This window comes from Bufo gargarizans, chromosome 4, assembly GCF_014858855.1.
Source record: "Bufo gargarizans isolate SCDJY-AF-19 chromosome 4, ASM1485885v1, whole genome shotgun sequence".
NCBI lineage: Eukaryota > Metazoa > Chordata > Amphibia > Anura > Bufonidae > Bufo > Bufo gargarizans.
Genome location: NC_058083.1, coordinates 517,405,294 through 517,477,382, shown reverse-complemented (window position 1 = coordinate 517,477,382; position 72,089 = coordinate 517,405,294). Strand labels below are relative to the sequence as shown.

The window sequence follows — 72,089 nt, the reverse complement described above, 5'->3', positions numbered from 1 at the left end:
ATAGCTATTCTCTTGTAATTTGACACACCTGGACACCCCATGAGGAGCCTTCAGGACACTATGAATTTCCTTCGCTGGAACTGGATATTTAGTTCACTCTCCCATTTTGATATGAAAGGAACCTTGTCTGGGCGTGTTAGGACCAATAGAAGGCTGTATAATTTAGATATCTTTCCTTTCGGTTCATTTAATTGCAGGGCTAGTTTCTCAAAAGCAGATTGTTCTAAAGTTACATTGAGACTTTTAAAGGTGGGATTTCATAAAGTGAATAAAATGAGACATTTGGAAATTAGAAAGGCAGGCTACCGTAGGGTGTTTTTTCAGTTCTTCGAAAGTTGGGACATCATTATCTGGACATAGAGACAAAACCGGAGTAGTAACAGCTTTGGCTCTGTCAGACACGGTTTCCCAGAACTGGGTTGAGGAGTGGCAGAGGACATCCCGAACTTGAATCAGGGCGAGATAATTAGGTAAAAGGTGGTCTTTCCATTTAGAGTCTTTTCACATGTCCAAAGCATATGTAGTGATATTATTATATGTTTGTAATTTAGCGTATTTTGGGGATTGGTCCAAGAAAATTAAAGAGTGAAGTGGGAGGTTTAACATATTATCTTCCATAATTAAGTCTAGCCGTTTTGAGTGGGGTCTTAGCCATTCTAGGCATCTAAGTGCAATTGCTGCCTTATAGTAGGTATATAGGTCCGGAATACCAAGTCCCCCATTCTTAGGGTGTTGCACCATAAGAGTAAGAGGTAGTCTAGATCTCTTACCACCTCATAGGAATTTTGATAAGATTCCCTGCATTTTTACAAAATAAGCCTTTGGGATTCGGATGGGCAATGCTTGCAGAAAGTAAAGAACAGTGGGAAGCAGTATTGTTTTAATCAGTGTTCTTCGACCGAACCATGAAATAAATGGAATATCCCAAGAACCCAACAGATCTTCTAAACGTTTTGGTAATGGTTGGAAGTTGTCTCGAAACAAATTTGAGAAGTCCGGGGTCAAAGTTATCCCTAAGAATACTATAGACTCATTGGTCCATTGAAAAGGGGTGTTTTTTTGTAAAGTGGCCACAATTTTTGGCCTCAGGGTCACGTTTAGGACTGTAGATTTAGATAAATTCACCGAAAAATTGGATAGGGAGTGGTAAGTCTGAAGAGTAGACATAATTGCTGGAAAGGCTCGGATTGGATTGGTGATAAGTAGGAGTACATCGTCTGCGAAAGCAGCTGATTGGTGGGTAATAGACCCTACCTTCATTCCCTCTATTTCATCATTTTGTCTGAATGATTGGAGAAGCGTTTCTATGACCAGTACAAACAGTAGGGGAGAAAGGGGGCAGCCTTGGCATGTGCCGTTTGAGATTGCGAATACAGGAGATAAGGTACCATTCACCAGGATGCGCGCTGTAGGATTATAATACATTGCCATAACCCCACTTATGAATGTATCTGGGATTCCAAATTTTGCCAATGTTTGCGTCATAAAGAGACAATCCACTCTGTCAAACGCTTTTTAAGCGTCCATACTTAGTATAGCCAATGGTGAATTGGACTTGGTAGCTAGTTGTATAAGATTGATAACCCTGATAATGTTGTTTTTCCCTTCCCTTCCGGGTATAAGACCCACCTGCTCCGCCGAAATAAGATCTGGTAAGTAGAGTTTTAATCTGTTGGCGAGCATTTTTGCATAAAGTTTCAGGTCATTACTGAGGAGCGAAATTGGCCTGTAATTTGAGCAGAGTGAGTGGTCCTTATTAGGTTTAGGGATGATGGATATTTGCGCAGACAACATATCTCTGGTGAATGGTTTCCCCTCCCCTGCCTCGTTACAAACTGCCAACAGCCGTGGCAGTAAGACTTCTTTAAATGAGGAATAGTAAAAGACTGGTAGGCCGTCTGGCCCAGGACTCTTGTTCATTTGAGAATTTTTTAAGGCTAGTGTCAATTCAGCTAAAGTATGAGGGGAAAATAGTTTTGCAGCTTGTTCTTTAGTTAAAGTAGGGAGTTTAAGAGTATCTAACCAGTTTTGAATGAGTAGTTTTTTCACACTAGTTTGGGACGAGGTTGGATTAGCCTGTAAATTATATAGCTGACTGTAGTAATTACAGAACTGTTCAGCAATTAATTCTGTTTTATAGACTGCCTGCGAGTTCTGGGATTTTATATGGGAGATGTAGGACGACATTTTTCATTTTTTAATTTGAGACATGAGAAGTTTTGTGGCTTTATTTCCGTGTGCATAATATTTATATTGAGTGGATAGGAACAGCTTTGCTGTGTTGGCATATAGTATATTTTTTTGTTCTGATCTTAGGGTGTCCAGGCGTGCCAAAGTATCCTCTTTTAATGAGCGCCTATGCTGCGACTCCAACTTAGAAATATCTGAGGTGAGTTCCTCTATTCTCTTTAGTTTCTGTTTTTTAACATGGGAACCCAAAGCAATTAGGTGGCCTCTTATAACAGTTTTGTGGGCGTCCCACAGTACCGCTTGGGATAAGTCTGCTGAGTCATTCAAGGTCTGCTAATTTTGGGATACTGGAGAGATTCAGTAATGGTTCATTTAACCTCCATCTATATTCCGTTTTGGGCATGTTAGGGATAGAACATGTGAGGAGGACTGGGGCATGATCTGACAGAAGAATATTCCCAATCTTGGACGAGGCACAGTATTGGAGTGCTTGCATACTAATGAAGATGTAATCTAACCTCTGGTACGAGCAGTGAGCAGAAGAAAAATAGGAATAGTCTTTCTCATTGGAATGCATTGCCCTTCAGACGCCAATAAGACCCTGATGGGAAAGTGCCTTTTTTATCTTGCAGAGCGATATTTTTGACATGGATGAGGATCCAGTGGAAGAGTCAAGGCTAGGGACTAATGCGACATTAAAGTCACCGCCTAGGATGACAATGCCTTCAGCAAAATTCTCAAGTTTTTTTATGTTTTCTAGAAACCATGTGGTGAATGGTGAATAACTGGGGACCTATCAATCCCTTCACAAAGATATATCTACCATCCCTATCCACCAAAGTGTCTTGAAGAATAAACGGAGTGTTTTATGGATGGCAATGCTGGCCCCTTTGGTGGCCGTGGACGGAGAAGTGCTATGAAACCACTGGCTATAAAGCAAATGAGATAGCTTTGGAACATGGTTTGTGCAAAAATGGGTTTCCTGTAGTAAAGCTACCTGCACTCTTATCTTATGCAAATAATGACATACTTGGCTCCTTTTTGAGGGTGCGTTTAAGCCTCCGACATTGTACGTACAAATCTGTAAGCTAGCCATACACATTTACACCTAGGTCGCGAACCATCAACCATACCTGAATCCAGTACCAGTAATGCGCGCAACAATAGGAGGGGGGAGGAAAGGGAGGGGGGGAAGGAGTAGGATAAAGAAGGGAGGACCTATAGCAAAAAAAAGGAAAAAAACAGTAGTAACAGTTAGTTACAGTATAACAACTAACGTGCAGTCTCCATAGACAAGACATTTGAACTTGGGAGTGGGTCTACAGTGGGTGGACCGAGTCCCCACTTGAGCTAGCTATCTTGGGAAATAAAGACAACTGATCAGATAGACCCAGGAAACATTGGTGGCATAATGAGGTGACTTGCTATGAATAATGTAATTATCTCTTTTGCCACTGGGTGTCACCTTTTGATTAGAAAACCTTTTACCACAACCTTTAACCAATACATCCCCATACAGTTTAAATTCACAATCTGTTGAAGAGACAGTAAAACTTGAGGAGAGTGAATTTAGAAGTAGCCTTCCAGAACATTAAATACATAATTTAGGCTAGAGAAGGAGGGAATTCAAGGATAGTTATGCAGAAACCTCCTATAATAAAACTTGTCAGCAACATGACATTGGTTTCTGTTTCACATTTAACAAGAGTTAATGTGACCTAACATTTGTAGGTCACCATAGAGACTTTGCGCAGACGGCGTTTCAGAACCGTCCAATGCTGGTCCGTCCTCAGACGAGTAGTCGCCCCTGGGCTTTCTTTGATTTCTGCCTCTTACTTGTTCCTTCCTGCCAGGAATCCCTTATGGGTAGTGAAGGTAGCGAGGCCAAATTTTGTGCAGGGCACCAGTCCTGAACATCCAGATCTTTAATGTCCAGAACATCACACACCCTCTGTAAATCTGCATATGACCGGATAACTTGTTTTCCCCTCCCCTCCATGACGGCACCTTACTTGGAGATTATCCTCCTCCTCCAGCCAGGCAGGGACAGGAAGGTTCAAAAGGGCCCGCCTCCTCACTTATCTTCAGTGTCTTCCTGTCCCTGCCAGGCGGAAGATAGGACTACGTTCGTGCTCCGGTCGGGAGCTATCGCGGATGGTGGGTGCATTGCGCCAGCAACGGTCTTACCTTGGGCAAGTAAGTCCGTTCCTTGGATGCCTGCCGCGGTCCTCTCCCTATTCAAAACTCGCGCGCGCCAGCGCGTAGTGGCAGGCCGCGGCAACCGGACACTCAAAGGAGTACTTCCGGTTTCTAGGCTGCCCGCTGCCCGAGATTCTCGGCTCCGGCGGGTGACGTCATCTGGGGGCCTAATTATGGTAGCCGGAGAGTTGCCGGCCCGGATGACGTCGGAGGTCCCGGGGAGACTTCCGGCCATATGTAGTTTTTAAAAACTGGCGCCCTGGTCAAGTCGGATGTCGGCCTCTGACCAGAGAGTTTGAAAGCTTCCTGCAGCCTCAGACATCCGCACATATGGATCAGGAGGAAGCTATGGACCAACCTGTAGCTGTGAGTGACATCCAGGTTGTGAGTATGGAATGCTGCTTGCACTGTTACTAAGTCTTTCTCACCTTCCCCCCTTTTTCTTTTGTATGGATGAGTGACAAAGATAGTTCTGTAAGGCCTAAAATATCGCCAAAATCTAAAATTCCTAGATGTTGCGTATGTTCGGCCAAACTCCCCGATAATTATGCTAAAAAACTTTGTGGAAAATGCATTAATAGCATTGTTAGGGAAGAAGCCCCGTCCCTGAAACAGGGATTGCAGTGCCTGATTAAGCAAGAAATAAAAACCGCTTTCTCAGGTTTTTCTGCAGCCGCTAACGTTCCATCAACTTCCAAACAGGGGCCCAGGAAAAAATCCCCCTTAAAAACCTCTTCATCTTCCTCTGATGTTTCTTCAGATAGCGATGAGGATAGTAATAATTCCGACTCTGAAGGAGATTTTAAAAATTATCTATTTTCATCTGACGATATAAAGGATCTATTAAAAGCGGTCAGGGATACCATGGAAATTAAGGAAGAAAAAGTACATAAGTCCGCCCAGGATAGAATGTTTTCAGTATTAGAAACCAAGAAGAAAAGGGTATTTCCGGTACACAAAAATCTGCAGTCTCTTATCTTGAGGGAGTGGAAAAATCCTGACAGTTTTCCTACCCCGAACAATTAGGAAAAGGCTTCCTTTCGACGAAGAAGAATTGTCCCCGTTCTTGAGTTGTCCTAAAATTGATGTTTCACTCTCCAAACTAGCTAAAGGTTCTTCTTTACCATTCGAAGATACAGGATCATTGCGTGATCCTATGGACAAAAAAGTGGATGCTAACCTTAAAAGAACCTGGGATGCGGTCGCGGCTTTGTTTAAACCTAATATCGCGGCCACGTCCGTTGCTAGATCCCTAAAAAATTGGTTGGAACAACTAGATATACTATTGAAATCCAATACCCCATACGAAAACTTTGCAGACAACTTCCCTCTCTTATTAAAAGCCGTAGATTTTTTGTCAGACACAACAGCGGATTCTGTCAGGCTGGCCGCAAGAGCTACGGCTCTAGCCAATAACTCTAGAAGGGCACTTTGCCTAAAAGCTTGGTCCAGAGACAAAGGTTCCAAAGCAAAACTATGTAACATTCCGTTTTATGGTAATCTTCTCTTTGGGCAGGACTTAGATAAAATTCTAGAGAAAGCTTCTGATTACTTCCCAGAGGATAAAAAGAAGAGGAAAGCTCCCTTTTTTTGTCCCCAAAAAAAGGTTAGTTTTCAAAATAAAAGGAGTAAAACGGAAAACTGGAGATCAGGAAGACAGAAAGGGAAGGGTTTTATGTTCTCTCCCCGTTCCGAAGAATCTTCCAAAAAATGACGCCAGAGCCCCAGTGGGGGGAAGACTGGGAAAATTTGTGGATTGCTGGGAAAAATACTCATGCAGCCACTGGTTACTAAATACCCTCCACAAGGGGTACAGTATTCCCTTTGTCAAGAGTCCCCCCTCTCTATTTATTCAGACTCCAGTTCAGAGCTCGGAACATCTCCAGCTTTGCATGGAGCAAGAAATCGAACTGCTAGTTCAGATGAACGTCTTAGTTCCGGGACCTACGGACCAAGTCGGTTATTCCAGGGTGTTCTTGGTAAAAAAAACAAACGAGAAAATGCGTCTCATTATAAATATGAAAGCCCTGAACAGGTCCATAAAGTATGAAAAATTCAGGATGGAATCTTTAAGAACCACGGTCAAAGTTCTACAAGAAGGGGCGTTTCTAGCATCCATAGATTTAAAAGATGCGTATTTTCACGTACCCATTCATCCAGGGTCTCAACCGTTCTTGAGAATAGCGGTATGGGTCCAAGGGCAGCTAAAACATTTCCAGTTTCAAGCTCTACCCTTTGGGATTACGACTGCCCCCAGGCTTTTTACAAAAATTATGCTAGAGGCAATAACCCTTCTGAGGAAGGAAAAAATAATAATAGTTCCATACCTGGATGACCTTTTGATAGTGGGGGACTCCCAGAAAGACCTAGAGACCAATCTATCCAAAACGATAGACAGACTGGAGGAACTGGGTTGGATTTTAAATCGGGAGAAGTCCCACTTAGTCCCCACGCAAAAAATAGTTTTTCTGGGAATTCTCATAAACTCGGTGAGCCAAAAATGCTTTTTACCAGCAGAAAAGATCACGAAAATCCAATCCCAAGTAAAACAGTTCAGGCAACAAAGATCCCACACCATAAGACAAACGATGGCCCTGATAGGATCCTTTACAGCTTGTATCCCGGCAGTGAAGTGGGCGCAAATACGTTCCCGTCCTGTTCAGACGTTTATGTTACAAATATGGAACCGGAAACAAGATTCCCTGGACAGTCCCATAACAATTCCGGATCACATTCGGTCCTCACTAAAATGGTGGGAATTAAATTTAAATTTACAGAGGGGAGTTCCATGGATAGTGAGAGATCAGGTGATCCTCACCACGGATGCCAGCCTATGGGGCTGGGGAGCACATCTCCAAACAGTGTCAGCCCAAGGGGAGTGGTCACAATCCCAGATGAGGTACTCATCAAATCACCGGGAACTTCTGGGGGTGTGGGAGGCTCTGAGTTACTTCTCAGAGGAGTTAAAGAGGTCCAACGTACAAATAAGATCCGACAACAAGACGGTGGTAGCATATATAAACCACCAGGGAGGAACAAAAAGCAAACAACTACAAGCCCTAGCCAACAAGATTTTCTTGTGGGCGGAGGAGAATCTCCTCTCCCTATCAGCGGTCTTTCTAAAAGGGACGCAAAACATCCAAGCGGATTTCCTCAGCCGCAGGAAACTAGATCCGGGGGAGTGGAGTTTAAAAGAGGAAAATTTTCCAGACCTTAACACAAAGGTGGGGTCTTCCCCAAATAGACCTTTTTGCAAACAAAATAAATGCAAAATTACCAACTTATTTTTCCCTGGATCCATGGGATCCGAGAAGTGCAGGAACAGATGCGCTAGCTCTTCCTTGGAATTTCCAACTGGCATACTGTTTCCCACCTCTGCCTCTGATTCCAAGGGTTCTCAGGAAAATAAAAGAAGAGAGGGCAGAGGTAATCCTAATTGTTCCCAACTGGCCGAGGAGATCCTGGTTTCCTCTCCTGGCAAAGATGTCCAGGGAGGATCAATGGATTCTACCCTGGTCGGAAGACCTCCTCTGTCAAGGGCCAGTTTTCCACCCAAAGACGCAAAGTCTGCACCTCTCTGCTTGGATCCTGAAAGGGCAGTCTTAAAATCTAAGGGTTTATCGGACAGAGTAATTAATACCATGCTAGCCAGCAAAAAAGAAGTCACTAATAAAATTTACCGCAAAATCTGGAGTAGATATGTTTCCTGGTGTTCAGAAAATACTTCTAACTCTGGGGGGAGTATTCTGTCTATTCTAGATTTTCTTCAAGAAGGTTTTAATAAAGGGTTAAAACCTAGCACTCTTAGAGTTCAAATTTCAGCATTAAGTGCCTATTTAGATGAAAAAATAGCTCTTAATCCGTGGATCATTCGCTTCATGAAGGGAACCGTCAGACTCAGACCCCGGAGTAGACCTCTGGTCGCTCCGTGGGATTTAAACTCTGTCCTCTCCGGTCTCACTAAACCCCCCTTTGAGCCCTTAGAGTCAGCAAATATCAGATATCTGACCCTTAAAACAGTATTTCTAGTGGCAATTACTTGTGCACGTAGGGTTAATGAGATACAGGCCTTCATGACGATCAGGGACGACAGAATAATTCTAAGTTTCGACAATTCCTTTCTACCTAAGGTTGTCTCGGAGTTCCATAGAATGGAGGAGGTGGTTCTCCCTTCGTTCTGTGAAAATCCCAGATCTAAAAAAGAAGAGGTTTTTCACACTTTGGATGTCAGAAGGTGTGTTCTGAAGTATATATCAGAAACTAAAGACTGGAGAAAATCTAATAACCTATTTGTCCAATTCTTATTTGTCCAATCATCGTGCCATCGCCTGGAAAGAAGCAGCACACGTAGCGTCGTACTTCCACTCACATGCTCCTCCTCCTGCCCCTGGGTCATTTATTTGGAACCCTTCAGTATTCCAAATGTTTTTTTTAACACAGTCACATAAAGTAAAATATAGTTTGAAAGTCTGTTTTCTGGGACTTAAAAAGATTGTCTGGGTTTTTACAATTGATGATCTATCCTCAGGATAGGTCATCAATATCAGATTGGTGAGAGTCCGACACCCCTGTTGATCAGCTGTACGAAGAGACGATGCAGGCAGTGCACACAAGCTGTCTCCCTTCTCTCTTCCTGTTCACCACTGCTATCTAGGGTCCAGCCAAATCAATAGTGAAAGCCCGGGCAATCTCTTTAAAGAGAGAGAGAGATGCAATAAAATGTCCTTCCGTTTCCACAAACACCCTTAAGACACTGCTTTCTACAATTGACTTTGTAAATAATGCAGTATCTGCACCATTAACAGATTTGGGCTTAATGTCTTATGTGCCTTCAAATATCCAGATTCAGAAAAAAAATAAAGCTTTCTCTAGTGTAAGATACAAATTATCAAACTACTATAAGAGAATATTACACGTGCAGTAAAATAGTGATTTTACTGAAGTCATCCGAAGTGATCCTGAAAAGCTTCGGGATTGTCTTGGGGGACGAAATGTTGGGAAGTTCATAACAAACCCAATTTGTTACGAACTGATTCGCTCATCTCTAATCTCAGGTGGATGGGGAGAAGAGATTTGCAGTCACGCCTCTCTGGGAAGAAATTCTGAAGGAAGTAAATAGTGTTGATCGAGCACCAAAGTGCTTGGGTGCTCGGGTCGAACACCTCGGGATGCTCGGGTGCTCTACCGAGCACAATGTAAGTCAATGGGAGAGCCCGAGCATTAAACCAGGCACCCCCTGCTCTGAAGAGGGGAGGGTGTCTGGTTCATTGGAAAAGGTCAAAAATGTATGGAAACACCACCGAAATGGTTCGGGAACAGCATGGGGAGGATGTCTGGATGCATCTTGGACTCCCAGGTAGCTGCTTGAAACGATGTTGTCCGAATAGTACGCCTCTTTTACAGACTGACAATAATACGCACAAAACCAAAAATAAAATCGATTTTAGAGGAAATATTTTTTGGAAACATTCTTTCCTGTATATTTACTTGTATATAAAGTGCAAGTGCTGCCAAAAATTACAAGGAAGAGGCACTCCGATACAACCTGTATATCACATAATGGAGGGCCTCATTCACATTGTGGTACAATTGTTCAGGTATTGGGACTCCTACACTCATAAAGCCTATGCACTAAGTGAAAGGGCTGCCAGAAATTACAAGGAACTGGCACTCCAATACACCCTTTATTACACATAAAAAAGGGCATCATACACATCCTTGAAAAATTATGATTGATGGCCTGCTGGTGACCCTCAAAACATTAGGAGCAAGGGTCTGCTGGTAACCCTCTAAAACATTAGGGGTGAGGGTCTGCTGCAGAGCTGACTCTCTAAAACATTAGTGGCGAGTGCCTGCTGGGGATCTGACCCTCAAAAACATTATGGGCGAGTGCCTGCTGCTGATCTGGCAATCGAAAACATTATGGTTGAGTGTCTGCTGCTGATCTGACCATCGAAAACATTAGGGGTTGAGGGTCTGCTGCTGAGCTGACTCTCTAAAACATTAGGAGCGAGTGCCTGCTGCTGATCCGAGCATTGAAAATATTATGGGCGAGTGCCTGCTGCTGAGCTGACCATTGAAAAAATTATGGGCGAGTTCCTGCTGCTTAGCTAACCATTGAAAAAATTATGGGCGCAGGCCTGCTGGTGAGCTGACCCTCTAAAAGATTGTAGGTGAGGGCCTGCTGGTGAGCTGACCCTCTAAAAGATTGTAGGTGATAGCCTGCTGGTGAGCTGACCCTGTAAAACTTTATGGTCGAGGGCCTGCTGGTGAGCTGACCCTCTAAAAGATTATAGGTGAGGGTCTGCTGGTGAGCTGACCCTGTAAAACATTATGGTTGAGGGCCTGCTGGTGACCTGACCCTGTAAAACATTATGGTCAAGGGCCTGCTGGTGAGATGACCCTCTAAAACAGGGCTGGCCAACCTGCGGCTCTCCAGCTGTTGTAAAACTACAATTCCCACCATGCCCTGATGTAGGCTGATAGCTGTAGGCAGTCTTTGCATGCTGGGAGTTGTAGTTTTGCAACAGCTGGAGAGCTGCAGGTTGGCCATGCCTGCTCTAAAAGATTGTAGATGAGGGCCTGCTGGTGAACTGACCCTCTAAAACATTATATGTGAGGGCCTGCAGGTGAGCTGACCCTTTAAAAGATTGTTGGTGAGGGCCTGCTGGTGAACTGACCCTCTAAAAGATTGTAGGGCCTGCTGGTGAGCTGACCCTCTAAAACATTACATGCGAGGGCCTGCAGGTGAGCTGACCCTCTACAACATTAGGAGTGAGGGCAGACTAATAAGCATGTTGATAAGATGGAAGAGGAGGAGGACGAGAAAAGGAAGATTGAATCATATACCCTTTTTTGTGGTGGAAGGGGTGCATGGGAATATAGTGTATTCAGTACATTATGAAACATACATTTAAAGTGCCTTTATGTTCAGCCGCTTTCCTCTGGTGGAGTCGAGAAGTCATGGGCAATCCAGGCCTTGGTTACTTTTATAAGAGTCAACCTGTTTCAGTCGACAGGCGGATACACTTATCTGTTATTATGCCCCCAGCAGCACTAAATACCCACTCTGACAAAATGCTGGCAGCAGGGCAGGCCAGTACCACCAAGGCGTAGAGCGCCAGTTTGTGCCACGTGTCCAGCATGGACACCCAGTAGTTGTAAGGCACGGAGGGATCATTGAGGACGCTGACGCGGTCTGCTACGTACTCCTTCACCATCTTCCAAAATGTTTCCCTCCTTGTGACACTAGGCCAAGCATCAGGGTGAGGGTGCTGGCGGGGTGTAATGAAACTGTCCCAGGCTATGAAGACTGTGTTATAAATACTTTCTGAGGCTAAACAAAGGACAGGCAGACAGTCTGTGCAGTTTTGCTGACCTCTGCTCTGTGGCAGAACGAGCACTGAACTCTTTCAATTGTTAAAGACATAGCAAAAACAGGAACTTACATAAATGTAACACTGCCATCTAGTGACCATACAATATACTAGGCATACAGCAATGACATGCAGTGGTTGTTGCTTATACAATACAAACCTTGTATGCTAACAGAGTGTTGCCCTGCCTCTGTTGGAACTACTGTGTGTTCCCCTTGTCTCCCCTCCTCGGTTGCCCAAGGAACTACGTACTCTGCCGCCAGTGTTGTCAGCTGGAAATTTTTGGAGCAATGTTTCCACAAGGACCTTCTGGTATTGCACCATTTTGTTTGTCCTCTCCACCATAGGAATGAGAGATGAGAAGTTTTCTTTGTAGCAGGGGTCAAGAAGGGTGATTAACCAGTAATTGGTGTTGTCCAAAATGCGTATAAAGCGTGGGTCACGGGAAAGGCAGCCTAACATAAATTCAGCCATGTGTGCCAGAGTACCAACAGGTAAGACTTTGCTGTTCTCATCAGGAGGATAACTCTCAATCTCCTAATACTCTTCTGCCCATCCAGGCTGAACAGATGGAATAAAACTTCCATGGGTACTTCCCTCTGTAGCGGAGGCAACTGTCTCCTGCTCCTCCTCCTCATCATCATCAATTTCGTGTTGAGAATACGAACTGAGGGTGGTCTGGCTATCACCCTGTGTAATGTCTTCCCCCATTTCCATCTATTCCACATGCAAAGCATCAGCCTTAATGGTGAGCAGCGAGCGTTTGAGTAGACACAGAAGTAGGATGGTTACGCTGATAATAGCGTTATCGCCGCTCACCATCTGTGTTTAATACTCAAAGTTTCTTAAAACCTCACAGAAGTCAGAAATCCATGCCCACTCGTTGCTTGTGAAGAGCGGAAGCTGACTTGAAAGGTGACGACTATGTTGCAGCTGGTATTCTACTACTGCCCTCTGCTGCTCACAAAGCATGGCCAACAAGTGGAACGTTGAGTTCCAGCACGTGCTCACGTCGCACAACAATCGGTGAGCTGGCAAGGGCTGCTGCAGCGTTGACAGACCGGCGGAAGCTGTCGATGACTTGTGGAAATGGACACACACGCGGCACACCTTCACCAGTAGCACAGGAAAATTGGAGTAGGTTTTGAGAAACCGCTGAACCACTAAGTTGAAGACATGGGCTAGGCATGGGATGTGTGTGAGCTTGCTGAGCTCCAAAGCCGCCATCAAGTTACAGCCATTATCAGACACAACCATGCCTGGTTGTAGGTTGAGTGGCGTAAGCCACAGCTCAGTCTGGTCTCCTATCCCCTGCCACAGCTCTGCAGCGGTGTGCTGTTTGTCACCTAAGCAGATCAGCTTAAGCGCGGCCTGTTGACGCTTCCCCACTGCAGTGCTACACTGCTTCCAGCTACTGACTGATGGCTGACTGGTGAGGCAAGAGGATTATTCTGAGGTGGAAGCGGAGGAGGAGGCGGAGGAGGAGAAGTGGGGGTTGGAGCCATTAACGTAGGTGGTGGCGGAAACCCTGATGGAAGTTGGACCCGCAAACCTTGGCGTCGGTAGCACCTGTGCCATCCCATGATACGACTCGTTCCCGGCCTCCACAACGTTCACCCAGTGTACCGTCAAGAAAATTTAGCGTCCCTGGCCGAAAGCACTTGTCCATGTGTCAGTGGACCTTCCCAGTGATTGCGTTGGTCAGGGCATGGGTGATATTACCGGACACATGCTGGTGTAAGGCAGGCATGGCACACCGTGAAACATAGTGGCGGCTGGGGACTGCGTAACAAGGGACGGCTGCTGACATCAGGCTGCGGAAAGCCTCAGTGTCCACAGGCCTAAATGGCAACATTTCCAGGGCCAGTAATTTGGAAAGGTGCGCATGGCCTGTGGGTGGGTGGCTGGGTAATTGCGCTTGTGTTGAAAAGCCTGGGGTAAGGACATTTGTACACTGCGCTGGGACACGGAAGTGGATGTGGTCGCTGATGGTGCTTGCGAAGGTCCAGGTGCAGGGCGGGAGGAATCTGGGCCTGCGTCTTCAACAGGAGATTGGCCAGCATGTAACATAGGGGAAAAGGAGGCAGTTGTGTGATCCACAGACACAGATTGTGGACCCAGGCGTTCGGCCCACCTATTATGGTGCTTGGATGTTATGTGGCGGATCATGCTAGTGGTGGTGATGTTGCTAGTGTTCACGCCCCTACTCATTTTTGTACGGCACAGGTTGCAAATTACTATTCTTTTGTCGTCCGCACTTTTCTCAAAAAAGCGGAACACCTACCCCTTGGCGAGGGAGATTTCCGCAAAGGGGTGCAACAGTTGCGGGCCTGTTGGGTGTGGCCCGTCTTCTCCCTTTTGCCACCCCACTGCCTCTTCCAGCCTGTTGCGGTGCTGCAGATCCCTCCCACTCTGTTCTGCTGTCCTCGCTCGGCTTGCCATCTTCCCAGGTTGGGTCAGTGACTTCATCGTCCAACACCTCCTCTTCCACTTCCTCACTCTGCTCATGCTCCTGACTTGACCTAACAACAATCTCAGTTATTGACAACTGTGTCTCATCCTCTCCATCAACCTCTTAAGACACAAATTGCAGTTGACTTTTTGGCAACTGCAGCATCATCATCCACCTCGTAAAACACTAATTATTGCTCCCCCACTGTCATCTTCTTGTGACCGTGGATGCTAAAGAGTTGGTACCTCTTCAATCAGGCTTGTCGAGAGGCCCAAATCAAGGCATGGCGATGAAAAGAGCTCCTCGGAATATCCGAGTGTGGGATAACATGTTTGGCAAGACTCTTCATGGTGGGAGGAAGGAGGATCAGGGCGAGGATTGTGTTGACCAGACTCTTGGCTACTGAGACTGGACTTAGTGGAAGACAGGGTGGTGCTTAACCGACTGGACACATTATCTGCTGCAATCCAACCGACCACCTGGTCCCACTGGTCTGACTTCAAGAGCGTTGTCCTGTGCTGCCCTGCAAACTGGGACATGAAGCTAGGTATCATGGATGATTGTTTTTCTTGTGCTCTGGCAGCAGGCACAGTTTCAATGCGCCCAAGGCCATGGCCTCTGAGTGCACCATCAGCATCACAGCCACTTCCCCGTTCCTTACTGCTTGCCTTCTTCATATTAACTGTTATATATGCTTGAAAGTATGCCACACGTACAGTAGCGTAGGATTTGTAAGTGTAAGTAGCGTAGGATTTGTAAGCAAAAAAATTAAAAAAGGTATTCGGGATGTGGAAACGTTACACAGGAGAAATACCGCAGATAATGTCGCTGATGTCAGCAGCAGCTAATAAAAAATTACAGGGAATGTCACAGGTATTTGGGATGTGGAAACGTTACACAGGAGAAATACCGCAGATAATGTCGCTGATGTCAGCAGCAGCTAATAAAAAATTACAGGGAATGTCACAGGTATTTGGGATATGGAAACGTCACACAGGAGATATACAGCTGATAATGTCAATGCTGTCACCAGTGGCTAATAAAATATTACAGGGAATGTCACAGGTATTTGGGATGTGGAAACGTTACACAGAAGAAATACCGCAGATAATGTGGCTGATGTCACAGATATTTTTTGGATGCGTACACGTTACACAGGAGATGTAGCGCAGCTAATGTCACTGTCTGCAGCGGACACCGTCTACGGAAAAAGTACACTGGATGTCACAGATATTTTTGGGATGCGTACACGTTACACAGGAGATGTAGCACAGATAATGTCGCTGTCTCTAAAGTTTTAGCAATTTAGCGCAGGTTGCGCTAAAAATATATATTGATGCCACACAACAATAGTCCTTAAATGGACTTTTGGGTCTCTGAAAAATCTAATTTCACTCCCTATACTATCTTTCCCTTCTTCAGTACAGCTCTTCCTGACTAACACTGAGCTGAACACGTGTCATCAAGTGCTATATAGCACCCTATGACGCGTTCCAGCCAGCCAATCACTGTAATGCCAGTAACCAACATGGCTAAGGCATTACAGTGAAGGGCAGTACTTAACTGCACGTAGCAGCCAACAAACGTGCGGGGAGGAGACTCGAGCATTGCGCTCAAGTACATGCGGTGTTCGGCCAAGCATGCTCGACATAGGCGTGCGCACGGGGTGTGCCGGGTGTGCCTGGGCACACCCTAATCACACCCCTGTGCTCCGCCTCCTGCACTGCCGTCTGCCAGCCCCGCACTAGTGTCCGACCGCACAACTTCAATGTATGACATACATCGACTGACGACGGAGCATTAACATGACTGATAATGCTCCGTGCCTCTCTGTGATCTCTTTACTACGAAATCACAGTGAGATAAAGTTGTCACCGTGATTTCGTAGTAAAGAGATCACAGAGAGGCGCGGAGCATTATCAATCATGTTACTGCTCCGTGCCTCTGCAGTCTGCATTGGGTCTTGGCTCTCATTCACGGAGCGGATGTCACGCACGGCATCCGCTCGTGTGAAACAGTCCTTAGTGTATATCCACTGCTCCTGTGCTCCATGACTCCATCTCCCGGCGGCCGGCCGCGTAACGTCACTCACTCCGACGTCATGCGCCTGATTCGTTAATAAAGTGGGAGGAGCATGTGCGTGCGGCGTGAGTGACGTCACGTTACGCTGCCACCGGCCGCCTAGTTTGAATGTTTGAAGAGCGGGAGCCTGCCTGCCCGCCTGCTGCGCCCAGTGCATGGATGGTGATGTCTTTTGTGCACTGTGAAAAAGAAAAACTGATGTGAATACTATCTGGAGTCCTGACTGTCCCAGTAAGTTAATAATAGATTATTAGATAGTAGTACAACTTGGCACAATTTTATTTACAAGCTCATTTACATAAGGAACGGGGGGGGGGGGGGTCTTACAGTAGTTGCCGGCCTCCATCCCGTTGGGGGTCAGTCACTGTCAGGGACACTGTTCTGGGGGGAGAGATATCTGTGGATGATGACACATATATAGCACAAGATGCTGCTATATATGTGTCAACCACAGATCCCCCCAGCCCCACATAACAGTGTCATCCACAGATCCCCCCCGCATCTGTGTCAGTATCCACACAGATGCCCCCATAACAGTGCCATCCACAGATATCCCCTTAATAGACTGTTAAGGGGATATCTGTGGATGACACTGTTATGGGGGGGATCTGTGGATGATAATGTTATGGGGGGATCTGTGGATGACGCACTGTTAATAGCGCATTATCCACTGATGCCCCCATAACAGCGTCATCCACAGATGCCCCCATAACAGCGTCATCCACAGATGCCCCCATAACAGCGTCTTCCACAGATGCCCCCATAACAGTGTCATCCACAGATGCCCCATAACAGTGTCACCCACAGATGCCCATAACCGTGTCATCCACTGATGCCCATAACCGTGTGTCATCCACTCATGCCCATAACAGTGCGTCATTCACAGATGCCCATAACAGTGCGTCATTCACAGATGCCCATAACAGTGCGTCATTCACAGATGCCCATAACAGTGCGTCATCCATAGATGCCCCCATAATAGTGTCATCCACAGATGCCCATAACAGTGCGTCATCCACAGATAGAGATATATATATATATATATATATATATATATATACACACACATACATACACACGTTGCGTGTGTTTGTGCTTTAGGGTGCACACCCTAATGCAATAGGCTGCGCACGCCTATGATGCTCGATCAACACTAGAAGCAATCTCTTGACACTTCCTCCAGCAGATCTCACTCTTTTCCGACAGCAAAGAGAGAGAGAGAGAGAGAGAGAGACAGCGGCTGCTGGGTGTCTGTCCCTTCCCTAGAACAAATACAATTTACAGATCACAGACTCCTGTAAACTGTGCTCCACCTCTTCCAACAGCAGAGCCTAGAGCCTGACCCCTCCTACACAGGATCACATGGTCATGACATCATCACAGGTCCTTTACCTCCTCCAGCAGCACAGTCTGCTGCGTAGGTCCTCCCACACAGGATCACATGATCATGACATCATCACAAGTCCTTTACCTCCTCCAGCAGCACAGCCTGGAGCCTGACTCCTCCCACACAGGATCACATGGCCATGACATCATCACAGGTCCTTTACCTCCTCTGGGAGCACAGTCTAAAGCATGACTCCTCCCACACAGGATCACATGGTCATGATATCATCACAGGTCCTTTACCTCCTCTGGGAGCACAGTCTAAAGCATGACTCCTCCCACACTACATCACATGGTCATGATATCATCAAAGGTCCTTTATCTCCTCCAGCAGCACAGCCTGTAGCCTGACTCCTCCCACACAGGATCACCACTGAGATAGGTGATGGTGATAAGTAAGGTTCAGGTAAGTGTCCTGTGTGTTGGGCTGCGGGGCGTCCTCTCCATGTTCTGTGCGGTCTCCTGTGGGGGTCAGGATTAGGCTATATTCACACGACCGTATAATTTTATCCGCGTCCATTCAACTTTTTGCGGGATAGAAGCGGGTCCATTCATTCCTATGGGTGAAAAAAAATGTGCGGATAACTTTCAGTATGTTGTCTTCATCCGCGTTTCCGCATTTCTACTCTGCAAAAATATGAAGCTTGTTCTACTATTGTCCGCACAGATCGGTCTGCAGCCCCATTCAAGTCGAAGACATACAGAAACCTTTCATCCGTTTTTTTTTTTATCCGTTTACATGTAATTGAAGTTCCTGCCCCCTGAGCTTGGTTTAAAATATTCTGATATTACTATTGCAAAATGCAGACACACAGAACGGAAAGGATGCGGAAGCACAACGGAAACAAATCACGGATACACGGTTCCGTTATTTGCGGACCGCAAAATGGAAAAGGATTACACACTGTCATGTAAATGTACATTTAGGGGCAGGTTTAGGCCTCATGCACACAAATGTATTTTAATTCCGTGTCCGTTCCGTTTTTTTTCAGACCGTATACGGAACCATTCATTTCAATTGGTCCGCAAAAAAAAGGAAGGTACTCCATGTGCATTCCGTTTCCGTATTTCCTATTATTGTCCGCATTACGGAAAATGATAGGACTGTTCTATTAGGAGCCAGCTGTTCTGTTCCGCAAAATACGGAATGCACACGGATGTCATCCGTATTTTGTGCGGACCGCAAAATACATAGAGTTGTGTGCATGAGGCCTTAGAGTCAGGGAGGTTTTATGGAGAATTCTCTCAGAAGCCCATACTCTCAGAAGCCCATACATTCTAGGTGGGTACATGTTGTGTCCAGCAGGGCAGGTAGGTGTGTAGTCACCGCCATTGTCTGTCAGGGTTACTGGGGGCAGAGGGGGCATTAACCCCTTCACCGCCAGCTCTCTCGGCCAGGCACAGTCAGCCTCTGCCAGCACTCAGCCCACTAGGCACTAGGCTGCCCAGGGACTGACTGAGCTACAGGAGCAGCACCTGGGTCTATCTGAGTGTAATCTATATGTACAGCGCAGGTATATACATAGTCATCCTCCTGTGTATTATAGTGTATACTATGCTGGTATAACCTGGGTCTATCTGAGTGTAATCTATATGTACAGCGCAGGTATATACATAGTCATCCTCCTGTGTATTATAGTATATACTATGCTGGTATAACCTGGGTCTATCTGAGTGTAATCTATATGTACAGTGCAGGTATATACATAGTCATCCTCCTGTGTATTATAGTATATACTATGCTGCTATAACCTGGGTCTATCTGAGTGTAATCTGTATGTACAGCGCAGGTATATACATAGTCATCCTCCTGTGTATTATAGTATATACTATGCTGGTATAACCTGGGTCTATCTGAGTGTAATCTATATGTACAGCGCAGGTATATACATAGTCATCTCCTGTGTATTATAGTATATACTATGCTGGTATAACCTGGGTCTATCTGAGTGTAATCTATATGTACAGCGCAGGTATATACATAGTCATCCTCCTGTGTATTATAGTATAGACTATGCTGGTATAACCTGGGTCTATCTGAGTGTAATCTATATGTACAGCGCAGGTATATACATAGTCATCCTCCTGTGTATTATAGTATATACTATGCTGGTATAACCTGGGTCTATCTGAGTGTAATCTATATGTACAGCGCAGGTATATACATAGTAATCTCACTGTGTATTATAGTATAGACTATGCTGGTATAACCTGGGTCTATCTGAGTGTAATCTATATGTACAGCGCAGGTATATACATAGTCATCCTCCTGTGTATTATAGTATATACTATGCTGGTATAACCTGGGTCTATCTGAGTGTAATCTATATGTACAGCGCAGGTATATACATAGTCATCCTCCTGTGTATTATAGTATAGACTATGCTGGTATAACCTGGGTATCTCCTCTATATAATTATTTATGTACAGCTGGTATAAGTTATACATCTTCTGTATATAGCGATATGGACCATGCTGGTATAACCTGGGTATCTCCTGTAGATACATTTTATATGTACAGCGCAGGTATATACATGGTCATCTTCCTGTGTATTATAGTATATACTTTTAAAATGTAGTATAGTCCGAGCACTCACATACGGGCATAAGGAACGAATATCATTAGTATGAATAAAAACCATTTAATAAACATCAGAAAACAATACAATATAAAAACTGAAAACAAAAATAAAACTCAGATAATGAGACTCCAGTTAAGGGGGGGCTTGATTGGAAATATACTTTATATAAAGTTCTTGTGCTTGAGAGTGTATTTTTCCTAAGAGAATAAAACGTCCTGAAAACGATGAATAAAGTCAATACAACTTCAAACGGGCTGATGCATATGAAACACCTTGGATGTGCACAGATTGACTCTGAAAAAAATCTGCCAGTCAAAAGGAAGGGGGCAGTTGTATACCCCGAAACGCGTTTGTTTCTAAGAGACCCATCCTGACATGTCAGTTTGAGATTCCCTGGATGAATTAGAACTTTGTGCTATTTTTATATACCATTGGATGGTTATTTCATTGGATTTACTTCCTCCATATTCGATTGAGGATATCAGAACCATCATGACCACGTGATATATCACGTGACCAGCTGAAAAGAATGGCGTGGTATTAAACAAGCAGGAAGTTCTCAAACCCACATGCAGTCGTGCATATATATATAGGGGAGCAAATCCTGCACTTGTGGCCCGTTACTAATGACGATCCCCAGCAAAAATGCATACAGTGGAGGATGCCCACAGCGAACCACAAGTACCACAATAGACATCCTACACAAGATAGCAATTATATGGATGTGATAATCAATATAGCAATATAACAAAATAATAACAAAGACAGGTGCACTCTGCAGTCTCACTAAACCCTCAAACTGATTTTAAAATTGAGAGATTAGCCAACATGTCCTACGGTGTAGGACATGTCTGAGCCCGAGCACCGCGCCAAGGTTTCTCAAGTAGCTCAGAGACCTAACACTCACCTACCTGTGCCATATGGGCAATACCAGGAGCCAGTGGGCAAATTACAGGAGCATGAGGCCGAATCACAAACAACTCACCAGTTACCTCCAGCATGTAACCATGCTTGCAATGGGAGGAGGGAGGAGTCTGCGAGTCCCACTCAAGACTGGCTGATATGGCCCAGGCCTCGCAGGTGCACCTAAATGTAGCCTGTAGATGGAAAACAGTCACATTTAAATTGGAGTTTATACACCTCCAGGCATCTCTATATATACAAACGGAAAAGAATGGCGTGGTATTAAACAAGCAGGAAGTGCTCAAACCCACATGTGGTTGTGCATATATATAGGGGAGCAAATCCTGCACTTGTGGCCCGTTGCTAATGACGATCCCCAGCAAAAATGCATACAGTGGAGGATGCCCGCAGAGAGCCACAAGTACCACAATAGACATCCTACACAAGATAGCAATTATTGTGGTACTTGTGGTATAGAGATGCCTGGAGGTGGATAACTCCAATTTAAATGTGCCTGCTTTCCATCTACAGGCTACATTTAGGTGCACCTGTGAGGCCTGGGCCATATCAGCCAGTCTTAAGTGGGACTCGCAGACTCCTCCCTCCTCCCATTGCTAGCATGGTTGCATGCTAGAGGTAACTGGTGAGTTGTTTGTGAGTCGGCCTCATGCTCCTGTAATTTGCCCACTGGCTCCTGGTATTGCCCACATGTAGGTGAGTGTTAGGTCCCCGAGCTACTTGAGAAACCTTGGCGCGGTGCTCGGGCTCAGATATGTCCTACACCGTAGGACATGTTGGCTAATCTCTCAATTTTAAAATCAGTTTGAGGGTTTAGTAAGACCGCAGAGTGTACCTGTCTTTGTTATTATTTTGTTATATTGCGACATCACGTGAACAGTCAGCACTTCCTGCCGACACATCACGTGACAAGCCAGCATTCCCTTCCTTCGTTTTGTGTGGCTTTCGTTTGGGCCCGTAACAGCAGGACGCATTACTTACTGTGAGGATGGTATTTCCATCTGAAGACCTCAGGACAGATAACAAGTGGTGTTGGTCTCGCACAGCCGTGGGACGCCTCGGGGTGTGGGTTATTACCGCACCACATTTACCGAACTTTGTTGGGATTTAACTATTGCTGTGGGTCCTTTTGACTGGCAGGTTTTTTACAGAGTCAATCTGTGCACATCCAAGGTGTTTCACATGCATCAGCCCGTTTGAAGTTGTATTGACTTTATTCATCGTTTTCAGGTCGTTTTATTCTCTTAGGAAATACACTCTCAAGCACAAGCACTTTATATAGAGTAAAGTTTAAGACCACTTGAAAAATGGCAAAAAATCATATTTAGCATGGCTGGATCTTAACAAGGTTCCAAGTAGAGCTTCAACATGCAGCAAGAAGAAATGGGAGTGAGACCAAAAATTTTTTGAGCATTCAATTTAATGAAAATAACGAATAAACTGAAACAGGCTGTTTTTCAGCTGATCAAAAGTTTAGGACCACACCTTCCAAAAAAACTAACCCCCCCCCCCCCCCAAAAACAGAAATCCAACTTTCAAACATGAACTCAGTAATGAGTAGCTCCGCCGTTATTGTTTATCACTTCAAAAATTAGTTTCGGCATGCTTGATGCAAGCGTTTCCATGAGGTGAGTGGGAACATTTCTCCAAGTGGTGAAGACGGCCGCACGAAGGCCATCTACTGTCTGGAACTGTTGTCCATTTTTGTAAACTTCCCTTGCCATCCATCCCCAAAGGTTCTCAATTGGATTTATATCAGGGGAACACGCAGGATGGGCCAAAAGAGTGATGTTATTCTCCTGGAAGAAGTCCCTTGTCCTGCGGGCATTGTGTACTGTAGCGTTGTCCTGTTGAAAAACCCAGTCGTTACCACACAGACGAGGGCCCTCAGTCATGAGGAATGCTCTCTGCAACATCTGGACATAGCCAGCAGCCGTTTGACGCCCCTGCACTTCCTGAAGCTCCACTGAAGGAAAAAGCACCCCAGACCATTATGGCGCCCTCTCCACTGTGGCGCGTAGAAAAGATCTCAGGTGGGATCTGCTTGTCATGCCAGTAACGTTGGAAACCATCAGGACCATCAAGGTAAAAAAAAATTCTCATCAGAGAATAAAACTTTCTTCCACCTTTGAATGTCCCATGTTTGGTGCTCTCTTGCAAAGTCCAAACGAGCAGTTCTGTGGCGTTCAAGGAGACGAGGTCTTTGAAGACATTTTTTGTTTTTGAAGCCCTTCAGTCTCAGAAGCCATCTGATGGTTATGGGGCTGCAGTCAGCACCAGTAAGGGCCTTAATTTGGGTCGAGGATCATCCAGTGTCTTGACGGACAGCCAATTGAATCCTCCGGCTCAGTGCTGATGAAATTTTTTTGGGTCTTTGACTTGATTTTTTTGTTCCATAACCCTCAGGATCAATTAAGAAATTCCAAATGACTTACTGCGTCCCACCTCAGCAGCGATGGCGCGCTGTGAGAGACCCTGCTTATGCAGTTCAACAACCCGACCACGTTCAAAAAGGGAGAGTTTTTTTGCCTTTGCCATCACAACGTGTGACTATCTGACAGAAAATGACAATAATTCCACATCTTTGCACAGATTTGGCCTTTTAAAGGCATGTGGTCCTAAAATTTGGATCAGCTGAAAAACTGCCTGTTTCAGTTTAATCGTTATTTTCAATTAATTGAATGCTCAAAAAATGTTTTGTCTCACTCTCATTTTTTCTTGCTGCGTGTTGAAGCTCTACTTGGAACCTTGTTAAGATCCAACAATGTAAAATATGATTTTTTGCAATTTTTCAAGTGGTCTTAAACTTTTGATCAGGATTGTATATTTCCAACCAAGCCCCCCTTAACTGGAGTCTCATTATCTGAGTTTTATTTTTGTTTTCAGTTTTTATATTGTATTGTTTTCTGATGTTTATTAAATGTTTTTATTCATACTAATGATATTCGTTCCTTATGCCCATATGTGAGTGCTCGGACTATACTACATTTTAATATTTGTTTCCCTTGTTGACAAGGCAGGTCAATTTAGTCCTTGTAGCACCACTGCACGGGGGTTAGGGCATTTCTGGGCGTTTCTGGGAGGGGTTATGGTGTGAAAAAGGGGCGGGGCACCTGTCACTTTGAGCTTGACGAGACATGGGTCCCTATACTACTACCAGCCGTTTCTTATTATCATAATTTTTATTTTTCGTGTTTTGTTAATGAATTATGAGAACTGTTCCCAGTGATAAAATAAATTGCACTGAGCGGTCCTGAGGGGAAATCAGCTAAACGCGGTATGACCACAGAAATGACTGGCACATGGCATCAAAGTGGGCAGGAGTGTGATTTAAAGGGTTAAATGACTTTGGGCCACTGACCAGCATACATGTTCGTATATGGCTGCATTGCTAAAGAAAGTACACTGCTCAAAAAAATAAAGGGAACACTTAAACAACACAATGTAACTCCAGGTCTATCACACTTCTGTGAAATCAAACTGTCCACTTAGGAAGCAACACTGAGTGACAATCCATTTCACATGCGGTTGTGCAAATGGGATAGACAACAGGTGAAAATTATAGGCAATTAGCAAGACACCCCCAATAAAGGAGTGGTTCTGCAGGTGGTGACCGCAGACCACTTCTCAGTTCCTATGCTTCCTGGCTGATGTTTTGGTCACTTTTGAATGCTGGCGGTGCTTTCACTCTAGTGGTAGCATGAGACGGAGTCTAGAACCCACACAAGTGGCTCGAGTAGTGCAGCTTATCCAGGATGGCACATCAATGTGAGCTGTGGCAGGAAGGTTTGCTGTGTCTGTCAGCGTAGTGTCCAGAGCATGGAGGCTCTACCAGGAGAAAGGCCAGTACATCAGGAGACGTGGAGGAGGCCGTAGGAGGGCAACAACCCAGCATCAGGACCGCTATCTCCGCCTTTGTGCAAGGAGGAACAGGAGGAGCACTGCCAGAGCCCTGCAAAATGACCTCCAGCAGGCCACAAATGTGCATGTGTCTGCTCAAACGGTCAGAAACAGACTCCATGAGGGTGATATGAGGGCCCGACGTCCACAGGTGGGGGTTGTGCTTACAGCCCAACACCGTGCAGGACGTTTGGCATTTGCCAGAGAACACCAAGATTGGCAAATTCGCCACTGGCGCCCTGTGCTCTTCACAGATGAAAGCAGGTTCACACTGAGCACATGACAGATGTGACAGAGTCTGGAGACGCCGTGGAGAACGTTCTGCTGCCTGCAACATCCTCCAGCATGACCGGTTTGGCATTGGGTCAGTAATGGTGTGGGGTGGCATTTCTTTGGAGGGCCGCACAGCCCTCTATGTGCTCGCCAGAGGTAGCCTGACTGCCATTAGGTACCGAGATGAGATCCTCAGACCCCTTGTGTGACCATATGCTGGTGCGGTTGGCCCTGGGTTCCTCCTAATGCAAGACAATGCTAGACCTCATGTGGCTGGAGTGCATCAGCAGTTCCTGCAAGACGAAGGCATTGATGCTATGGACTGGCCCGCCCGTTCCCCAGACCTGAATCCAATTGAGCACATCTGGGACATCATGTCTCGCTCTATCCACCACAGACTGTCCAGGAGTTGGCAGATGCTTTAGTCCAGGTCTGGGAGGAGATCCCTCAGGAGACCGTCCGCCACCTCATCAGGAGCATGTACAGGCGTTGTAGGGAGGTCATACAGGTACGTGGAGGCCACACACACTACTGAGCCTCATTTTGACTTGTTTTAAGGACATTACATCAAAGTTGGATCAGCCTGTAGTGTGTTTTTCCACTTTAATTTTGAGTGTGACTCCAAATCCAGACCTCCATTGGTTGAAAAATGTAATTTCCATTTTTTTATTTTTGTGTGATTTTGTTGTCAGCGCATTCAACTATGTAAAGAACAAAGTATTTCAGAAGAATATTTGATTAATGCAGATCTAGGATGTGTTATTTTTGTGTTCCCTTTATTTTTATGAGCAGTGTATTTTAACCCCTTCTCGACGAGCGGTGTACATGTATGGCGCAGCGTGACGTAACGTGCCATATAGCTGCATCCCGGTGATCGGACAGGTGCAGTATCTGCTACCTCCCGATCAGTGGCACAGACCCAGCTGTCACTGACAGCCAAGACCCTGCTGTATACTCCAGTATCAGTGTATACATCGATGCTGGTGTATTAACCCATTCTATGCCACAGTCAATGCTGACAGCGTCATGTTTTGGGTTTGCAGAGGGTACCAGGACACTTCCCGTTCTCATCGGGTCCACACACTGCGGTGACAGGGACCTGATGGCTGGAAAGGCAGCCTGGTGTCTTCCACAGATACCCAAAAGTTGAAGTCCCACAGTGGGACAAGAATAAAAAGTAAAAAATAATTTGTTTTCATAATAAAAATTTTTTTTGTTTAGAGTTAAAAAAAATATAACCTCCTTTCCCATGATAAAGACATATACAATTGTAACAAAATAGAAAAATAGACATATTAGGTATAACCGCGTCTATAAAAAAAATCACATGTTCCCCCCCCCAATCAGGCAAATGCCGTAAAAAATAAAATAAATCAAAATTCTGTCAAAACAACCATATTTTGGTCACCTTGCCACTAAAAGTGTAATACTAAATGATCAAAAAAATCATATATACCCAATAATGGTAACAATGAAAGCTTCAACTCTTCCTGTAAAAAAACGAGCCCCTACACAAGACGAATGGCAGAAAAATACGATTTTTTTTTTCCCAAAATGATTTATGTAAAACTGAAAATAAAATAAAAGTAGACCTATTTGGTATCGTCACATCCCTACAATGTGCTCTTTAGAAAAACTGTGCCAGAAGATCCATTTTTTTTTCTTTTTGGTTACATTGCCTCACAAAGAGTAATATAGAGCTATCAAAAATCATATGTACCCCAAAATAATATGAATAAAACATTCACCTTATTTTGTAGTTTCCAAAATGGGGTCACTGTGAGGAATATGTAGAGCCATTTGCTGTCAGCTAGCAGAGGAAGGCGGCTCCACAGGAGGTCCTGCTTCAAAACAGACCATGTGTTTACAGTTCACACCCCCCTCAGCCAGCATGGAGGCTAAAGGTCCATTCGCACGTCCGCAAAATGGGTCCGCATCCATTCTGCAATTTTGCGTAACGTTGGCGGATCCATTAAGTTTCAATGGGGCCGGAATGTGATGTCCGCATTTTCAGATCCGCACTTCTGTTCCGCAAAAAAAATGGCGACAAGAAAAGGCATTTTCAATGAGAGTGCCGGCGATGTGCGGTCCGCTAAATGCGGAACGCAAATTGTCGATGTCCGTGTTTTGCGGATCCGCAAAACGCAGACGGATGTTTGAATGGACCCTTACTCACCCTACAGGAAACCCCCCCTGTGGGGGGCTGAGCTAATTTAAATAGATCACTCAAATCCATCAATCATCATGGAATCGGGAGATCATGGGATTATGAATTGACCGTCCATCACAGAAATAAACCGGTTACATATCTGCGACCCTGGGACCGAGACAGACATTCTCCTGGCCGTAGTTCTCTTGTGGGATGCAACTTTTGATCTGTTTAACTGTGTTAGTACCATATCATCTGTATTTGCACATCTTACCTGTGTATATAGTGTTGTGTCTAGTGCGCCCTTAATGCAATTAAATATATAAATTAATCTTGCGCTGTTCTGTATCTTGATTACAAATCCCCACTTTTCGGATATAATTGTCGGCATAACGTTATAATCTACTTGGGGTTGGTTCCGACTTAATATAATCCCATTAACAGATCGGGTTTATATCTATTGAGGAACTGGTGGCAGTCTACCGGGCTGGCAGAGCTTTTTTTCACTGGGGCAGTGAAAAGGCTCTCTCAGCTTGTCAGGGTTGTGAGCAAGTGTTATGTCACGCCGGAGGTTGCTTGAACCACCGTCTCTCACTCCCCGTGCCTCCCTGTGCCCGAGCGGACGGGAGGTGTCTGTGTAAACTGTGCCAAGCTGACCTTTTGTACTCCCAGGGAGGGCGTAACATCACATCTTGGTAACCAGTGATGAAACTGTACCACGTGATCCCGCAGTACAGTGTCGGTGGGCGGGGCTGCGAGGTGCCGTCACTTATTGATATACGTATCCATCACATATTGGTACGTACGTATCGTCGGGGTGTCTTCAAATGTTACAGGGCAACTTAAAATTGTCCCAGTGAAATCTGCCCTCCAAAATTCTTATGTTGCTTCTTCCCCTTTGAGCCCTGCCGTGTGCCCATAGAGCAGTTTACGACCACATATGGGGTGTTTCTGTAAACTGATTAATCAGGGTAATAAATATTGAGGTTTATTTTGCTGTTAACCCTTGCTGTGTTGCAGAAAAACAAATAGATTAACATAAAAAATCTGCAAAAAACATGGAATTTTGAAATTACCTTCATTTTCTTTTAAACTGTTGTGGAGTGGTTTAGATTCTAAAATGGGATTATTTATGAGTGGTTTCTATTGTTTAAGCCCTCAAAATCAGTATTTTACTAAATTGGTGCTTTAAAAAAGCTATTTAGGAAATTTTCTGGAAAATGTGAAAAATTACTTCTAAAATTTTAAACCTTCTAACATCCTAAAAAAATAAGATTTACAAAATGATGCCAACATAAAGTAGACATATGGGGAATGTTGACTGATAACTATTTTAAGAGTTTTGTTTTTAAGTAGAGAAATTCAAATTTAGAAAATAGTAAATTCTTCAAAATTTTCAATACATTTTTTAAAAGTTAAGGATACAAATATTGACCCAATCTTGCCGCTAACATGAAGTACAATGTGTCACCAGAAAATAATCTCAGAATCTGTTAGATAAGTAAAACTATTCCAAAGTTATTACCACATAAAGTGACACATGTACGATTTGCAAAAATAGGCCTGGGCAGGAAGGTGAAAATTGGCCTGGGGTAGAAAGTGTTAATATATGCAAATAAGCCTCTGGGTGCAACAGGGATATTGCCCTTACACCTAGAGGCGCCTCTTTTTCTGCACCTGCCACGACCATTTCACTTTCATTTAAAAAGGGTCAGGTGTGATTACGTTTTCACTGCCTGGTCCTGTCAATCAAAGTGAAAAGGGGGTGTGGCAGGTGCAGAAAGGAGGAGCCTCTATGTAAAAAGGCAACACCCTCTTTACTCCTGGAGGTTTATTTGCATATAATAAAACATACTTTTTCTCAGCAGTGCGGGCACATATCAACATGGGACTAACACAGATGCCTTTTGCTGCCAAGCGCACATGTACCAGGTCAGCCGGTGTCACAGGTACCAATCTGCTGACGAATACCCTTTAATTCTTGTGATTCCAACTGATTGGACTAGGTCAGTCTGAGCTCTAGATCTATGAAGTGATCTACCAGATTACAGCTTTGTACAGGGATTACCGCTGTGACCTGTAACTGACTATAGTGGTAATATGAAGGTGTGACATGTTTTGACCTGAAACATGGAGGAACTGCCTTGATACACTTTATTATCTCCTCCAGTGTTTCCTTTTCTTATCTCCAGTAATTGTATTTTACATGGGATTTTCTATGATTTTACATCAGTTCATCTTCATTCCATTCAGGTTCATACAATATAGGATCCGCTCAGCGTATATATCTCATATATAAGATCGTTCTCCTGACTGACCCTTCAAGGATGGATAGGGATGTGGACAAGATGGCAGAGAGTATAATAAATCTCACCCTAGAGATCCTCCTCCGGCTTACTGGAGAGGTGAGAGATTCTGATGATGTCACGTTATATCATCTTCTCTATGTTTCTAACAGATGGACATGACTGGAGAGGTGAGGAACTCTGGAGATGTATGAGTGATATTTATTACTGCGTCTCTCCATAACCAGGAATACACAGTAGTGAAAAAGACCTCTAGTGAGCGCTGTCAGGCCCCAGTATCTGAAGGACGGGGAGGAATTCTGAGCCCAATATCCAGGCCGACACCTCACTTCCCGATACATGAGAAAGTCAACAGAGAGAAGATCCTAGAACTCGCCAACAAGATTAATGAGCTGCTGACTGGAGAGGTGACATCGATGGGAATGCCGGGACATTATACAGTAACACTATGAAGGGATCCAGGTGATGACTGTATCATTCTGTTGTCAGGTTCCTGTAAGGTGTTTGGATGTCGCCGTTTATTTCTCCATGGAGGAGTCTGAATATTTAGAAGGACACAAAGATCTGTACAAGAACATCATGATGGAGGATCACCAGCCACCAAGTAAAAGACATGACTAAATACACACATCATCTCACTAGTTATATGTAAGAAATTAATTGTCACCGTCTGTTTTTCCTGAAGTTAAAGAAGAAAGAACAACTCCCAGTCCTCTTCTTCTACATGATGAGAGATGTCCTATTCCTCTTCTTCTACAGGATGGTTCAGAAGAACATCAAAGCATTTCATATGAGGATATAGATGGAAATAAGGTCTCATGAAAGGTTCCCCATGATCTGTAAAAGTGCTGTGAAGATCTTGTGTTAAGTCTTTTTTTATAAACCAGTATTATATGTTTTATCCTTGTATAATGAGAAAGGTAGAGATGGCAGGATTACAGCTAACTATAGACCTTCCATGTCGTCTGGATCTTCTCACAGTTTTCTGGTCAGTAGAGACTGCTGGTTGGAACAAGGAACCAACTAGATGCATATATACAGAAGACCTGCAGATATTTTTGGGTCAGACAATGAAACATGGCACATGCAGATCCACTGTGTCTCTTGAACAGATTTGACATGGTTCTGCTCAAAGTGTGTTATATAAGTGAGCCCCCCTATCCCTGCACTTTATCCACTGTACAGGGATCTGGACTTTGTTGCAGGGGAACCACTAGGCTGATGCTCTTGAAGTAGTTTCTGTACAAGTGACCCACGGGGTCAGGAAAGGCAGAACACATGCAGTCCGATAAATGGTCTGTTGTCAGGGCAAGCAGCTCAGGATCAGAATGGAGATCAGGCAAGGGTCAGGTCAGACAGCAAAGGGTCCAATCTAGATGTCGGGCAGAAGTCTGTTCACAGAACAGGCAAGCAAGCTTTGCATGAAACTAGCATACTAGAACCTACTGATCAGGCTCCTTTCCATGGCTTGTAGAGATTAGAGTGCGTGCATGTCGGCCCTATAAGAGCCAGAGATAGTGTGTGCACACATGACCTATGGGCAGAGAAGGTCATTATCGGCAGGAAGCAGGCCTCAGCTTGTGTGGGAGGACAGCGTTATTCCAGCAGCCGGGACCACTGGGAAGGGAGAGAGGGATGTCTGTGGGACTGGACCACTGGAGCCCTAAAGCTATGGAGCAGGTAAACCAGGCAGCAGGCGTGCCCACCAGCAGGAAGGAGAGGAGCTATAGGCATGGACCGCTGCCATAGCAGATAACTCTGCTGTCATTTCATCACTTTTTGTCATTGTAATTAATGATCTTTTCTGGACACATCAAACTTTCCACACGACTTCTCCATCAGTCTGCTGACTTTTACAATTTCTGTTTCATAGTTTTTAAATCTGGGTAAAGATCTGACCAATATTAAGGCTGAAGATACATATGTGAGGGGCGATGAGCAGATTAAAGAGGACATTCCCACCGATAACGACCCAGGTGAGTAGTAACCACTACATAAAACATAGAAGACTCACAGATTCTGCTCCTTCACTGGCTACTGATGACTCATTATATAGTCGGGTAGTGGTGGCAGTTTGGGGGTCACATATTGTACTTTCTGACAGGTTTTCCTTTATTAACAATTGTTACCGATACCAGGTGTCCCACAGTATTGATCAGAAGGTTGGGGGTTATCGCCCATTCTTCTAACTTCTATGAACCCTCTTTCCGTAGTACTTTGAGGCTTTACTGACACTTCAGAATTTTTCTGGAAATAGGAAAAGCCTTATGGTAGAGCTGAAATAAAAAGAGCCACCAATGAACAGTAGCAGCCGCCTGTCTGACCATAAAGATTTCACAATTCGATTTCGCGATATTTTCCGAATATTCGATTGAATATTCGTGATATATTCGTCGAAATCGAATATTCGTAATTATTCCAATTATCGCGAATAATATGCGATTTTATTAATCGCGTATTGCGATTTTTCTTTTAATAGTATAAGGCAACGTCCTTATGACTAATTGACTATGGCTAGGCTAATATGTGTATTTTACGAAATTTCGTTATATTGCTCTAACTTTGTCTTTTAGAATATTACGAATATTCTAAAAGACGAAGTTAGAGCAATATTACGAAATTTCGTAAAATACACATATAGATTGTAATTTAGCTAATATAGTGCTATAATCCTTTTTTTTTTTTTCTCTAATTTTTTTTACCTCTTCAGAACTTAACCACCTCCCGACCGCTGTACGCGTATATGCGTCCGGGAGGTGGTTGCTTTATTCCTCCTGGACGCATATACGCGTCTTCTCGCGAGACGCGAGATTTCCTGTGAACGCGCGCACACAGGCGCGCACGCTCACAGGAACGGAAGGTAAGCGAGTGGATCTCCAGCCTGCCAGCGGCGATCGCTCGCTGGCAGGCTGGAGATCCGAATTTTTTAACCCCTAACAGGTATATTAGACGCTGTTTTCATAACAGCGTCTAATATACCTCCTACCTGGTCCTCTGGTTGTCCCTTTTGTTAGGATCGACCACCAGAGGACTTATAAACCCCTGATCACCCATGATCACCCCATATAAACTCCCTGATCACCCCCCTGTCATTGATCACCGCCCTGTCATTGATCACCCCCCTGTCAGGCTCCGTTCAGACGTCCGTATGATTTTTACGGATCCACGGATACATGGATCGGATCCGCAAAAAGCATACGGACGTCTTAATGGAGCCTTACAGGGGGGTGATCAATGACAGGCGGGTGATCACCCATATACACTCCCTGATCACCCCCTGTCATTGATTACCCCCCTGTCACTGATCACCCCCCTGTAAGGCTCCATTTAGACGTCCGCATGATTTTTACGGATCCATGGATACATGGATCGGATCCGCAAAACACATGCGGACGTCTGAATGGAGCCTTACAGGGGGTGATCAATGACAGGCGGGTGATCACCCATATACACTCCCTGATCACCCCCCTGTCTTTGCTAACCCCCCTGTAAGGCTCCATTCAGACGTCCGCATGTGTTTTATGGATCCGATCCATGTATCCATGGATCCGTAAAAAATCATGCGGATGTCTGAATGGAGCTTTACAGGGGGGGGTGATCAGTGACAGGGGGGTGATCACCCTGATCACCCCCTGTCATTGATAACCCCCCTGTAAGGCTCCATTCAGACGTCCGCATGCGTTTTGTGGCTCCGATCCATGTATCCATGGATCCGCAAAAAATCATGCGGATGTCTGAATGGAGCCTTACAGGGGGGGGGGGGGTGGATCAGTGACAGGGGGGTGATCACCCTGATCACCCCCTGTCATTGATAACCCCCCTGTAAGGCTCCATTCAGACGTCCGCATGTGTTTTGTGGATCCGATCCATGTATCCATGGATCCGTAAAAAATCATGCGGATGTCTGAATGGAACCTTACAGGGGGGGTGATCATTGACAGGGGGGTGATCACCCTGATCACCCCCTGTCATTGATAACCCCCCTGTAAGGCTCCATTCAGACGTCCGCATGTGTTTTGTGGATCCGATCCATGTATCCATGGATCCGTAAAAAATCATGCGGATGTCTGAATGGAACCTTACAGGGGGGGTGATCATTGACAGGGGGGTGATCACCCTGATCACCCCCTTTCATTGATAACCCCCCTGTAAGGCTCCATTCAGACGTCCGCATGTGTTTTGTGGATCCGATCCATGTATCCATGGATCCGTAAAAAATCATGCGGATGTCTGAATGGAACCTTACAGGGGGGGTGATCATTGACAGGGGGGTGATCACCCTGATCACCCCCTTTCATTGATAACCCCCCTGTAAGGCTCCATTCAGACGTCCGCATGTGTTTTGTGGATCCGATCCATGTATCCATGGATCCGTAAAAAATCATGCGGATGTCTGAATGGAACCTTACAGGGGGGGTGATCATTGACAGGGGGGTGATCACCCTGATCACCCCCTGTCATTGATAACCCCCCTGTAAGGCTCCATTCAGACGTCCGCATGTGTTTTGCGGATCCGATCCATGGATCCGTAAAATTTATACGGACGTCTGAATGGAGCCTTACAGGGGGGTGATCAATGACAGGGGGGTGATCAGGGAGTCTATATGGGTGATCACCCCCCTGTCATTGATCACCCCCCTGTCATTGATCACCCCCCTGTCATTGATCACCCCCTGTCATTGATCACCCCCCCCCCCCCTGGTAAGGCTCCATTCAGACATTTTTTTTGGCACAAGTTAGCGGAAATTTTTTGTTTGTTTTTGTTTTTTCTTACAAAGTCTCATATTCTACTAACTTGTGTCAAAAAATAAAATCTCCCATGAACTCGCCATACCCCTCACGGAATCCAAATGCGTAAACATTTTTAGACATTTATATTCCAGACTTCTTCTCACGCTTTAGGGCCCCTAAAAAGCCAGGGCAGTATAAATACCCCACATGTGACCCCATTTCGGAAAGAAGACACCCCAAGGTATTCCGTGAGGGGCATATTGAGTCCATGAAAGATTGAAATTTTTGTCCTAAGTTAGCGGAAAGTGAGACTTTGTGAGAAAAAAACAAAACAAAAATCAATATCCGCTAACTTATGCAAAAAAAAAAATAATTCTAGGAACTCGCCATGCCCCTCATTGAATACCTTGGGGTGTCTTCTTTCCAAAGTGGGGTCACATGTGGGGTATTTATACTGCCCTGGCTTTTTAGGGGCCCGAAAGTGTGAGAAGAAGTCTGGGATCCAAATGTCTAAAAATGCCCTCCTAAAAAGAATTTGGGCCCCTTTGCGCATCTAGGCTGCAAAAAAGTGTCACACATCTGGTATCGCCGTACTCAGGAGAAGTTGGGCAATGTGTTTTGGGGTGTCATTTTACATATACCCATGCTGGGTGAGAAAAATATCTTGGTCAAATGCCAACTTTGTATAAAAAAAATGGGAAAAGTTGTCTTTTGCCAAGATATTTCTCTCACCCAGCATGGGTATATGTAAAATGACCCCCCAAAACACATTGCCCAACTTCTCCTGAGTACGGCGATACCACATGTGTGACACTTTTTTGCAGCCAAGGTGGGCAAAGGGGCACATATTCCAAAGTGCACCTTTCGAATTTCGCAGGCCATTTTTTACACATTTTGATTGCAAGGTACTTCTTACACATTTGGGCCCCTAAATTGCCAGGGCAGTATAACTACGCCACAAGTGACCCCATTTTGGAAAGAAGACACCCCAAGGTATTCCGTGAGGGGCACGGCGAGTTCCTAGAATTTTTTATTTTTTGTCACAAGTTAGCGGAAAATTATGATTTTTCTTTTTTTTTCTTTTTTCCTTACAAAGTCTCATATTCCACTAACTTGCGACAAAAAATAAAAAATTCTAGGAACTCGCCATGCCCCTCACGGAATACCTTGGGGTGTCTTCTTTCCAAAATGGGGTCACTTGTGGCGTAGTTATACTGCCCTGGCAATTTAGGGGCCCAAATGTGTGAGAAGAACTTTGCAATCAAAATGTGTAAAAAATGCCCTGCAAAATCCGAAAGGTGCACTTTGGAATATGTGCCCCTTTGCCCACCTTGGCAGCAAAAAAGTGTGACACATCTGGTATCGCCGTACTCAGGAGAAGTTGGGCAATGTGTTTTGGGGTGTCATTTTACATATACCCATGCTGGGTGAGAAAAATATCTTGGTCAAATGCCAACTTTGTATAAAAAAATGGGAAAAGTTGTCTTTTGCCAAGATATTTCTCTCACCCAGCATGGGTATATGTAAAATGACACCCCAAAACACATTCCCCAACTTCTCCTGAGTACGGCGATACCAGATGTGTGACACTTTTTTGATGCCAAGGTGGGCAAAGGGGCACATATTCCAAAGTGCACCTTTCGGATTTCACCGGTCATTTTTTACAGATTTTGATTGCAAAGTACTTCTCACACATATGGGCCCCTAAATTGCCAGTGCAGTATAACTACGCCACAAGTGACCCCATTTTGGAAAGAAGACACCCCAAGGTATTCCGTGAGGGGCATGGCGAGTTCCTAGAATTTTTTATTTTTTGTTGCAAGTTAGTGGAATATGAGACTTTGTAAGGAAAAAAGAGAAGAAAAAAAAATCCTCATTTTCCGCTAACTTGTGACAAAAAATAAAAAATTCTAGGAACTCGCCGTGCCCCTCACGGAATACCTTGGGGTGTCTTCTTTCCAAAATGGGGTCACTTGTGGCGTACTTATACTGCCCTGGCAATTTAGGGGCCCAAATGTGTGAGAAGTACCTTGCAATCAAAATGTGTAAAAAATGGCCTGCAAAATCTGAAAGGTGCACTTTGGAATATGTGCCCCTTTGCCCACCTTGGCTGCAAAAAAGTGTGACACATCTGGTATCGCCGTACTCAGGAGAAGTTGGGGAATGTGTTTTGGGGTGTCATTTTACATATACCCATGCTGGGTGAGATAAATATCTTGGCAAAAGACAACTTTTCCCATTTTTTTTTATACAAAGTTGGCATTTGACCAAGATATTTCTCTCACCCAGCATGGGTATATGTAAAATGACACCCCAAAACACATTCCCCAACTTCTCCTGAGTACGGCGATACCAGATGTGTCACACTTTTTTGCTGCCAAGGTGGGCAAAGGGGCACATATTCCAAAGTGCACCTTTTGGATTTCACCGGTCATTTTTTACACATTTTGATTGCAAAGTTCTTCTCACACATTTGGGCCCCTAAATTGCCAGGGCAGTATAACTACCCCACAAGTGACCCCATTTTGGAAAGAAGACACCCCAAGGTATTCTGTGAGGGGCATGGTGAGTTCCTAGAATTTTTTATTTTTTGTCGCAAGTTAGTGGAATATGAGACTTTGTAAGAAAAACTAAAAAAAATAAAATCATCATCATTTTCCGCTAACTTGTGACAAAAAATAAAAAGTTCTATGAACTCACTATGCCCATCAGCGAATACCTTAGGGTGTCTACTTTCCGAAATGGGGTCATTTGGGGTCATTTGTGGGGTTTTTCTACTGTTTGGGCATTGTAGAACCTCAGGAAACATGACAGGTGCTCAGAAAGTCAGAGCTGTTTCAAAAAGCGGAAATTCACATTTTTGTACCATAGTTTGTAAATGCTATAACTTTTACCCAAACCATTTTTTTTTTGCCCAAACATTTTTATCAAAGACATGTAGAACAATAAATTTGGCGAAAAATTTATATATGGATGTCGTTTTTTTTGCAAAATTTTACAGCTGAAAGTGAAAAATTTCATTTTTTTGCAAAAAAATCGTTACATTTTGATTAATAACAAAAAAAGTAAAAATGCAATGAAATACCACCAAATGAAAGCTCTATTAGTGAGAAGAAAAGGAGGTAAAATTCATTTGGGTGGTAAGTTGCATGACCGAGCGATAAACGGTGAAAGTAGTGTAGTGCAGAAGTGTAAAAAGTGCTCTGGTCATGAAGGGGGTTTCACCTAGCGGGGCTGAAGTGGTTAAAGAGGACCTTTCACCTAAAAAAAAAATTTCAACTAAGACTATAGCGTTACTTACATGCCCCCATGATTTCTTGAACGTTAATTCTTTTTTCATTCTGTGCCCCCGTTTGTCCGCTATGCCCCCCGGAATAATTCCCGCCGTCTATGCTAATGAGCCAGCCTATCCGGAGCCGGATAGACAAAATCGCTCCAGTTCTCTGAAGTCTCGCGAGAACTGGAGCGTCTTCTCCCTGGCTAAGAGCGGAGCGCGCTGATTGGATGCGCTCCGTGCCAGGGAGAAGATGGAAGGCACGACCGGGAGAACTTTTAAAGCCAGCCCATTTGAGGCTGGCTCATTAGCATAGACGGCGGGAATTATTCCGGGGGGCATAGCGGACAAACGGGGGCACAGAATGAAAAAAGAATTAACGTTCAAGAAATCATGGGGGCATGTAAGTAACGCTATGGTCTTAGTTTAAATAATTTTTTTTAGGTGAAAGGTCCTCCTTAAGTTTTGTTAAAGATGTACACTATTAAAAAAAATTACTATAGCAGTATATTAGCTAAATTACAATCTATATGTGTATTTTACGAAATTTCATAATATTGCTCTAACTTTGTCTTTTAGAATATTCTAAAAGACGAAGTTAGAGCAATATTAAGAATATACGTAAAAAGTTGAAATCGCAATTCGATTATTATAACTTGATTTAATCGAATTGCGATTTCAACTTGGACCTGGTTTACTATGGTTGCTGCTATATTCCATATTCGTTAATTCTAGCCTAATATGGAATATAGCAGTGCTAAGTTGAAATCGCCATGCGATTTACTTCGAGCTATATTAATCGCATTGCGATTTCAACTTGGACCTGGTTTACTATGGTTGGCTTCAATGGCTTGTATTCGTCATATTCCACAAAACGAATATACGAATGTATTCGTCATATTCCACAAAACAAAGATATTCTCCATCTTCGTTTTAGCTACCTATTCATCAACTTCGCGAATTCTAGCAATCCTATAGGAAAGTTGACTATAGAGACAGCTAAGTTTAATTCGTTATGCGATTACCGTATTTTTCGCCGTATAAGACGCACTGGCCTATAAGACGCACCTAGGTTTTTGGGGAGGAAAATAAGAAAAAATATATTTTTAACCAAAAGGTGTGCTGTGTGTTTGGTGGGTTTGGAACTAATGGTGGTCTGTGGATGGCACTATTACTGTGGATCTGTGGATGACGGACACTGTTATGGGGGGATCTGTGGATGACGGACACTGTTATGGGGGGATCTGTGGATGACGGACACTGTTATGGGGGGGATCTGTGGATGACGGACACTGTTATGGGGGGATCTGTGGATGACGGACACTGTTATGGGGGGGATCTGTGGATGACGTACACTGTTATGGGGGGGATCTGTGGATGACGGACACTGTTATGGGGGGATCTGTGGATGACGGACACTGTTATGGGGGGATCTGTGGATGACGGACACTGTTATGGGGGGGATCTGTGGATGACGGACACTGTTATGGGGGGATCTGTGGATGACGGACACTGTTATGGTGGGATCTGTGGATGACGGACACTGTTATGGGGGGATCTGTGGATGACGGACACTGTTATGGGGGATCTGTGGAAGACGGACACTGTTATGGGGGGATCTGTGGCTTGCACTGTTACAGGGGGATCTGTGGCTGGCACTGTTACAGGGGGGGATCTGTGGATGGCACTGTTATACATGTGTCATCCACACACACTCCCAGCCCATAACTGTGCCATCCACAGATCCCCCGCCGCTCCAGTATACTAATATAATATGTCTTATTCAATTAATAGTTATTAAATATGCCCCTTTATTCCTAATAGTACCTTAAATCCTAAGCGCTTCAGTACAATGCCGGCAGGCAGGCCGGCGCATCACTCACTGACGTCATTTGCCTGCGCCGCCTGCTTCATTCATAAAGTAGGCGGTGCAGGCACGTGACATCAGGGAGTTACGCTGCCGCCCGCCCTGCCTGCATTCTACTGAAGCGCTTAGGATTTAAGGTACTATTAGGCATAAAGGGGCATATTTAATAACTATTAATTGAATATGACATATTATATTAGTATACCGGAGCGGCGGGGCGGGGCTATAGTACAGTGACTGCACCGCCCCGCCGCTATTGCTGGCCCCAGCTCCTCCTCCCAGTCCCTCCCCGAGTCCCCGCTCGCTTTACATCGCAGCTTGCGATGTAAAACTGACAGCATTCGCCGTATAAGACGCAGGGGCATTTTTCCCCCATTTTGGGGGGAGAAAAAGTGCGTCTTATACGGCGAAAAATACGGTATATTACTTAGCTTTTTTTTTTTTTATAAATAGTATAATTATAATAATTATCAGGTATTATAATTATTCTATTTATTTAAAAAAAAAGCTAAGTAATATAATCGCATAGCGAATTAAACTTAGCTGTCTCTATAGTCAACTTTCCTATATGATTGCTAGAATTCGCGAAGTTGATGAATAGGTAGCAAAAACGAAGATGGAGAATATCTTAGTTTTGTGGAATATGACGAATACATTCGTCATATTCGCTAATTCTACCAAGCCATTGAAGCCAACCATAGTAAACCAGGTCCAAGTTGAAATCGCAATGCGATTAATATAACTCGAAGTAATCGCATGGCGATTTCAACTTAGCACTGCTATATTCCATAGTAGGCTAGAATTAACGAATATGGAATATAGCAGTGCTTAAGTTGAAATCGCAATTCGATTATTATAACTTGAATTAATCGAATTGCGATTTCAACGTAATTCTCAAATCTGACAGTACATTCTAGTATATGGAGACGTTCCCATGGTGATGGGGACGCTCCATGAGCATGGAAGCAACGGGCACTGACTGGAGCATTAAAAAAAAAAAAGAATATTTGATTTTGCGAATATATAGCACTATATTCTAAATATTCGCGAAATCTCGAAATCGCAATATTCGAGAAAAAAATTTGCAATTTGAATATTCGTGCTCAACACTATTCACAATGTTCTGCCCTAAAGAAGTAATCATAGGAGGACAAATCCCCAGTGGTCAGTGACAGCTTGCCGGCCATTCTGCTCACCCCTTTCTGCTGAAGACTTCAATGCTATACCCCACTTTCCCCAGGAGCTCTGACCAATCCCAGTATATGGGGCCCCAACATATCTCATGGCAGCTGTTAAATGGTCCCTTGTTGACACCTCAGAGAACACAGTCACAGTCCTGGTTTGACAACATATAGGATTATTGTATGTGCAGAGTGGTTTTATAGGGGAGCAGTTCTCTATTTGCCTTACACCGTGTGTTATCGGGTTCTAGACACAAATTGTAAACCCGGTGGTGTCCTAGTATCACACCCAAACAGGGAGGGGGGGAATTGTGTAATCAATAGTAGAGCCACCTATAGACTGTATCTAGTAGTTCAAAAAGTAATAAATTCTTCTCTGAATGTTGGTTTGCATGAAAACTCCATTTTCACTGGAATAATAAAATATTTTTTTATAACTGTTTCGATGCAAATACAGAGCGACCATTATTAAAAATCCATTAAAGGGAACCTGTCATCAGAAGTGGCCTATTTATTTATTGTATTCATGTTCTGCATTTATATAGCGCTACTATATTCAGCAGGGCTCTACAGACATTAGGATCACACTGTCCCCAATGGGGCTCACAGTCTAAGTTCCCTATCAGTATGTCTTTTGGAGAGTGTTATTGACCTATTTACATGTCCCCACTGTACAAGCTGCCAGCTTTCAGAAACCGGTTTTGTTAAATTTGACAATCAGGTTGTTTCACAAATAATAGTACATGAGGAGGGATAAACTATTGGCTTACAGAAAAAACTCCTAAAACTTAACTTGTAATATTAACATTAAAATATTCAAAAATAACCTCCACAGAAATTAAATTGGGTAATAATGTCCACAAAACAGTGTAGCTGGATATCAGAAATCTGGTAGGAGGGTATAATGCTGGGCATGCATGTATATATAACATGTAATAAACAGTGTGGGCCACGGTAGTACTTTTTACTCACAGTTCCTGTGGTATAAGGGAAAACGCCCACCAGAGTTTTGTCACCATTGGCGATACGGTCTGGAGATGAACTGTCCCTGGGTGTGCCTTCCAGGCTATCCTTGCCTGAAAGTGGAGCACCCGCCCCCGAAAGGGGCGACCCAACTTATCGGTGGCTAAACCCTTAAAAAAGCCGTTGCAGATGATCAGCGGTTTATCAGGGGACAGAAACAGCAGATATGAAGGAGATGATGGCAGCCTGGATGATGTGGGCGTAAAGATATTAAAAGTTTGCCTCCCTATATACAGGTAAGTTTGAGATTGGAATACCCACGCTGGAAGCCGGAAGTCACTGTTTGTTGCTCCGCCTCGCTTCCAGTCTCGTGGAGTGAAATTTGCGTTGCAAAGTTCAGAAAGGATAATAATAGTCCCCAAATAAAATAGATGTAAGCTGGATAAGCGCAATTTGAAACTCGGACAATGCTAAGAAGGGAAGTGAGCGTGGGTTAGCCAAATAACATAAAGTGGAGGAATAAATCATGAAAAATAAATGGGAGATGGATAGACTTGGGACTGGAATTTGGTGCCAGCAGCTCAAGGTCCCCATTGCGATATAATTGTACATCTTTTGATCAATTTTGATCAGATAATAAGGAAAGTAGTCCAATGTATATAGATAAAAAAAGAGAACTTGCATATTAACAAGTTTGAAAAATACATGATGCAAGGGGAGGAGTTTTAGAGAAAACAGGCAAAGGATATCTGTTCATTGAGGCCCAGCTGGGCCACCGTTTTGAGGCGTTGTATCCACTGAGCCTCCTTGCAGAGAATCCTCCTATCCCAATCACCACCTCTAGGGGATTTACGAATTACTTCGATAACTTGGAATCTAAGACTCCTAAAATCTCCATTATGGTATTCCAAGGCGTGACGTGAAATAGTTTTGTCACGACGGTGGGTGATGTCCCCAATGTGGTCGCCCACCCTCCACCTTAATTCATGTTTTGTCTTATAGACATAATTGGAGGGCATGTACAAGTACATAGACAACACCCTGAGTTTTCAAATTTGCGAAATCCCGCATTTGGTAGGTTCTGCCTGTCGATAAGCTTTTAAAGGAAGTCGACTTTTGAAAAGTACCGATTTATTCTCGTAATTGTACTCTCTTCATTAGGACAGGTGCGTGAAATAAGGAGAGACTGTATGTCTCTTCGTGCAGAATATTTAAAAGCATCTCTGAGGATCCTAGGGGGTAACTTCTCTTGGAAAAATGTTTCCGTAGGTATTTAGCTTGGGATCTGAAAGATTCAAGTGTGGAACAATTCCTTCTAACACGTAAATATTGTCCCTTAGAGATACCCTTTTTTAGGCTCGGGGGATGGTAACTGTCCCAACTAAGGAGACTATTGGTGGCAGTTGGTTTGCGATAAGTCTCGGTTTGTAATTCTCCATTTTTCTTGGTTATATGAATATTCAAGAAGCGAATGGTCCGCTCATGGATTTCATGTGTAAAGGTGAGACTCATGTCATTCAGGTTCAGTTGTTGGACAAAGGTTTTAAAATGACGAATGGACCCACCCCATAAAATCAAGATGTCATTAATATACCGCCCCCAAAAGATTATATGGGAGGTCCATTGGTCGAACTGATCTCTGAAGACAACGGTGTCCTCCCATCAGCCCAGGAGGAGATTTGCATAACTCGGGGCACAGGGGCTCCCTATTGCGGTCTCCCTGAGCTGGTGGTAGAACCTATTCTCAAATAAAAAGTAATTATGTGAGAGAATAAATTCCAAATTTTCCATGACAAAAGAACTATGAGTCCCTATATTGAATGCCCCTAGTTTTGAGAAAATGTTCAGTTGCTAAAAACCCATATTTATGTGGTATACTAGAGTAAAGGGCCTTTACATTGATTGAAGCCAGATACACATTATCGTCCACAGAAAAATTCTCAATCTTTGTCATAAGGCCTGTGGTGTCACGAATGAAGGACGGCAGAGAATCCCACTGAAAAATTCTCCAGTCACTTAGAATCCATTCTCATTAGAGCTCTAGAAAATAAAATCATCTCTAGTTAAGAAACTTGGTTCATGTCCCCCAAACACCCACAAATTCCTATGTTTTATGCCCTTCCTAAAATACATAAAGGGTACCCCCCTTAGAGGCCGTCCAATAGTCTCAGGTGTTGACGCCATTACACGAAATACAAGCATCTACGTAGAAAAGATTCTTAGCCCCTTTGTCTCATCTCTGCCGTCCTAGTGATTGGGATAGGAGGATTCTCTGCAAGGAGGCTCAGTGGATACACCGCCTCAAAATGGTGGCCCAGCTGGGCCTCAATGAACAGATATCCTTTGCCTGTTTTCTCTAAAACTCCTCCCTTTGCATCATGTATTGGTCAAACTTGTTAATATGTAAGTTCTCTTTTTTTTATCTATTTACATTGGACTACTTGCCTTATTATCAGATCAAAAGATGTACAATTATATCGCAATGGGGACCTTGGGCTGCTGGCACTAAATTCCAGTCCCAGGTCTATCCAGATCCCATTTATTTATTTATTTTTCATAACTTAGTTCTCCACTTTATATTATTTGGCTAACTCTTCTTCATGTGCACGCTTAAAATTATTACCTTTTCTCCCCTTACTTCTCTCCCTTCAGGCGCTTTACAGTGGAACGCATTTACTAGCACTTCCGGATAGCCTGCGTTTCACAGCGGCTCCTGTTGCGCTCCAAGGACCGGAAGTGAGTTCCATTGGGCGGAAGTTGTCTATATCTCCCGCGATGGCGCAAGTCTGTTTAACCACGCTCACTTCCCTCCTTAGCATGGCCCCAGTTTCAAATTGCGCTTATGCAGCACCTTTACATCTACTTTACTTGGAGACTATTATTATCCTTTCTGTACTTTGGAATGCAAATTTCACTCCACGAGACTGGAAGTGAGGCGGAGCAACAAACCCCCCCTCCGTCACTTCCGGCCTCCAGCGTGGGTATTCCAATCTTAAACTTACCTATATATAGGGAGGCAAACTTTTAATATCTTCACGCCCACATCATCCAGGCTGCCATCATCTCTTTCATATCTGCTGTTTCTGTCCCCTGATGAACCGCTGATCATCTGCAACGGGGAAACACGTCGGGACCATTCATTACAAGCACTTCAGGGTCTGCTAGGGCTTTTTTTAGGGTTTAGACACCGATAAGTGGGGTCGCCCCTTTCGGGGCGGGTGCTCCACTTTCAGGCAGGGATAGCCTGGAAGGGACACCCAGGGACAGGTCATCTCTCGACCGTATCGCCAATGGTGACAAAACTCTGGTGGGTGTTTTTCCCTATACCATAGGAACAGTGAGTAAAAAGTACTACCGTGGCCCACACTGTTTATTACATGTTATATATACATGCCAGGCATTAGACCCTCCTACCAGATTCTTGATATCCAGCTACACTGTTTTGTGGGCATGATTACCTAATTTAACTTCTGTGGAGGTTATTTTTTTATATTTTCATGTTAATATTAAAAGTTAAGTTTTAGGAAGTTTTTTTCTGTAAGCCAATCAGGTTGTTTTGTAGAAAAAATCCACTTTTAAAATGTACCTGATGTCATCAAACATAGCTCCGGTAGTCACTGTGGCGTACCGCTGGATGAGGCGAGACACAGCGTCATCTCTATCCTGCCCAACTTGCTGTCACAGAGCTCTGCTGGCTTCTGGATGTCAGCTCCTGGCAATGCAAAATCTCGCACAGCAGAAGACATTAGCAGGGATCTTGACATCTGCTGACTGTGGTCCCGGCATCTCCTAAGCAAACACAGTTAGTGCTTGAAGCCGGGGTGTATACACATCTGTACTCTTCACATGTCAGGATCCCGGTGCCGGAACAAGGTCTTCTGTGTCTGCGTGAGATTTCTCACTGCCAGGAGCTGACATCAGGAAGCCAGCAGAGGTCTACAAGAGCAAACTGGGCAGGATAGAGGAGATGACTCTGTTAATCGCCTCATCCAGCAGTACGCCCCAGTGACTCCTGTTTGATGACATCTGACTTCTGAAAGTTGGCATCTTGTACAGTGGGGACATGTAAATAGCTCCATAGGCCACTTCTGGTGACAGGTTCCCTTTAATGGAATTTTAATAATGGCCGCCCCTTTATTTGCATAGAAACAGATTTATAAACCATTTTCACTGGAATAATAAAAGTTACGTTTTCATGCAAACCAACATTCAGAGAAGAATTACTACTGGATGCAGTCTATAGGTGGCTGCAATATTCCCTGATTGGGTGTGAAACCCAGGACACCACCGGTGTAAGATTTATGTCTAGAACCCCAATAACACACGGTGTAAGGAAGAATGTGAATTATACAAATTAATTGAATGTGGACATGACAGCTTCATCAATCTCTGGACTCCTGGATTATGCAATTTTGTAAGGTTTGTTTATTTTTTGGCCCCCTGTTTGAGTTTTATTTTTCTTTGTTTAGTGGGGGACTGCATCTGGTATTCTATGTTGATAATATGATGGTGATAGCGGAGGTGGACATCGTTCTTGCTCCTCCCTCTGCTCTCCCTTTTCATGGGCATGGTGGGGGAGTGATCATCTGTCCTTTCTCTGCTGTCCCCTTTCCCCTATTGGGGTCACCATTTTATGTTGATAGCAGTGGACTGATGATGTCCTGAGATTTGGGGTGAGGATCCATGACACGCGATCTGTGCCCCGGATTCCTCTTCCCCTCACTGGGAGTGAGGGTCACTCTGACTCATCTGGGGGGACCTCCTCATCTCCCTCTATATCCCTTTAGATCACCATGGTTAGCGGTCACGCTACTGAAGTCCTGGCTGCCATGATATGTTAGTGAGCAGCATTATACTCACGTGCGCCGTGGCTGCCGGTCGCTCCTATTTCTGTCTGTGCGGCGCATTGCTAATGCTTATAGCATTAGCAATGCGCTGCACAGACCTATAAAAAGAAGAAGCGTCTGGCGGCCACGGCGCACGTGAGTATAATGCTGCTCACTAACATACCATGGCAGCCAGGACTTCAGTAGCGTCCTGGCTGCCATAGTAACTGATCGGAACAGCCCACTGCCACCAATGATGGGGGGGGGGGGAGGGGGACCCTGTGGCCACTGCCACCAATGATTAATACTGGGTAGGGAGGGGTGGGTTTGAGTTACCAGAGGGGGCTAATAAGAGGGAGAGGCTGGGGGACGGATCAGGGGCTGGGGGGCACATGAGAAGCTGGGGGGCACATGAGAGGCTGGCTGCCATGGTCAGCTCCCTGCTGTTGTGTGCACAAAGCACAGGGCAGCAGGGAGAGTGTAAAGTCCTATTCACCCTAATCGAGCTCTATTAGGGTGAATATGACAAGGGTTTTAGCCCTTAAGGAGGCTAATAGTTATTAAATAAAAAGTAAAAAAAAAAAAGTTTAAACACCCCCCCCCCCCAATAAAGAAAACAATATATCGCGATATATATCGCATATCGCACATGCTTAAAATTATATCGCAATATAGATTTCCCATTATATTTTCCCGCTTTGTATGCTAATTGCTAGCATCGGAACAGGGAGGAGAAGACTGCCCTGTTTCTCTATGGGCGTCTCTTCTCCCTGGCTGTAGCGCTGTCCAGTCGCAGCGCATAGCTCACAGCCATATATATTAATGCCAAAAATGGCCTAGACCTATCTTGACCCAGGTATAAAGTGTATATTAAAACTTTTAATTCGACATAATGATAAAACGACTTTGAGCCATAACAAACAATTAAAACACTTTGTTTCCACCCCAAAGATTTGACGACCTAGTTGCTGCCAGGGTGAGGGAGATGTGCACCATCTCCTATTCACCACAACGATGTCTGCAGAGTTTGAACATAGGGGGGGCAATGTGTGAATAGACTAAGGTAAGCAAACTACCTGTAGTTGCCTGCAAAAACTGATTAAATGGAATAGATGACTGTGCTCCTACACACAAACGTGCACAGCACAGCACACTTCTCTGAACATTGCCCCCCTCTGCAGACATAGTTGTGGTGAATAGGAGATGGTGCACATCTCCCTCACCCTGGCAGCAACTAAGTCGTCAACACTTTGGGGTGGAAACAAAGTGTTTTAATTGTTTGTTATGGCTCACAGCAGTTTTATCACTATGTCGAATTAAAAGTTTTAACACACACTTTATACCTGGGTCAAGATAGATCTAGGCCATTCTTGGCATTAATATATATATATATATATATATGTGTGTATACAAATACTTTTACCCAGGTTAGTTCCCCTCCCCCTTTTTGTAAACGAGCTCACAGTCAGGGAGGTTAGCCCTGTGCTGCGATTGGACAGCGCTACAGCCGGGAGAAGGAAACTCCCATTGCAAGCCTTCCTGCGCAGCGTTGCAAAAGCGCAGAAGGAGAGGCAAGAGGATTTCTCGTAGAGATTTGTAGTATGAGGCAGGAAGACCATCAGTGCCCACGCTTTTGCCTGTAGGGCTCTTCGACAGGATGGACTGGACCTCGAGTAGTGTAAATGGCTTAGTGATCTCTCTCTGTTGATCCTCCGATAATGTTGGGAGGCGCAAAGAACAGAGAGAGGCTTTGAGATCTTCCCTTCTCTTGGTTGTTTGATCTTTTGTGTCTTGTGCCCTTAGTTGGTATAAGGTTTTCTAGTAGTGACAAAATGCGTTTGATATGCCTTTAGCGTCTGTGACACATGGGCCTGTGTGGTGTTTTACTGAAAGTATATACGTGCGTGCTTTACGTTTCTTACTGAGAGACATCATTAGTTTGGATACATTGTCGCCATGTATGAAAATTTAGTTTTTCCATGACATTTTATATTTAGCTGATTGGACATTTTGTATGTCTCTTAATTGTGTTCTTAATTGTATGTCTCTTAATTAGTGTTCGAAGGGTGTCTCTAGAGTTAGATGATTTGTGTGTGAGTTCTAGTTGCTTAATCTCACTGTATAATTTCTTTACCGTTTCTTGTCTAGATTTGTTAGGCTATTGAAATAAATTCTCCTCTAATGACTGCTTTGTGGGCCTCCCAGATCGTTGTACAAGGTAGTGACTCTTGATTGTAGAAAATAAAAGTAGACTGCACTCACCACTTTCAGAAGATTCTTCTTTATTCCTCCATAGAGGTACAAACATACATAGGGCTGGGGCGGACACACATGTCTCGAAACGCTAAACTGTAGCGACGGCCGTTTCGCGAAACCGCGCTTCTTCCGGCTACTGAGGTCATAGCGTCGGTACACACCTACTTAAAGGCATCATCCCGCATGGTTGTCACAGCAACCACCAACGCTTTCACCTTCTTAACGTGCAAGACATTTGTCGGGGATTTGGATTGAATGAGGTGCATTTTGTAATAGTAAGATGTCTGCTTTTAGTTTTTTGTAAGGTGTGCTAAGATCTGAGATCTTTTGACGGGTGAGTTAAGGCCTCTTGCGTTATATGAGATGAAAGTCGTTGTTTGTATGTCAGTAGCCATCTGGGAGTGTGGTAATCAATAACCTGAGCATGAGACAGGATTTTTGTGATTATGGGAGGCAAAAGTTGAGAAGGCAAATGTAGAGGTGAGGTGTGTACTACCATTGAAGTGATTGGTAGTGGTATTATGTGTATGGTGTCTACTAACATAGAATTAAACATTTTGTACTGTTTGTAACATAGGTGGGTTACTATCAGGCATACTCCTCAAACGGAGTAACATCAACAAAAAAAACCTTTTAAGAGAAGGTTGAATATAATACTCAGCATATTAGTAGCAGTCTCTCAGGAGGTGCATTTCCACTGCTCATGCTGGTTCTCGGCGTCTTGATAAAGTTAAGGTTCTTTGTGGCTTCTTCTTGGTTCTTGGGCTTTTCGACTGTTTCCCATGGCAGCAGCACCGGTAGAGTTGGTATGTTGATGTTTGAATGTGCTGTTTCTAGTACTGGTGGCTGGTCCAATGGGATGTCTTGTTCCGCTTCTACTTAAATCACTTCTTCTGACGTGCGGGCTGTGTAGCGTTTTCCATTGGCCAAGATGGAGATGTCAAACGGGAATAGCCAGCGAAATATGAAGTGCCTCTGGCATAGAACATCTGTAAGTGGCTTAAGTGAACATTGCTTTGCTAGCGTAGATGGCACCAGATCTTGAACTATGGCTATTTGGCTGTTATTATAGATAAGAGAGTCCGAGGATCTAGCTTTCTGAAAGATTTTTTCTTTGATGCGAAAGTCTAAGAATTTGCAGATGATATCCCTGGGTGGTTCAGTGGGTTAGGGTTGGGTTTTGGTCTTAGAGCTCCGTGTGCTCTTTCAATGACTAGCGACTGTATTTCAGAGTCGTCTAGTAGACCTGAAAAAATATCTGTTAAGGTAGTCGCAATGTCTGTTTCTTCCATGGATTCTGGGACCCCTCTGACCCTTAGATTGTTGCATCTGTTGTGGTTTTCGAGATCTTACATAGCGGCATATAACTTGTTGATGTGTGCTTATTGTATTTGGAGGTTTGTAGCTACTGCTGCCGAGTGGTTTATGACAGACATCTGTGTTTGTTCAAGCGTATCAATCCTGTGGCCCAGATGTTGGAGGTCTTGCTTCATTTTTAGAGATGTCTTTAGCAATGGGGCAAGAGAGGAGGTTAGATGGCGGGTTAGAAATGCTCTGGAGATTGGTTTGTCATTTTAAGAATGTTCGCCTCCATTATCACTTTCTGGATCAGAGTCTAATGCAGGGATGTCTTTAGGTGACAGCGTTCTGGATGACGCCATAGTGTTTTGTTTAGTCAGGAATATATCCATTTCAGAGTTGGCAGATTCTTTAGTTGTCTCTTGTTTGATGCTGTGTGTTTTGCAGCTAATTTTCACCATAATGATCTCCTGTAGGTGAAATAAGTGCCTGAGGTCCCCTGTTGGACTAACGAGGATTACATTATATTTAGTCCTTAGGCTTCAAAAAGAAATAACTTTTCAGGGGTCAGATGTGGCGAGTGGAGTAGGGGGTGGTAGAAGAGGCTATTTGACTGCTTGTATGGAGCCTGTTTGCTTCAGAGGGTGTAGCTGTGCAGTCAGGCTGATTCAACACCTACAGCTGCCTGATATGGAGGGACCCCCTGTGTTTGCTAATATGGATGGCTGCCACCGAGGGCCTTAGTGGTTATGGATGCTGCCAATAGAAGGGGGGGGGGGAAGCTCTCGGCTATAAAAATGTAGGTTTGGCCTATAAGGTGAGGAAGTGAGGTTAATAGGTCCTCAAAAAGAGAATACTGTTTCTAGTCACTACACTGGAGCCCACAATAGTGATATAGTGAATAGTTAAGTCTCTGGCCAGTAGTGTTGCAGAGGAATGAAGAGGGATATAGCTTACCCCTTCTTAGGTGCAGACACAGTGGGCTAATAGTGCTGTAGGAGACTCTGGGGTTAAAGGAAAAAACTCCTCTCACCTTGCAGCTTCCCCTGGATTGTAGTAAGGGCGGGTGAAGAACTCCGCTGGCGGGTCTGAGGCCAGTGATGTGAAGGCGCCTAGCAACAAGTCAGTAATAGAGGATAAGCTGCGAATCACTTGCAGGTAGGCAATGGGGAGATGTGATCCATTGAGCGACTCCGATCAGCAGCATACCTCTATTTATTTTTCTGTACCCGGCCTCGGGGGAGTATCCAGCAGCCGGTTCTCAGGGTTCCGGTCGCGTCTCAGATGGAAACCGGGGAATTCAGGTAACGCTTCGGTTTGCGCGATATCCGGACCTCTAATCCGCGGCTTCACACGCACTGCACGCCGCACTCTCTTGAAGGATGCCCAAGGTCCAATAATGGGGCCTATCAGCTCCAGCATGGGTTGGAGAAGGTCAGGGTGAGATGATGTACCCTGTAAGGCAGTGTTTCCCAATCAGTGTGCCTCCAGCTGTTGCAAAACTATAACTCCCAGCATGTCCGGACAGCCTTTGGTTGTGCGGGCATGCTGGGAGTTGTAGTTTTGCAACAGCTAGAGGCACACTGGTTGGGAAACACTGCTCTAAGGTACCAAATAGTCACGGGTGGCAGGGGATTCTTGTAGTAGTAGCCAGAGCTCCTTGACTGCACGTCCTTCTCCATCAACGGCTAGCTCCGCCCCCCAGATATAGAGCTTTTATGTTCCACCTTAGAAGATTTGGCTTGGAAAATATATTGGGAAAAATCAAACCTTGTTCCCTCTCAGATTTGTGTGTTTTTAGGAATCCAGTTGGACTCCTGCCAACAAAAGAATTTGTTTCCCCTCATAAAGAGGGAATCAATCATTGAGCAGATTTTGTACCTGTGTACTTTCAGAGAAGCAATGGCTGTGTTGGGTCATATGACGTCCACTATTCCAGCAGTAACATATGCACAGATTCACTCCAGAGAGCTGCAGACGGATATTCTGAGATCCTGGGACGCTCCCTTTACTCTTTGGACCGAAAATTCCACCTTTCATCAAAGACCAGGTGTTCCCTGTTATGGTGGACAATTCCATGTTAGATTTAAGGGTCACAAGGCTTCTACTAGTGCCATTGCTAAATGGGTTAAAAATGCCATTTCCCTTGCCTATTCTTCTTTGAACATGTCTCCCCCAACTGGGTTTGGGCTATATTCAATAAGAGCAGTTGCTGCCTCTTTGGCAGAAAAGGCGGATGCTTCACTGGCCCAAATCTGCAGAGCAGCCACTTGGAGTTCTCCTCATACCTTTTTTAGACACCATAAGATGCGTCTAAATTCAGATTCAGCCTTCGGGAGGAAAGAACTACCGGCCCTCCCCTCCCTAAAAGTTTAACTTATAGTTCATTCTCGCATGGGTGCTGTCATGGGTGAGGGGGAAAACAAAAATTACTTGTTAATTGTTTTTCTCGAAGCCCTTGACACCACCCTAAAATTTCCCACCCTTAATTTAATCTTTAAAAAAAAAAAAAAAAGTGAAAATTTGCCAATTGGGCAGATAGATGCATGATATTGAATGGGGATATAATGTTCCGAACTGGTTCCCTTTTTTTGTATTGACTCTTCTCTTATTTCAAGCCTATTCTTTGGTAGTTGGCACGCCTCTGAAGGTTTGGTTATTATAATCACTGAGGTGTGGTGGGAGTGTGAACCATTTTATCTCTTCAGGTTTTCTGTCCTGGAGGACATAGTCGCATGGGTGCTCTCATGGTTTTGAAGAAAAACAATTACCGGTAGGAGTCATTTTTGTTTTCCACCTACACAAGGTGGAAATGGCTGGGAACCCTGGGTTCCTCCCCTTTGGTGGAGTATTCAATAATTTGTCGATTATCATGGTCACCATTAAGTAACATTATGTCCCTTCTTTATATGTTTCAGCGCTTACTGAAGCTATGCGCAGGCTCGCTGATGTAGTTTACTTGGTTGCCTAAGAGCTTCAGCTCCATGTTTCTTATGAAAGAAGAGCAGGCGCAAACTGTAATGGCAATTCACATGCGCAGTAACTATTAGAATGCAGGCGGCCATCTTTCATGTTGTTGTCTATCTGTATATGCAGCTCACGCTGTGATGTGTATACATTGTGGCGGCGCATGCGCAGTGAAAATACAGGGACGGCAGCAGCGTGATAGATGCATATAGAGTCTGGGGCAGGGGGAGCCATGTACATGATTGTGTTTATGAATCAGCACAGATGCACTTTATGTATTACCACTAATCATACAATTTACCCATATATTGAGACGACAAGATCAAGATATGAATTTCACAGAATTATGGACAATGATATATGTCTGTAAAGTTTGTACACTGATTGAATCATAATGATATTTGTTACTGTACTATTCTCACCACACTTTATTAACCCCTTAAAGACCGGTCCTATTTTTGTTTTTGCATTTTGAATTTTTCCTCCCCACATTCCAATAGCCATAACTTTTTTATTTTTCCATTCACATAGCCTATTTTTTGCAGGACAAGATACATTTTTTTAATGCCACCTATGTGTTGTATTGGCCAACGGGGAAAAAAATTATTTGTGGGGTGAAATTGAAAAGAAAAAAATCAGAATTCCACCAAGGTTTTGGGGATTTTGAAATCATGGCGTTCCCTGTGTAGAATAAAAACCTTTGAAAAAAAATTAACATTTTCTTTGCATTGCCATATTCTGCCAGCTATAACTTTTTTTATATTTCGGTCTACAGAGCTGTATGAGGGCTTGTAGTTTTTATTGGTACGACTTTTTGATCACTGTTGTTCAATTTGTTTCTGTGAGGGGGAACAAGATGACTATAAAATGGTAAATCGTGTGATTTTTTTTTTTTTTTGGGGGGGTTAACTATTTTAACTTAAAACAAAAAAAAAAATTACCCCCGCCTTAGGGGGCTAAAACGTGGTATCATTTGATCTCTTCTCCCATTCACCCTAATAGGATTTTTACACTGTCTATTCTGAGCTATGCCTCGTGCATAGCTCAGCACGGAGATTGCCATTGCAGGCCTGGAACACTTCAGCAGCCTCCAGGCTGCCATGGCAACCGATCGAAACCACATGCGTGGGCTCCGATTTGAAGGCAGAGGGAAATGCATTTGTCTGCCTTAACTCACAGGTGGCGCAATCAGCGTTGATCGCAGAACCTGAAGGGTTTAATGACGGACGCGACAGCTGCTCCCTTGTCATTGCAACCGGGTATGGAGTGGAGTCACTGCAGAGCGTTAAGGGGTTAATTGATTATGCACTTTATGGGATAATTACCACGTGTGTGGGTGTGTATGTGTATATATACACTCACCTAAAGAATTATTAGGAACACCATACTAATACGGTGTTGGACCCCCTTTTGCCTTCAGAACTGCCTTAATTCTACGTGGCATTGATTCAACAAGGTGCTGATAGCATTCTTTAGAAATGTTGGCCCATATTGATAGGATAGCATCTTGCAGTTGATGGAGATTTGAGGGATGCACATCCAGGGCACGAAGCTCCCGTTCCACCACATCCCAAAGATGCTCTATTGAGATCTGGTGACTGTGGGGCCATTTTAGTACAGTGAACTCATTGTCATGTTCAATAAACCAATTTTAAATGATTCGAGCTTTGTGACATAGTGCATTATCCTGCTGGAAGTAGCCATCAGAGGATGGGTACATGGTGGTCATGAAGGGATGGACATGGTCAGAAACAATGCTCAGGTAGCCCGTGGCATTTAAACGATGGCCAATTGGCACTAATGGGCCTAAAGTGTGCCCAGAAAACATCCCCCACACCATTACACCACCACCACCAGCCTGCACAGTGGTAACAAGGCATGATGGATACATGTTCTCATTCTGTTTACGCCAAATTCGGACTCTACCATTTGAATGTCTCAACAGAAATCGAGACTCATCAGACCAGGCAACATTTTTCCAGTCTTCAACAGTCTAATTTTGGTGATCTCGTGCAAATTCTAGCCTCTTTTTCCTATTTGTAGTGGAGATGAGTGGTACCCGGTGGGGTCTTCTGCTGTTGTAGCCCACCTTTCTTTCCCATTCTGACATTCAGTTTGGAGTTCAGGAGATTGTCTTGACCAGGACCACAGCCCTACATGCATTGAAGCAACTGCCATGTGATTGGTTGACTAGATTATCGCATAAATGAGAAATAGAACAGGTGTTCCTAATAATTCTTTAGGTGAGTGTGTATGTGTGTGTGTGTGTATATATATATATATATATGTGTGTATATATATATATATATATATGTGTATATATATATATATATATATATACAGTACAGACCAAAAGTTTGGACACACCTAATTCAAAGAGTTTTCTTTATTTTCATGATTATGAAAATTATAGATTCACACTGAAGGCATCAAAACTATGTGAAATTATATACATAACAAAAAAGTGTGAAACAACTGAAAATATGTCATATTCTAGGTTCTTCAAAGTAGCCACCTTTTGCTTTGATTACTGCTTTGCACACTCTTGGCATTCTTTTGATGAGCTTCAAGAGGTAGTCACCTGAAATGGTTTTCACTTCACAGGTGTGCCCTGTCAGGTTTAATAAGTGGGATTTCTTACCTTATAAATGGGGTTGGGACCATCAGTTGCGTTGTGGAGAAGTCAGGTGGATACACAGCTGATAGTCCTACTGAATAGACTGTTAGAATTTGTATTATGGTAAGAAAAAAGCAGCTAAGTAAAGAAAAACGAGTGGCCATCATTACTTTAAGAAATGAAGGTCAGTCAGTCCGAAGAATTGGGAAAACTTTGAAAGTGTCCCCAAGTGCAGTCACAAAAACCATCAAGCGCTACAAAGAAACTGGCTCACATGCGGACCGCCCCAGGAAAGAAAGACAAAGAGTCACCTCTGCTGCGGAGGATAAGTTCATCCAAGTCACCAGCCTCAGAAATCGCAGGTTAATTGCAGCTCAGATTAGAGACCAGGTCAATGCCATAGAGTTCTAACAGCAGACACATTTCTAGAACAACTGTTAAGAGGAGACTGTGTGAATCAGGCCTTCATGGTAGAATATCTGCTAGGAAACCACTGCTCAGGACAGGCAACAAGCAGAAGAGACTAGTTTGGGCTAAAGAACACCAGGAATGGACATTAGACCAGTGGAAATCTGTGCTTTGGTCTGATGAGTCCAAATTTGAGATCTTTGGTTCCAACCACCGTGTCTTTGTGCGACGCAGAAAAGGTGAACGGATGGACTCTACATGCCTGGTTCCCACCGTGAAGCATGGAGGAGGAGGTGTGATGGTGTGGGGTGCTTTGCTGGTGACACTGTTGGGGATTTATTCAAAATTGAAGGCATACTGAACCAGCATGGCTACCACAGCATCTTGCAGCAGCATGCTATTCCATCCGGTTGGACCATCATTTATTTTTCAACAGGACAATGACCCCAAACACACCTCCAGGCTGTGTAAGGGCTATTCGACCATGAAGGAGAGTGATGGGGTGCTGCGCCAGATGACCTGGCCTCCACAGTCACCGGACCTGAACCCAATCGAGATGGTTTGGGGTGAGCTGGACCGCAGAGTGAAGGCAAAAGGGCCAACAAGTGCTAAGCATCTCTGGGAACTCCTTCAAGACTGTTGGAAGACCATTTCAGGTGACTACCTCTTGAAGCTCATCAAGAGAATGCCAAGAGTGTGCAAAGCTGTAATCAAAGCAAAAGGTGGCTACTTTGAAGAACCTAGAATATGACATATTGTCAGTTGTTTCACACTTTTTTGTTATGTATATAATTCCACATGTGTTAATTCATAGTTTTGATGCCTTCAGTGTAAATCTACAATTTTCATAGTCATGAAAATAAAGAAAACTTTTTGAATGAGAAGGTGTGTCCAAACTTTTGGTCTGTACTGTATGTATGTGTGTGTGTATATATGTATATATATATATATATATATATATATATACATACATATATACACTGTTTGGCACATGACACTTTGCTTGACAAAGGCCCCACTGAGTTGAGCTGAAATGTTGCAATAGCATGGGCGAATAAAAACTCCTAATTTTTCACTATTTTCGAGTGCTGCATCTTTTTCTATTTTTCTCAAACTTTGGATTCTGGTCAATGATCCTGAGAGGTATTGAGCCTTCCACTTTTGATTTGTACTGCTTTCCTTCTTTTCTTTACACTATATATGTGTGTGTCAGTGGCGGATTATAGTTTGGGCGTCTGCGTCGGTTGCTCCGGGCCCGGCATGGCTGGGGGGCCCAACGCCGACCCAAACGCCTACAAACAACAGCGGGGCACGGGAGCGCATAGTTCCCTGCCCCGCCGCCATCCGCCGATCACCGCCATAGGCTTCAGGACTAGTAGGCCTGAAGCCTATGCATTAGTAAAATCCCGACACAGGCGGGCGTGATGATGTCATCGCGCCTGTTCCCGGACGCAGCACACTGACGTGTGCCTGCACCATCGACGAGTGAGCGTCAACTGGGACACAGGTAAGTATTAGCTTTTATTATTATTTTTTTTTTGTGTGCCAATTTTGGGGGACATTACTGGGGGGCACATGAGAATATCACTGAAGGGACAGTGGGGACAAACTACTACGTGGGGGAAAATTACTAGTGTGTGGGAGATTAGTACTCTGGGGCACTGTGGGGGACAATTAATACTGTGGGGGAAAATACTACCATGGGGGGAATTAATACTGTGGGGGCAGTGTAAAGAAATTAATAATGTGGGGGAAATTACTTAATGGATGGCAGTGTTGGGGCAAATTATCTAATGGGGCAGTGTGGGGGGTTATTACTTGATGGGGACAGTGTGGGGGGCAAATTACTTAATGAAGGGCAGTGTAGGGGCAAATTACTTAATGGATGGCAGTATGGGGGCAAATTACTTAATGGATGGCAGTATGGGGGCAAATTACTTAATGGATGGCAGTATGGGGGCAAATTACTTAATGGATGGCAGTATGGGGGCAAATTACTCTATGGATGGCAGTGTTGGGGCAAATTACTTAATGGATGGCAGTGTCAGGGCAAATTATTTAATGGATGGCAGTCGGGGCAAATTACTATATGGATGGCAGTGTCGAGGCAAATTACTTAATGGATGGCAGTGTCGGGGCAAATTATCTAATGGGGGCAGTGTGTGGGGTTATTACTTGATGGGGGCAGTGTGAGTGGCAAATTACTTTGTGGGGGGAATTACTACATGGGAGGCAGTGCGGGGGAAATTACTATATGGGGGCAGTGCGGGGGAAATTACTATATGGGGCAGTGCGGGGGAAATTACTATAGGGGGCAGTGCGGGGGAAATTACTATATGGGGGCAGTGCGGGGGAAATTACTATATGGGGGCAGTGCGGGGGAAATTACTATATGGGGGCAGTGCGGGGGAAATTGCTATATAGAGACAGTGTGGTGGAAATTACTATATGGGGCAGTGTGGGGGAAATTACTATATGGGGGCAGTGTAGGGGAAATGACTATATGGGGCAGTGTAGGGGGAATTACTATGTGGGGGCGTTTCTATTAGGGAACATTATTTTTGTGGACACTATACAGGCATTATTAACTGGAGCCAATATAGGGTGTTATTATTACTGGGGGCACTCTAGGGGACATTATAATTGCTGTAGACACTATAGGGACCTTTGGGGTAATTTATCAAACTGGAGTAAAGTAGAAATGTGTTAGATACCATTGCAACAGATTTCACCTTTCATTTTTGACAGCTCCTTTGGAAAATGAAAGGCGGAATCTGATTGCTATGGGCAACTAAGCCAGTTGTACTTTACACCAGTTTGATAAATGACCCCAATTATGAGAAATCTAACGTGTCTGTAACAAACTTTGTATGGACGAGATGCGGCTGAAAGAATTTGTCATGGCGTTCTGGGTCAAACGGAGGAGAAGAGGAAAGAGAAGATCTACATGACAGGAGAAGTCACTGGATGTAACAGTTATGTGGTGCTGTATTCCCCTATATGTAGAGCTGGCTCACTATTGTGACCTGCGTCTCATCTTCTCCTCCAAGTCTTTTTTTTTAATCATAATCGTATGTATTTTAAATTTGGCAACAATTTTTTTTATTTGTCACCTGCAGTCCTATGTAGCGGCCCAGATAACAGTGATAACTTTCTGTGTACAGATAATGTAGTAGATATTCCATGCAGTCCTATGTAACACCCCACATAACACAATAGGTCACTGTGTTATGTGGGGTGTTACATAGGACTGCAGGTAACATCTATCAAATCTGTACTCAGAGAGTTATGAGATGGTGGGGGTCCGACGCCTGGCACCCCCACCAATCAGCTGTTTAAGGAGACCGCGATGTTCCAGTGAGTGCCGCAGCCTCTTTGCTCCTTACCAAGCACAGCGCTGTCCATTTGATCGCACTGCGCTTGGTACTGCAGCTCAGCCCCCATCACTCAGATGGAAAAGAGCTGCACCTAGACCATGTGAAAAATGTCATATGGCCTGAGAAGAGACTTTGGCGAAGCATTGCAGCCTCTTCATACAGAAAAAAATACTAAAACTAAAATGGAGGGGGCGGGGGCCGAGTTGGGTAGAAAACCCCGGGCCTATCATGCGCTTAATCCGCCCCTGGTGTGTGTATATATACACTGTATAAGCATGTAATGTGTATGAGTAATGCTCAACATGTGTACAGTAAATTCATGTAATTTGTGTCTATGTACAGTCGTGGCCAAAAGTTTTGAGAATTACATAAATATTGGAAATTGGAAAAGTTGCTGCTTAAGTTTTTATAATAGCAATTTGCATATACTCCAGAATGTTATGAAGAGTGATCAGATGAATTGCATAGTCCTTCTTTGCCATGAAAATTAACTTAATCCCCAAAAAAACTTTCCACTGCATTTCATTGCTGTCATTAAAGGACCTGCTGAGATCATTTCAGTAATCGTCTTGTTAACTCAGGTGAGAATGTTGACGAGCACAAGGCTGGAGATCATTATGTCAGGCTGATTGGGTTAAAATGGCAGACTTGACCTGTTAAAAGGAGGGTGATGCTTGAAATCATTGTTCTTCCATTGTTAACCATGGTGACCTGCAAAGAAACGCGTGCAGCCATCATTGCGTTGCATAAAAATGGCTTCACAGGCAAGGATATTGTGGCTACTAAGATTGCACCTCAATCAACAATTTATAGGATCATCAAGAACTTCAAGGAAAGAGGATCAATTCTTGTTAAGAAGACTTCAGGGCGTCCAAGAAAGTCCAGCAAGCGCCAGGATCGTCTCCTAAAGAGGATTCAGCTGCGGGATAGAAGTTCCACCAGTGCAGAGCTTGCTCAGGAATGGCTGCAGGCAGGTGTGAGTGCATCTGCACGCACAGTGAGGCGAAGACTTTTGGAAGATGGCCTGGTGTCAAGAAGGGCAGCAAAGAAGCCACTTCTCTCCAAAAAAAACATCAGGGACAGATTGATCTTCTGCAGAAAATATGGTGAATGGACTGCTGAAAACTGGCGCAAAGTCATATTCTCTGATGAAGCCTCTTTCCGATTGTTTGGGGCATCAGGAAAAAGGCTTGTCCGGAGAAGAAAAGGTGGGCGCTACCATCAGTCCTGTGTCATGCCAACAGTAAAGCATCCTGAGACCATTCATGTGTGGGGTTGCTTCTCATCCAAGGGAGTGGGCTCACTCACAATTTTGCCCCAAAACACAGCCATGATTAAAGAATGGTACCAAAACACCCTCCAACAGCAGCTTCTTTCAACAATCCAACAACAGTTTGGTGAAGAACAATGCATTTCCAGCACGATGGAGCACCGTGCCATAAGGCAAAAGTGAAAACTAAGTGGCTCGGGGACCAAAACGTTGACATTTTGGGTCCATGGCCTGGAAACTCCCCAGATCTTAATCCCATTGAGAACTTGTGGTCAATCCTCAAGAGGCGTATGGACAAACAAAAACCCACTAATTCTGACAAACTCCAAGAGGTGATTATGAAAGAATGGGTTGCTATCAGTCAGGAATTGGCCCAGAAGTTGATTGAGAGCATGCCCAGTCGAATTGCAGAGGTCCTGAAAAAGAAGGGCCAACACTGCAAATACGGACTCTTTGCATAAATGTCATGTAATTGTCGATAAAAGCCTTTGAAACGTATGAAGTGCGTGTAATTATATTTCACTACATCACAGAAGCAACTGAAACAAAGATCTAAAAGCAGTTTAGCAGCAAACTTTGGGAAAACTAATATTTGTGTCATTCTCAAAACTTTTGGCCACGACTGTTATATGTGAGTAAATCTATCTTGTTATATAGGCTGGGTTCATATCATGATTGCGATATATGTTTAGTTTGTTCTTTGGGAAAACTGCCAACATAAGGCTACTTTCACACTTGCGTTTGGTGCGGATCCGTCGTGCATCTGCACAGACGGATCCGTTCAGATAATACAACTGTCTGCATCCGTTCAGAACGGATCCGTTAGTATTATCTTTAACATAGCCAAGACGGATCTGTTTTCTATTGTGCCAGATTGTGTCTTAGAAAATGGATCCGTCCCCATTGACTTACATTGTGTGTCAGAACGGATCCGTTTGGCTCAGTTTCATCAGACGGGCACAATGCTGCAAGCAGCGTTTTGGTGTCCGCCTCCAAAGCGGAATGGAGACAGAACGGAGGCAAACTGATAAATTCTGAGCGGATTCTTTTCCATTCAGAATGCATTAGAGCAAAACTGATCCGTTTTGGACCGCTTGTGAGATCCCTGAACGGATCTCACAAACAGAAATCCAAAACGCCAGTGTGAAAGTAGCTTAAAAGGTAAATGTGTCCACAGGCTTTTGGTCTCCATCTGGCTTCGATATATCAGTATTCCATGGAACTATATCTAATTAAAAAAAATTAAATGTCACTGTATGGTATCTGTCATAGTGTACTTTCACACTAGCGTTAAAGTTTTCCTGTATTGAGTTCCGTCCTAGGGGCTCAATACCAGAAAAAAAAATGATTTGTTTTGTCCCAATGCATTCTAAATGGAAAGCAATCCGTTCAGTATGCATCAGGATGTCTTACGTTTAGTCACTTTTACAGTGAGTTTTTACGGCATGCGCAGACCTTTAAAGATGTGAAAAAAAATAAGTACCTGATCCGTTTTTTCCTGATGACACCTGAAAAACGGATCGGGTATTTCAATGCATTTTTCAGACTGATCAGGATCCTGATCAGTCTGCAAATGACATGTGTTTGCATACAGTTTTCCAGATTAGGCAGGCAGTTCAGGCAACGGAACTGCCTGCCGGAATCCAACAACACAAGTGTGAAAGTACCCAGACACAGCAATTCAATGTATACATCCTGGGTGAATATGTTAGAGCCCATAAATGTGATCTGAACAGAGCATTATATGTACAGTACATGCTGACATTTATATGTATGTGGTATATGAGCAATAATATATTTATTTCATACATCTGTGAGATAGATATAAGTTGGGCTTTCAGCTTCAATTTCTGGCGTGTTTTGTTAGCAGTTAGCGATCAGTGTGTGAGACGGACACCAGCTTATAGCACTGACTCACAGATCCCTTGTGAACCAATGAAGATGCTGGCTTCAGCACAAGAGAATACAAGTGACCAGCTTGGTGACCTAACATCATCATCTACTGGTCCAAGCTACTGGTCTACTGTCAAATTGTGATCGGTTTTCTCATAGTCAGTTGATATTTGCTCCATGACTTGTAATTTGTATGGATTTTCTTTATGTAGAAATGTTATAAAATATATATAATTTTAAGGTTCTCTTATTTTAAAATGATAAAACTTAGATTAATTCTTGGCAGATGACTGTACCAGGAGCTCAGACAAACATTTGATATCGGATTTTAGAACAGATGAGTGTGGTGTCACAGAAGATACACATGAAGAGCATGCCATTATCTCGGATGTATCCTCAGCCTTTCACAGCAAAAATCTATTATCTAATCCTTTGGATGGATTTCAATCTTTTAATTCATCACAGACTGTTAAGCAAGATAAAAGACACAGAAGAAGTGTTCAACATCAAAGAAGTCACTCAGGGGAGAAGGCTCTTTCATGCTCAGAATGTGGGAAACATTTTAACTCTAAATCACATCTTGTTAGACATAAGAGAATTCACACAGGGGAGAAACCATTTTCATGTTTAGTATGCGAAAAACATTTTAACTCTAAATCACATCTTGTTAGACATAAGAGAATTCACACAGGGGAGAAGCCATTTTCATGTTCAGAATGTGGGAAATGTTTTCAGCAGAAATCAATTCTTCTTAACCATCAGAGAATCCACACAGGGGAGAAGCCATTTTCTTGTTTAGAATGTGGGAAATGTTTTACTGATAAATCAAATCTTGTTAAACATCAGAGAACACACACAGGGGAGAAGCCATTTTCATGTTCAGAATGTGAAAAACATTTTAACCAAAAATCAAGTCTTGTTATACATGAGAGAACTCACACAGGGGAGAAGCGATTTTTATGTTCAGAATGTGGGAAATGGTTTCAGCGGAAATCATGTCTTCTTAACCATCAGAGAATTCACACAGGGGAGAAGCCATTTTCATGTTTAGAATGTGAAAAATATTTTAACCGTAAATCACATCTTGTTAGACATAAGAGAATTCACACAGGGGAGAAGCCATTTTCATGTTTAGAATGCGAAAAACATTTTAACTCTAAATCACATCTTGTTAGACATAAGAGAATTCACACAGGGGAGAAGCCATTTTTATGTTCAGAATGTGGGAAATGTTTTCAGCAGAAATCAATTCTTCTTAACCATCAGAGAATCCACACAGCGGAGAAGCCATTTTCATGTTCAGAATGTGAAAAACATTTTAACTCTAAATCAGAACTTATCAGACATCAGAGAATTCACACAGGGGAGAAGCCATTTTCTTGTTTAGAATGTGGGAAATGTTTTACTGATAAATCAAATCTTGTTAAACATCAGAGAAGACACACAGGGGAGAAGCCATTTTCATGTTCAGAATGTGAAAAACATTTTAACCAAAAATCAAGTCTTGTTATACATAAGAGAACTCACACAGGGGAGAAGCGATTTTTATGTTCAGAATGTGGGAAATGGTTTCAGCGGAAATCATGTCTTCTTAACCATCAGAGAATTCACACAGGGGAGAAGCCATTTTCATGTTTACAATGTGAAAAATATTTTAACCGTAAATCACATCTTCTTAGACATAATAGAACTCACACAGGGGAAAAGCCATTTTCATGTTCAGAATGTGAAAAAAAATTTAACTGTAAATCGCATCTTGTTAGACATGAGAGAATTCACACAGGGGAGAAGCCATTTTCTTGTTAAGAATGTGGGAAATGTTTTCAGCAGAAATTAGATTTTGTTAAACAAGAAATAAACAATTGTTCAACAAGAAATTTCATTTGTTTCGAATTAATTTGTCACGAATCACTATGTTAAAACCCCTTTCAGCCTATCAATCAATAAGACCATTTTTAATGGCCCCTTAGACTGAAGTGCACCCATCTACCAGCCATTAAAAACGGTAATATGCTAGTGCAATATGGCCTTTTGGGATGGTTCGCTTCGCTGGACGCTAGTGATAACTAGGGATCGACCGATTATCGGATTTACCGATATTATCGGCTGATATTCCTGATTTTCAAAGTTATCGGAATTGGCATCTAACGTCGCCGATAAAGCGACCAGAGCGCATGTTCGCTCAGCAGCACAGGGGAGAAGGAAGCAGTCTCTTCCTCCCCCGTGCTGCTGCTGCCGCCACCAATGAGAGGAGATAGAGGAGGGGAGGTGCTGTGGCTGTGGCCACTGCGCCACCAATGAAGTTAACTCACTCATTCATTCAAATTCAACAGGAGGCGGGAGCTGGCTGCAGAATCATATAGCTGCACCCGACATCTATGGCAAGTAGCTGCAATCCGTGGCAGTTCCCCTGCCACACCTGAGGGGTTAACTGCCACGGATCGCAGCTACCTCTCATAGAAGTCGAGTGCAGCTATATGATTCTGCAGCCAGCACCCTCCTCCTGTATTTGAATTAATGGGCGAGTTATCTTCATTGGTGGCGCAGTGCACCCCCCAAACCCCAGTATTAAAAACATTGGTGGCGCATGGTGCCTCCCCATCCCCCCAGTATTAGTCATTGGTGGCAGTGGCCACAGGGTCCCCTCCTCCTCATTAGGGGTGCTGTGGCAGCTTCTGATCGGAGCCCCAGCAGTGTAACCTGGGGCTCCGATCAGTTACCATGGCAGCCAGGATGCTACTGAAGCCCTGGCTGCCATGGTAATCTCCCTGCTGATGGGTGCACAGGGCAACAGGGAGAGTGTGAAGTCAGACAGACTCTATTAGGGTGAATAGGACAAGGGTTCTAGCCCCTAAGGGGGCTAATAGTTAGTAAAAATAAAAAAGTAAAAAATAAAACACAAACACCAAAATATTAAGGATAAATGAAAAATAAAGATTTGTTTTAAAAAGCTAAACGTTCACAAACATGTTCATTTAACAGCAGATTTATGTAAGAATTTTAATTTTTTTTTTCAATAAATGCACTGAATATCGGTATAAATTATCGGCTATCGGCCTGAAAGTTCACAGGTTATCGGTATCTGCTCTAAAAAATCAGTCGATCCCTAGTAATTAACCATAAAGCAGATTGTGACAGACTGAACCGTCACTGGGGCTGCTGGAGAAGCTAAGGGCCGGCCTCATTCCTACAGACTATGGACCGAGAACTATGGAGACCCCCTAAGACCTTTTAGGGTTACAAGGAACTATGAACCCTGATTTATGTGTGTAATTTATATACCACATATTTCCTATTGCCCATTAAAAAGGCATGGTGTGGATTCAGCAACACAATAAGGGTTAACTCTGCACTGAGACTCCCACTGATTGTGTTAGTGATGGGATTAAGATAGTTGATTATAATAGCAGCCGACTCCTAGAGGAGTAGATCACCATATGATACACTCAGGAGATAATTCCATCACATGTGTCTCCACTGTCCCTATTCATTCATTATGGATGGGGTAAAGATGTCTGTTTGCATGTTGTGTTTGTTAATTGCGTCACAGACAATGCCATTCTGTTTGTTGAATAGGGTTAATTTTTGTGTTTAAACTGTAAAGGATTGGCTGCTATGTCATGTCCTCAGTTCCCAACCAGGTCCAGGGGGACGGTACTCTTGTTGAAAATGTGTATATAAGTCAATGCTTGTGTGTTCAATAAAGAGTTCCTGTTTTACATTCAACATAGAGCCTTGTCTCATGTGTGAGGGGATTGCTATACGCTGTATACTCCCCTGGCTATAACTCCTAGCTCTTGTAAGAGCTGTTCCTGCTCTCTTGTTTTAGGAGAGGTTCACCCACTGGAGCCTTGTCGTTGGTCCAGGGTGGGTAGGAGACGGCGAGACCTCCACCAAGCTTCGGCGGTTCGTGGGGTCTGCGGTGCTGACGGTGTCAAGTGGAGTGCTTGGAGTCCTCTGGAAGCACTAGGAGCATCTATCGACGGAGGTACCCGGTCGGGGTGCTAGGCGTTCCGTTACAGTGTGGTACGAGGCCCTGGAAGATGTACAGCGGCGGCGGGGGCGAGAGTCTCCCCATTTGAGGAGCAGCGGTTGCAGATGCGAGTGGCCCTGCCAATGCCCCTTCTGGTAGAGCAGCCCCTGGATGAGTGGGTGACAGAACTCAAGAGCCTAGTATGGAAGGAGCTTTGGCTAGACTACTCCTACCAGGCACTCTGGTGGTATGTGATTCGGCACTCCCCCTGGATGGCTGAGCACGACAGACCCAAGGGTGAGAATTATGATGGCCCTGGCCTGTTGTTTGAGGCCTTCGCAGAACCAGAGTTTGGAGATGCTGGAGAGTCCCGGTTTTGGGATATCTATGACTACAGGGAGGCTATGCATGATTGGGCTACAGCGAGAGAGGTGAGACAAGACCTGGCATCTGTAGTGACAAAGGAGTGGGAGCTGGAGCAGGACTACCAATACTTCTTAAGCTCAATTCGGCCCCAATATACACTGCAAGAGAGCTGGGTGGCAGTCCCAGACCTACAGCTGGGAAGACCTGACTGAAGTATCCCCTGCTTTAGTACCAGCTACAGAGGTAGGGGACCTCATAGACTGGTCCTGGGGGGAACCCCATATGGCAGGTGGAGATGGGACCGAGATCTCTCCACCGGCCCTGCAGGGATTCTGGGCAGTCGGCCCAGATCCCCAATGGCAGCCGGAGTTTCAGAGAGTAGGGACAGTCGGTGCTGCTCCCCAGCGGCAGTATGTTTTGCAGGGAGAAGAAAGCATCGTCTTCATTCCCCAGCGGCAGTGTACCTTGAAGGGAGAGGAGACAATCGGTCTCTCTCCCCAACCACAGGGGGACAGCACCCCTAACTCTGATGGTGCAGAGGGGACCGGAGTCTCTGCACAAGGCCTACAGGAATGCTGAATGGCCGGTACTGATCCCCCACCAACCCCGCAGGAATGCCAAACGATCCCTCCTCTCCACAGCTGATCCGCAACAAGGTCCTGGGGGCAGGATTCCCTGACCCCATCCCAGCGGAAGAGCTGGCATCTGGGCAGAGCGCAGTTGGCCTCTGCCCTCTCCTATCCTCTTCTCCAGAGCCTGACTCCCCACAGGCTACCCCAGCGGAAGAGCTGGCATCTGGGCAAAGCGCAGTTGGCCTCTGCCCTCCCCTATCCTCTTCTCCAGAGGCTGACTCCCCAAAGGCTACCCCAGCAGAAGAGCTGGCATCTGGGCAGAGCGCAGTCGGCCTCTGCCCACCAAGTACCTACAGCTCCAAGCTAGAGAGCAACAATGAAGCAAGGAGTAGAAGATGCCCACTCAACAGCTGGGGACATACAGAACAAAGCCAGGCCCCAGAGTTCAACAGGACCAGTGTTTGTTTATGGGTGGGCTACTCGACTAACTCAGGTACCGACCAACAGGAGGTCAGGTACCTGGTTAGTCTACTGTTAGGGAGAAATGTGACGGACTGAACATTCACTGGAGCTGCTGGAGAAGCCTGAGGGCCAGCCTATTTCCTACAGACTATGGACCGAGAACTATGGAGACCCCCTAAGACCTTTTAGGGTTACAAGGAGCTATGAACCCTGATTTATGTGTGTAATTTATATGCCACATATTTCCTATTGCCCATTAAAAAAGCATCCTATTCATTCATTATGGAGGGGGTGAAGATGTCTGTTTGCATGTTGTGTTTGTTAATTGCATCACAGACAATGCCATTGTGTTTGTTGAATAGGGTTAATTTTTGTGTTTAAACTGTAAAGGATTGGCTGCTATGTCATGTCCTTAGTTCCTAACCAGGTCCACGGAGGTGGTACCCTTGTTGGAAAATGTGTATATAAGTCAATGCTTGTGTGTTCAATAAAGAGTTCCTGTTTTACATTCAACATAGAACCTCGTCTCATGTGTATGGGGATTGCTATACGCTGTATACTCCCCTGGCTAGAACTCCTATCTCTTGTAAGAGCTGTTCCTGCTCTCTTGTTTTAGGAGAGGTTCACCCACTGGAGCCTTGTCGTTGGTCCAGGGTGGGTAGGAGACGGTGAGACCTCAACCAAGCTTCGGCGGTTCATGGGGTCTGCAGTGCTTACGGTGTCAAGTGGAGTGCTTGGAGTCCTCGGTAAGCACTAGGAGCATCCATCGACGGAGGTACCCGGTCGGGGTGCGAGGAGATCCGTTACACAGATCTTGTTAGACATCGGAGAATCCACACGGGGAGAAATTATTTTTATGTTCTGAATGTGGAAAATGAAATAGAATTCAGTGAAGTCTTATCACACATCAGTGATTTCACACAGGGCCGAAGCTACTGTCATGTTCAGGAGATATCACAGAGGAAAAAAAATTTTTACCAAGGGATTTTTTTACATTTTCTCAACTTGCGTAACAAGTTGTAGTTTTTATGGTGCTATTTTGGGGTACACATGACCTCCTAATTACCTTTTTTTTTTTTTAACTGTTTCTGGGAGAAAGATGGGGAAAAACATCAATACTGTTTTTAAGCTATAAAATTTGTAGTGTTTATTTTTTGGCACAAATGACATAATAACTTTATTCATTATTTGATTATAGTGATACCAAATACATTTAAAAAAAAAAGATTTTACTACTGTTGCACAATAAAAACCTTATTTTTTTTCACATGTCTTTGAATTGCCTAATCCCAAGACACACAACTTTTTTTTCTCCTTTCCAGGGAGCTGTATGAAGGCTTGATTTTTGCGGGATGACTTGTAGTTTTCATTGGTTTCCTTTTGGGTTACACATTGACTTGAATGGGCCTGCAATTCGTAAGATATTTCAAAATTTAGGACATATCCTATTTTTTGCGGTGCAGAGTCACAGATTGGAAGCCCACGGAAACACTCAGAAGCTCGTCCAAGGACTTGGAGTCTGTGCCTCCACACTGTAAAAGATAGGACATATCCAATCTTTTGATGTATTTTGTGGATCTCGGACCCATTCAAGTCAATTGGTCCGAACCGCCATACGGACTTCACACAGCCGGTACCCATGTTTTGCGGACCGCTACTTGCAGTCCGCAAAACCCTAACTATGCGTTTGTGTGAATGAGCCCTAAAATCAGGACCTAAGCTTTAGAGTCCACTAAATGTAATGCATGCACTCTCGGGTCCTGAGTAATTTTAAGTGAAGTACTGCATGAAACAAAGTAAATGACCCTGCGCTGTAATCAGGGATCCGCCACATGATTCCTTTAGAGTTTATATAACTGTGTCAAACATGTTGTTACCATTTGTTAATAAATATAAGCGTTTTGGCCTATGTCTCTTTATTCTTTAGATGATAAGATATGGCCCCAGAACCTACGGCGTTAAGGAAGAGTTGGTGGTCACTATGTGTGCAGATGGTGAGGGGAGACTTCCATCGTGGATCCCAGACTTTGTGGAATTTTTTAGGACACTTCGAGGCTCATTTACCAAAGAGATTTTTTACTCTAGGCTTTGATAGCCGCTACACTGCTGAAGGATGTGCCTAATTTATCACAAAACATGTAATACATCATAACTTAGGCGTATATTCTGGCAGTGTGTGTCTGAAGTTAAATTCTACTCCACTCCCTGAGTGGAGTAAATTTTAGACAACTTTTACACCTGAAATTGCTAAAATGTTTGTGAATGTGCCAGGGACATTTTTCCATCCCCTCCATTACCTAGGGGCGAGAAGAGTGAAAAAATGTCTGAGTGATAAAGTATCGTCAAAAAGGCTTGGGCCTTGCAACTTTCCATACTCCAAAATTTGGCATAATGCTGTAAGTAAATGACCCCATTTCTGTTTTTGAAAATGATCCTTAAGGACCCATGACGTAGCTGTACGTTATGGGTCCGATCCCTAATTATGGTGCTCGCTCGCGCGTGCAGCAGGCGCCTTAGCCGTGAGGTCTCTGCTATATTAAATAGCAGAAACCCGCGGCACATATATGCGATCAGCCATAAGGCTGATAAGGTACAAATCTACCACTGAGTAAGAAACCGTGTCAGGTTTCGGAAAGTGTATGGTGAATATAGCCTGGCGATACTAATGCATTGGGGGAAAAAACAGGAGAAAAATTTCCCCACTCCCTTAACAGTGATTTGACAGTATTCTGCTCACTTAGCAGTGACCTCCACACCAGCTGCCCCTTTAATAGTAAGCCCTGCCCCCCTTAGCAGTGACCTCCATAGTAGCCTGCCCCTTTAACAGTGAACTTCACAGCAGCTTCCCCTTTAATAGAGGCCCCTGTCCCTTTAACAGTGACCTCCACGGCAGCTGCCCCCTTAACAGTGACATCCACAGTGCCCTGTCCCTTTAAGGCTAGGGATACTTGATTTTGTCTTACCAATGTAGCACAACAATTTTTATAATGATAGGCTATGATGTCGCGCTGTGGCTCCGACATTACTTTTGCAAAAAATCCATCCAAGATGGATGCATGTAGCAGTGTAGTTGAGCCCTATGTGTCGTGCGACTTATTGTCGTCGTGTAGCCCTAGCCTAAAGCTGACCTACAGCAGTGAAGAAAAAATGGCTGGGTTGTTATGGAAACCTGGAGTAAAACTGTGTGTGGAGACTAAGAGCCTGGGAGCTTCTATTGGCTGATAAGGGACATGTGACCGTGTGTATTGCAGTTGGGATATGAGTGAAAGACTTGCAGGCTTCAGTTTGTTAATGCAGGTCATTTTTCAGGAATATCTCAGGAATGGTATGTCCTAGAGAGCTGAGACCCTCACAATATTTTTTTCCAGGTAGCAAGGGATGTGTATACCAAATTTTGTTGAAATCGATGGTTGCTTTTATGAGTGATCGCAGAACATACATACATATATATAAGTCCTTCTTGAGATATATACAGTACAGACCAAAAGTTTGGACACACCTTCTCATTCAAAGAGTTTTCTTTATTTTCATGACTATGAAAATTGTAGATTCACACTGAAGGCATCAAAACTATGAATTAACACATGTGGAATTATATACATAAGAAAAAAGTGTGAAACAACTGAAAATATGTCATATTCTAGGTTCTTCAAAGTAGCCACCTTTTGCTTTGATTACTGCTTTGCACACTCTTGGCATTCTCTTGATGAGCTTCAAGAGGTAGTCCCCTGAAATGGTTTTCACTTCACAGGTGTGCCCTGTCAGGTTTAATAAGTGGGATTTCTTGCCTTATAAATGGGGTTGGGACCATCAGTTGCGTTGTGGAGAAGTCAGGTGGATACACAGCTGATAGTCGTACTGAATAGACTGTTAGAATTTGTATTATGGCAAGAAAAAAGCAGCTAAGTAAAGAAAAACGAGTGGCCATCATTACTTTAAGAAATGAAGGTCAGTTAGTCCGAAAAATTGGG

At 44.1% G+C, this 72,089-nt stretch overlaps 1 protein-coding gene across 1 annotated transcript; it reads left to right on the top strand.

The window, feature by feature from the left end:
• Window positions 1–30,369: 30,369 nt before the first annotated feature.
• On the top strand, window positions 30,370–64,552 carry LOC122934018 (gastrula zinc finger protein XlCGF57.1-like). Its single transcript, XM_044289148.1, has 4 exons — window positions 30,370–30,420; window positions 30,502–30,629; window positions 31,690–31,792; window positions 63,032–64,552. The coding sequence occupies exons 1-4, from the start codon at window positions 30,396–30,398 to the stop codon at window positions 64,549–64,551; spliced, it is 1,776 nt and encodes a 591-aa protein (XP_044145083.1). The 5' UTR covers window positions 30,370–30,395; the 3' UTR covers window position 64,552.
• The last annotated feature ends 7,537 nt before the right edge of the window (window positions 64,553–72,089 follow it).

Excerpts from the sequence above, each read along its gene's own strand:
- LOC122934018 (XM_044289148.1), top strand. The coding sequence starts at position 30,396 with ATGATGGAGGATCACCAGCCACCAA. Across the intron at positions 30,421-30,501 it reads GGAGGATCACCAGCCACCAA|TTAAAGAAGAAAGAACAACT; the intron begins GTAAAAGACATG and ends TTTTTCCTGAAG. Across the intron at positions 31,793-63,031 it reads TCCCACCGATAACGACCCAG|ATGACTGTACCAGGAGCTCA; the intron begins GTGAGTAGTAAC and ends AATTCTTGGCAG.